This window comes from Zootoca vivipara, chromosome 13, assembly GCF_965207765.1.
Source record: "Zootoca vivipara chromosome 13, rZooViv2.hap1.1, whole genome shotgun sequence".
Taxonomy (NCBI): Eukaryota; Metazoa; Chordata; class Lepidosauria; order Squamata; family Lacertidae; genus Zootoca; species Zootoca vivipara.
The window spans coordinates 11190906-11262994 of NC_142596.1; the positions used below are offsets into that span (position 1 = coordinate 11190906).

The 72089-nt window shown below is 44.0% G+C and overlaps 1 protein-coding gene across 3 annotated transcripts; it reads right to left on the bottom strand.

Annotated features, from left to right (window-relative positions):
- Positions 1-8178: 8178 nt before the first annotated feature.
- Positions 8179-41132, bottom strand: MAPK6 (mitogen-activated protein kinase 6). Of its 3 annotated transcripts, none has more exons than XM_035130677.3 (6): positions 40947-41132; positions 14489-15673; positions 14043-14187; positions 13111-13275; positions 11547-11748; positions 8179-10539 (listed from the first exon to the last, which is right to left on the bottom strand). In XM_035130677.3, the coding sequence occupies exons 2-6, from the start codon at positions 15041-15043 to the stop codon at positions 9447-9449; spliced, it is 2160 nt and encodes a 719-aa protein (XP_034986568.1). In that variant the 5' UTR covers positions 15044-15673; positions 40947-41132; the 3' UTR covers positions 8179-9446. The 3 variants fall into 3 exon arrangements, with proteins under 3 accessions (XP_034986568.1, XP_034986569.1, XP_088512912.1); XM_035130678.3 differs by lacking the exon at positions 40947-41132 and adding an exon at positions 20599-20714; XM_088656786.1 differs by lacking the exon at positions 40947-41132 and adding an exon at positions 19024-20714.
- Between the last annotated feature and the right edge of the window lie 30957 nt (positions 41133-72089).

A 72089-nucleotide genomic window follows, 5' to 3' on the forward strand; every position in this document is an offset into this window, starting at 1 on the left:
ATCCCCCCCCAAAAATCTCAAAAACTCTGGGCAATCTCCCCTCATTTCCTTAATTTGGGGTCCCAAAAATAGCTGTCGTTTTATACACAGGAGCGTATTATACACGAAAAAATACGGTAATTTGGCACATTCTTATGGCAATGGGGGGGGGCTTGTTTTCATTCAAGGCTTACCAAATCATATCCCAAGAAAGGATTCTGTGTAGGTTGTGCTAGGCAGTTGCAAGCCATGCATTTTATAATTTTGATTTATTATGATCATAACTGCATCTATAAAACTGCTTTGAACTTTATGTTGTATAGATATTACATTACATGTTGACTTTTGTGTTCTGCATTGCAAACTACCCTGCATTCTTTTGATTAGGGGTGGTATATATATATTTAACAAATTAATAATTTACAGATAAAATGGGATTAGGTAAATGGTGTGGGATACATCTGTTGCGGTTTGAGTATAGAACACTCACATACCAAATGTGCAAAGTAATAATTGGCAATAATAATTGAAGGTATTTTTTGTTGTTGTTTGTTTTTGCTTCTAGGGTGGTCAGTATAAACTAGATGCTGAACCTGCAAACACACTATTGTTGCAAGATCAGTACTGGAGGACCATTATCAAACACCAAACTTGTTGATGAAGCAATGCCATTGAACAGATTTGTAAGGCCCTCTGAGGGTGAAATGGTGCTCTGATGCTTTTAAGAACAGCTAGCTGCCCTTTGCGATCTTGTGGGAAACGGACGTTGATGTGAATTTTAATAGGGGCTTCACTTTGTATTTTTGTATTGCAAATAAGTACCTTCAGTTGTCTGAAGCACCTCTGTATTTTCATTGTTGATGTTTTCAGAATGCCTGGGTTATTTTTAAATCCAGAAGTCATATCTGCCCTCTGACCTAATCGAGGACAGATAGATAACCCATCTTGTCAAAATGCCAAACAGCGCCACAGTTATGAGGTTAGAACAAAAAACTTCTGCCTTGCATTTAATAAAAAAATATTTAGGCAGCTTGCAATGCAATTTTCCAAAGTAAGGGTGAGGGACCTTTGGCTTTCCAGATGTTACTGAAACTACAGCTCCCATCATCCTTCACCATTGGCCCTGCTGGTTGAGGCTGATGGGAGTTGTGGTTCAGCAAACAACTGGAGGGCTAAAGGACCCTCACCCCATCCTGAAGAATTGAAGATGACAGGATGGCAATTCATGAGCAGTAAAACTGCTATCGGTTGATGTAACGTGTAATTTAACTTGTCTCTGTCAAAGTGGTGACAATCTGTGAGATGAGAATCTGTATGAATGCTTAAATGGGTGGCCGTTCACCCAGAGAATATGCTGTTCTTGAGCATGGGTGGAATGCATCAGCTTTCTTCCAGAACTTGCTGAGAGGAATTCAAGCATGATAAAAACAGGAACAATGTCTAGATAAAGGAAAGCATGGGACCAGATGGTGGCGCTTGGTCCAAGGCAGGGCCGGCCCACCCATGAGGCAAGGTGAGGCAACTGCCTCAGGCAGCAGGATACACAGGGGGCAGCAGATTCTGATGTCACTCTTTATTCCCCCCTTGTTCCTGATGCAGATCTTCACTCACCCCTTCTTCCCTGGCAACGGGGTGTGTGTGCGCATTTTGGGGTTTGCCTCAGGTGCCTAAATATCTTGGGCCAGCCCTGGCCCAATTCAGAAAGAATAAAATGATACGTAGTAGCATCAAGTGTTTGAACAAGGAGAGACCTCTCTGTTATACAGTATACATCGGATAGAGGCATAGATTCACATTGGATACCACTTCAGATGGCCAGCGGCAGTAGGCAGGCAATGAGCTGGGTAACCACAAGAGAGGATTGGTAGTGAGTTTTTGAGTGTGGTTTTGAATTAAGGGAACCTATGGGCCTCCAGGTGTTGCTGGACTAGTTTTCACCAGGACTGGCTCAGGATGTTTTGCTGCTTCAGGCAAAACAGAAAATGCCACCCCCCCACTGTTCCTGCCCTCACCTGCTGCTGCCCACTGCTATGGCCTCCCCTTCTGTGCCCACCTATGGCTGCAGCCGCCTTCTTTGTGTTTACCTGCAGCCGCCAGGGACAGAGAAGGTGGCTGCAGTGGCGAAGGATGAGATGGCGAGATCTGCCACCTGAGGCAACTCCCTCACCTTGCCTCATGGGTGGGCTGGCCCTGGTTTCCACCATCCCTGCTCTTTGGCCTTGCCAGCTGGGTCTGGTGAAGGCTTGTTTATTTTCTTATATTTCTATCCTGCCTTTCTTCCACCATGGAACCCAAGTTGGAGTCTAACAACATCTATAAGGTAAAAGCTTCTACTCCCACCCTGGTTGTGTGTGTGTGTGTGTGTGTGTGTGTGTGTGAGAGAGAGAGAGAGAGAGAGAGAGAGAGAGAGAGAGAGAGAGAGAATCTGTGGTGTGCCACCCTTCCCCCCATATAGGTTGGTCATGATAAAGAAAAAGCCACAACATAAAGTTGGAAACGATATATTTTGGAGAAAGTTTCTTAAATTAGAAACGCCTACATGAATAAATTGGAAATCTCTCTCTTTTTAAGAAGTGCAGCCCTGTGTCTTCTAAAAGTGACATTTAAGCTGCAATGATAAATCAATGCCTTATTATTCACTATGTTATTCTTAGGCCTGAGCGCCCTAGTTGCTATGGAGTACTCAATGTAAGTGTCAATGAATCAATCTGGGCCCTGATGAATGGCCTGAGGCCTTTAGAACTGAGCTATTCAGATTATATTTCACTCAAAGCCATACAAGGGGAGTCACAGAGCAGATTCATGCCCCGTATTCAAAGCACATTCAACAAACATTTAAAGCATGTATCTTCTCCCAGAGAATCCTGGAAACTGTAGCTTGTGAATAATGCTGGGAATTGTAACTCAGTGAGGAGGAAACCAGGATTTCCCAGGATTCTTGAGGGAAGTCATGTGTTTTATATGTGCATAGAATGTGCTTTAAATGGATGTGGATGTGTTCTAAACTCTGCTATTCCACCCCCGCTAAACACTATTTTAATTTTTCGCCTGCAACATCCAGCATCTTTTCTCACACACCTGCGGCAGCAGGAGAGCTTGCTCAGCCAGCAGATCTGCAAATGCTGAAAGCTTGCTGTGACTAAGGAAATATATTTAGCAACTTCTAAGGATGACTCAACCTGTAGATGTGACACTTTGAACAGCCACCTGAGACTTCTGGAAAAGGTCAGCCTCGAGAAGGTGGGCAGTGAGCTATTTCGCTCTCGTCGTATAGGGACAGGGAAGCTCCCAAGAGGTTTCACTTCAGAATAGGGGTGGGGTGGGGAGCATGTGGCCCTCCAGATGTTGTGGGATAGCAACTCCCATCAGCCTCAGCCAGCCTGGCAAATGGCCTGGGGATGACAGAAGCTGTGGTGCAACAACATCTGGGTATCCATAGCTTCCAAAGTCCTGTTTTTAGGTGGAGGGGCATGTGACCGAGAGCTTGACCAGACTGTTGAAACCTGAAGAAACCCGAAGAATCCTGGGAACTGTAGTTTGTTAGAGGTTCTGGGAGTTGTAGCTCTGTGAGGACTAAGCTACACTTACCAGGAATCTTTAGGGGAAGTCATCTTTTAAATTGTAAACCTGAGAACAGGGACTGCCTTGTTTATAAACCACACTGGGAGCCTTTTTGGTTGAAGAGCAAGAGAACTATACTTTAAATAAACACATTACAGTCAATGGGGCTTATTCCCTTATATTGTATCAATACAATATGTGGGTGGTGCTGTGGTCTAAACCACTGACCCTCTTGGGCTTGCTGATTGGAAGGTCAGCAGTTCGAATCCCTGCAACGGAGTGTGCGCTCGTGGCTCGGTCCCAGCTCCTGCCAACCTAGCAGTTTGAAAGCTCCAGTGCAAGTAAATAGGTACCGCTGCAGTGGGAAGGTAAACGGCGTTTCCATGCACTCTGGTTTCCATCACTGTGTTCCGTTGCACCAGAAGTGGTTTAGTCATGGTGGCCACATGACCCGGAAAGCTGTCTATGGACAAATGCCGGCTCTTTCAGCCTGAAAGCACCACACCCCATATTCACCTTTGACTGGACTTAACCGTCTAGGGGTTCTTTACCTTTTTTATCATTTATTATAATAAAAAAATTCATTTACATCTCGACCTTTTCTTTCTCCTTTTTAAAAGACAATGATGGTTGTGCGCTTGGTACAATTATATCCTGGAGTTGTCCCTGACCCTGTTTTGAAACTTGACGCATCGGTTACAGGCCAATGCCCCCCAAGGCTGTTATCTTTCACCTCTCTGCTGCAGGCTACTGTCTCTTCATTCGCTTTTCAGGATCGACTGCTCTTCCAAATGCAACAGGTTTCATCACGGCATGATCTCCTGATTCCCTGTGGTCTTAGCCAAGCAATGGAAGTGAACCAGAGTTCAGGACTGATGAGCAGATTATGAACTCACCTACACCGCAGCTCAAGGCTACCTGGAACCAATGTCCTTTGAGCCAGCATCTCTCCCCCCCCCCCTTAATTTGAGCCCTGCAAGAGCTGACTGCAGCGACTCAGTGGCAGGGTAACACATACAGTCCAAACATACAAGTGAGCCTTGTAAAAAACCAAAGCCCAGCCTTGGAAGCTCAGCTGTACCACAAAATGCCCATTACCACATCAGCATATCTCTCCTTATAGTGTACGCCAGTGTGGACTTTCATTAGATCAGGGGTTGCGGAACCTCAGGCCTAGGGGCCCAACACAGCCCTCCAAGGCAGCACCAAAAACTTTGGATCCCCTCCAAACCAGTGCTAAAACTTCTGCAGGGCTTTGTAGTACAAACCCCACATTTTTAGCGCCTCCAAACTGGGTAGCTGATATTCAAAATAAATGGTTTTAACACAAAAAAATAAGCAATGGAGGCAAGCAAATGTAGCATGTTTGACTGGAACAGCCGGCTTGGAAGGGATCCAAAATTTCGAGGTTCTCAGTTAATGAAGCTCCTCCAGAGGCCTTTGGAACTTCCCTCAGGTCACAAACCTCCCAAGCCACACTCTCCACCAGCTACGATTTGCACCCCCTTTGAGTATTTTTTGCCTGAACTCTGATAGTGCTTTTTACTTACCTGGATGGAAGATAGAGGGGTGTGTGTGAGAGAGTGCAGAAACTAGCCTACTGTACAAAGGTAAAATTTACATTAATTGCTCCACCCACTTTTGACTCTGACTCCACCCACCACTGGCATTCCAGAAGGGAATGTGGCCCTCTGGGTGAAATAGGTTCCTCGCCCCATATTAAGTGCTTTGGGAGCTAATGTGGGGAGAGAAGATGGGTTTTAAACATAATAAAAGACCCCACCCCACCCCCCAAAAAACCCTTGTTGACACAGTGGAGACAGTTCCTCCTAGATTTGAGCCTGCTTGCCAGCTCTTTCCCTTCCATCCACTCAGCCTCCTCCTCTCCCTTGGGTGGTTGACCAAAATGCAAATTCGGCAGAAGACTTTTGCCTCATTTTGATTGCCTCTGTGCAAACAGCACAGAGGAAATCATGACGCAATAAATAAGACACTCAAACCGTCACTGAATGAGAGCGACAGACCGCCAGCCAAACTTAAGCAAACAAACCCATATGCTTCCGAATTATTTCTGAAAATGCTGCCGTACCAGTTTGCAAAAGCACACCCTGCGTAAATCTTTGCCTAAATCAACACGTGAGTCATAATAAATCTGTTAGTCTTTTCATATGATTTTGGTCACACCAAAACTATAATTAGTGAAGTGCAAAGGAAACACAGTTGAAGCAATTCTTTGGTGCTGTCAAGCACATGACAGGGATTTTTCAGACTAGTTCATATTGGAAGAGGCTTTTTATTTTTTTAAAAAAAGATAGCTGCCTTTAGAGATTAGTGTGTTGCTGTTTTTTTTAAAAAATTATTATAATGCATTTTATGTGTCTACTGGATTTGCATCCTGCTTTTTGACTGAAGCCCGGAAAACAGCTCACCCCACATTCCCAGGCACCTTATCATTTATCGCTTGGTCCCTTTTGCCCCTTTGCCCTTTATTCTTAATTCTGGTCCCCCTAAGGCTCAGCCAATCTTTATCCCCCTCTCTCGCCAATCCCAATTTCCTCTTCTGCTTTCAAGTGTTATCAGCTCCTTCTGTCTTGGGATGATCAATTCTTTCCCTTGGCTGTTGCCCTCTCTTTCTTACCCAATATCTTTATATTTATAACCATCCACTGAAAAAACAAATCCTCTCCAACTTCTTGTCCCAATTCTTACTGCATGCATCCTAGTTTTAATGTGTGCTTTTAGGAATAGAATTAGAACACTTTGAAAATTAGCAGTTAAGTGTTCTATTTAATTAATATCTCAATTCTGTTTTGCTACATGAAAATTTATGTTTATGTTTGATGCCCTTGTTAACTCTTGGGCTACCAAATTGTGCACATTCAGGTCTTGATGTCAGAAGATCCGAAAAGTGGTGTGAGAGAACTGCAAGTTTGTGGGGAAACTGCACACTTCATGGCACACCATAGGTGGCTTTTACCATTACTGGTCCTGTTTCTAAAACAAAGACAAAAATAAGGATTTCCTATCAGGAGCCATATTGATTGCATGGCATTCATTGCATCAAGAATATTGTGTTTCCATGGACATTTAAGCATGTTAGTTACTTTGTTCTAAAGTTCCTTGTCTCAACAGCGCCAAGAGATAGAAAGGTCAGTATCTGTTTTGTAATGGATACATTCTGTTACGCAAGTTCTAAGAGTAGCCTTGCTCTAAAATGATTCTCAAGTTTATCTTTCACTTTGGGGAGCGGGAGGGTTTATACTAAGGCTGTTATCATTACACCAGAGTGAAGACCTGGCAAACACACAATCAACCTTTCAGAAATGGTGTAACATTAAAGTTGCTTTAAAGGTTTGTATAAAGGACTTTTTCCTCCGATCACTGGAAAGGAAGACTGGTGGAAACTTCAGCCATCTTTTGCAGGCAAAACGTAAGTCTTAGTAAATTAGAATGGAGAAAGTGAGCATGCTATGCTGCTGTGGGAATAGTGCTGAAAAGAAGTTATTGCTAGGGGTGCAATACACAGGGTATTTAGCTCATTTGCCACAGGCAGTCAGCCAAACCAGTAGTTTTCTGACCACACCCTTGGGATGGATTTTGGTTTACCAGGGCACTTAAACTGTATCTTGTGTTTCTAGATGTGGTATGCTGTGTCCCCAAACAGCATTGTGACAAAGGTCCAAGTAACGTTGCTTCATAAAAATGTACTCTTCAGTGACCAGAAGAGGAACTGTGTGAAATGGCTAAAAGCCTACTGTTCCTAACCTTGCTGAAGAATATTCTCACACATTCTTCTCATGCTCAGAATTATTAAAATGTAAGCTTCTGGTCAGATGCCAAGCAGAACTGGGAAACAGACTCCAGTGGTTTCTGATTACTACTTATGTTGAGGACTAGGAAACAGCACACTTCACACACCAAAGCCAATAATATATCACATGCATTCTCATGGCATGGGCCAAGCACTTTAGCATTAACTGGGATGAATCAGTAAATATAGTATTAGCACGGACCCCAAAAATATATATATTAAGAAATCATCTGCTTTTACTAACATCTTGATCAGACACAAACTAGAAAGGAAAATCATTACATAAATACCTTAGGGAACTGTTAACAGGTTTTACAACACTGTACCTTCAATCAATCTGTTTCATTATACTGTACAGTAGCTGTAAAAGGAGGACACCGCCTCCCTGCACCGATGCTTTGGAGCAAAATCCATGCAACTTCACAAGCATGTTGAATAAAATAATGGCAAGATGGATAACTTTTTACTTGTATGAAACAAGTCTCCAATTATTTTGCTTTCGCAATGCAGGTGGCTACGCATTATATAGCTATCACAATTTTGAATATACAGTCATTTTTGGGGGTTTAAGATTAGAATGAAAGAGTCACAGGTAGAAAGGTCAGGCCTTTCTCCTCCTTCAGACAATGCTGCAAATGGCATGCTTTGCCTAAAATGCTTTGTATGAAAAACAGCACAGACAAGGGGAAAATGTTTCCATTTTAATTCCTTACCCCGCCACAAGTGTCATTTCCTAGAACTGGGAACAAGCTTGAAACTGATTAATGCTCATGTCTTGCAATTACTCAAGGCTATCTGAAGCACTCCCATGTCAAGACAAAAGAAAATTTTTTTGCTGGCCATGTTTTTATTTGTTTCTCTTTAAAACAGGGGTGCCAATGATACATAGTTTCCCAAAAACAAAAACAACAAAAACCCAGAAGGCAAAACAAACTGTCAGAAGACCGAGATGCTACATGCTACATTTAACCTAATTATACTCATGCTTGCTTTGGGGATGAGACAAAAGGGCATCATTCAGTAAAAACATACAGTAAAAACAAAATGTCTGGCCATATAGAACTTTCAACCTACAGTAATGTTGTACCTTAATTGCTTCCATGCACACAACTAACATTACAAAAATTGTTTTTAAAAAATTAACACAATTAAGACTTCTAGGAGCATTTTATAATAAAACAATTCCTAATTTCTTTGTAGAGAGAGAGATCAAGCACCTCCAAATTGCAAATTCCTATACACAGTGAGTGCCTTACTTGAAGTGAAATCTCTTTAAAAACTCATATGGATCACCTCAGAATAAGGGGGTGTTATTTCATCTATATTTCAGCTATGTAGGCAATAAACCACAGTGCTAACAAGAACTTTATCTGTAAAGCAAGTTCATTTTTTTAACTTTCTATCATGACAGAAAATATAATTTGCTAAAATAAATAAAACGCTGCATATTAACATTTCCACTATAAAGAAGGCATACCAGAATATTTATAAATATTGAATGATTTCTCCATACCACCTACTACAATAATGCTGGCTAAATAGAAGTGCATTATGGAAAGCACTATGGGTGGTTAATGTTTTGCCACATACTGCTGTTACCTTGAGGTAGATAACACATGCGTACCAAATTCTGCATTTATTTTTCAGTTGCTGCTGGTATCATGTGTCTAAGAAATGTGTACAGTATGAAAAATTCTAAAATACGTATGAATGAAAATGTTTCAGGGAAAAATAGATATTTTCATGCAAATATGTATAGTCTCACTGTGTAATTTTCAAGGCAAGATTCTTATTTTTCCTCTGCAAAGCATGAACTGTTTAAACTAAAGAGTGTTTCTACTTGGTTTAGTGCATTTTCTTGTTTCCTCCTGCAATGTGCATTGTTCTGCTCTGTTCTTTACTTTTGTGTGCAAATGACATGCCAGTTTTTAAAAAAAGAATTGTCATGTAAATAAAGTAATTCTGGATTGTAAAAACAATGGTAAACAGAAAACTAAGGAAATTCATACCAAACATTATCTGATTTCAAGTAAAAAAATTACTTACAATAAAAAAGAACACACATTTCATGAATACAAAAAGAAATGTCTGCCGTTTAGTTTAGGTGTTTCAGAATGCTGCTGTATGTTTTGTGGGGAATCTGAGGAGATGTTTTCATAGCAGATGGCGTTAGCGTGGCCTGTATGGATTTAAGTGGTGACCCAACGGGGCTGTGAAACTGAGGAATACCTATCGCTTCAAGGTGCTTGTTAAACAGAAATTCCCCACTATTGCTTAAAAAGCTCCCCTCTCTTTCTTTGTCCCCAAGCTTCCCATCTTCTACTGGCTCAGTTTCTAGCATTTCAGCATCTTCCATCTTGCTAAAAAACCTGTCCAGGTAACTGGTGTATGGATTCTCCTTCTCAATCTGCTCATCCTTTCTGACTTCGCAACAAAACTGGTCTATGAGGAAACATTCCTCCCCGCCATTTACAAGCTGCCCATCCCATGAATTTTGGTAAAGAGCTTCCAATTGGGCCAAGTTGGCCATTCCTTTCTCCTGCTTCTCTCTGCTTACTGACTTGGATATGCCTTTCAACTCTAGGTGGGACACTGAGCTATTCAAGTCATTTAATTTGTCAATATCAGTTGACTCATGCTGCAAACTAAGCTGAATAGTTCCTGCAATAAATGAATCAAAATCAAACCCTTGATTCTTCTCCTTCTCTTTTTCTGCAAGCTGTGAGGCTTCCTCAAGAGCTATCTGAGCTTTCACCAATCCATTCCTTTCACATTTTGACTTGCCTTTTTTATCTGACTTCTCTTTGCTCTGCTCCTTCCAGTTGGAAAGATCTATGATAAGCTTGGGCTCATAGTAATGGTTCACTTCACTCTCTCTCCAGACCAAATTATCTAGGTATGAAGAGGACCTCATTTTGTAATTACAAGTGTGGCTACATTCCAGATCACAGTACTTGTTTTCATGATGATCTGGATACTGCCAGCAAGGCTCAGTGGAAAAGTGGGTATCAAACGCTGGATCCTCTAGATACTTTTCACGATCGCCATCCAAATATTTGCGAGGATCTACTTGTACTTCTTCCTCATCAGTCCCATCAGAAAGAGCCTTTGGATCACGCTGAACTTCATCAGCTTCAAAATTGTTATGACTAGGCCAGTCATGGTCTGAAAACTGACTGTCATGATATCTGTAATATTAACGGCTTATGTTAGTAAATAACAGGCATGCATTTGCTTACATAGTGCAGAAGTGTCAAGACAGATTAACAGCAATGAAAACTATGAATAGCTACTCATTTTAGACTCAATGGTATGGCAAGTCAACTGGCAACTTCCCACACACTCTTCAGAGAGCTTTAATTTTGAAGTTTTTCTCAGTGACGCAACTCATTCCTTAGCATACAATTTGCAAAAGGACTGCATCTTCATTTAAGGTGATGTGAACATTTCAGTGTCCTCTTTCAGTTGCAGATTTCTTAGCACAAGGGAGAAGAGGAACCTGGACTCCCAACAATCATCTCAAAAAATGGTTTTTTGTTTTAACTAAACTGCATTTAGCTTTAACTTGAAACTGAAAACAGTTTGAGAACTGTTTCAAAATTACACATTTAGATACCAGTTCCAAATATCGGCTGGTGTCATCAATCAGATATAAAGTGCAAACTCTTATGATAACGAATTTGTGATGCTTCAGTGAGTACAATTTTAATTTTACTAATTGCTCATAGCAGGGTTTCTTCCCCATCTTGGTTATAAAATGGAAGTCAACGTATTTGGGGAAGTACATTAACAAAGATGCCACTATTCTGGAAAGTCACATTATTTTCCCAATACATATTTAGCATTGGAATGTACAAGATGCTGCTCATCATTCTGTTGCAGAACTAGCTACAGAACATCCAGTACACATGGACTTTTATTCCCTTAGCTGGTCAGCTGAAGCTAATGGGGTAGGTGGTTTGGGACAGCATGCAACTGGTAGCAATTAATTATAATAATAATTAGAATGGAGAAAATTCTAATCTAATTTATGGGGAGGGATGAGAAGAATTTATGCTCCAAGATCCCTTTCCTCCTCCTCCTCATGGAAATGCTTCTCCCACCACACAGCATTCCATCACTGTTAAAAGAAAAATCAGCTGGTGTTTCAGGCACAGTCGCAACATGCAAACAGAATGATTTTGAGGCTGTTTACCTTTCCCAATTATAGATCTGGCTGTGACTTTCGTCCATGAGCAGAATATCATCCACCTCGTCCTCAATGTGGAAAGGATGGCTTGAAATGGGCTCATCAGTTGGAAAGGAGTAAATACTCATATAAGGATGGGACAAAGCGTCTTCTGCTGTCAATCGATCCATGGGACTAAACGTCAGTATTTGTTCCAGGAAGTCCAGTGCTAAAGAGGGCAAAATGAATAGTTGGCTGTTTGTTTGTTTTTTAATCATTCTCTAGTAAGATAAAGTATGAAATGCAAAAACAATGCTTACATTATTTGTGGACAGGTCTTAATTATTTCAATTTTCTGAGCACTAGAACTAAATATTTAGTAGCCAGAAAAAAATGATTAGAGTGTGGCGCTGTGGTTAAACCACTGAGCCTAGGGCTTGCTGATCAGAAGGTCAGCGGTTTGAATCCCTGTGACGGGGTGAGCTCCCGTTGCTTGGTCCCAGCTCCTGCCAACCTAGCAGTTCGAAAGCACATCAAAGTGCAAGTAGACAAATAGGAACCGCTACAGCGGGAAGGTAAACGGCGTTTCCATGTGCTGCTCTGGTTTGCCAGAAGCGGCTTTGTCATGCTGGCCACATGATCTGGAAGCTGTACGCCGGCTCCCTCGGCCAATAATGCGAGATGAGCGCGCAACCCCAGAGTTGGTCACGACTGGACCTAATGGTCAGGGGTCCCTTTACCTTTACCATGCAGAAGCGGGGATTTTTATTCATTTTTTTGCTGCCTTTCCCTCATTGTGGAACGTCATTTGCTCCACTTCTCTGCTTGTAGCAGACTATATGATTTGTACGATTGCGCAAAGAAAGCATTGTAGTGTTTTTAGCTCACTTCTACAAGAAGCAATGAATCTGATAGAGACAACAGAAATAAGTGGGGTGGATGTAAATATGCCAGGCTTGTAAATACTGTAGTTACTTGCACCTGGTTCAGTATGGGAACAAAGAGTTACATCCTAGCAGCTACATAGGAAAACTTTATAAAGGACAGCTCTTTTGTCTCTTTTTAGGGCACAAATCACTAGTACTTCCCCATGAGGGAATGCAAGAAAAGCTTCCTAAGGTTATGCACTTTTGTGGACTTGTTTGGACAAAATACATAGTGTCCTCAGTAACAGCCACCAGCGGTTTCTACTACCTACATTTTTTCCCAACCAGCGCACAGTTCTGGTGTGGAAGTTAGGTTCAATTCACTAGGGGACTGAGCTCTCAGCCTTGAACTGCCTGGTCCAATTCTCCACAGAATACTGAATTTCTGTTTAACTCAGCAAATCAGACAGCTCAAGGGGAAAAATGATATTCCCACAGAACACAACCCTTTCCCAAGAGGACTCAGGAACTGGTATAATAAGACACACACAAAAGCAACGCAATACACAATACACCTGAGCTTGTCTTGCCCCCAACATATGTGGAAGGCAGTGTTCATGGCATGCACGAACAGCCTTAAATGTAGATGCTGCTCTTGCCAAACCAGCTCTCTGATGACAAAAAGAAGCGGGGGGCGGGGGAGAGGAAAGAAGAAGCCAAATTACCTTCAGGGCTAATGCCTGGGAGGAGCTGAGTTAAGGGTTTGTGTGGCTCAGTCATGTCATTTTTAATGTAAACTGGGATTACACTAAGAAGTTCCTGACGATCTTCCTCATGCACAACAGGAATTGATTCTAAAATCAGCTGCATCTGTTCAAGTTCATGGGCACCTAAATGTTAAGGCAAAAAGCACATCAGTCCTGTTCCAGGAACCCGTTTATTCATCAACACAGCTAAGAAATTCCTTATGCCATAATCGTTCCCTCTATGTAATAAATCCAGGCTTCAGAGGGAGAGTGTAGTTTAGTTAGGTAGTCAAAGTAGCAGTACCCCCACACATCACAGGCATAGAAAAATACCAAGTATAGAAGCAGTACAACAAACATTTGAGGGGGGGGGCTTAAGTAGGTGGGCAAGATCATTAATTAGTTACAGACTCTAGTTGGCCATTAGGTTCAACTCTTGACTTAAAAACAGGTTCCTCTACCTTAGTGGTGAGTTATCCTTTTCCAAAATAAAATGCCCCCAAAGCAAACAGAAACACCACACTGTAACACCCCATTCCTTTCCAACATTTCCTTGTCAGTCATTAATTGAAACAATACATGAAATCATAAAAAAGATCTGCATCATATTCTGTACATTTCTCAATCTGTAGTATCGAACAGGTACCAACTAACCTATTGGTCATCTTGATATATAATTATTTGCTATTAAAATGTCCAAGACAAATTTGATTTGCTATGGATTTCAAAACAACTGTTAATATGTCACACCTCTAGGCACTAACATTCACGAATGGATTAAAAGCATTGGCCACTTTCATTCCAATAAGCTCTTTGCTTTTCCAAACTGAAGTTTTACTGGCTACATCAATATAACGCACAGAGGTCTTATACTTAAGATGACAGGTTTGCACCCATCCTTCTCCACCAACCTGCAAAGAGAGTTTTCCCTGTGAGCATTTCAGCAAAGATGCAACCTGCAGCCCACATATCAATGGCTTTAGTATAGTTGTTGGGTGATAGCAAGAGGCGAGGTGATCTGTACCATTTAGTAACCAATCCTTCGGAAAGATGGCCCTACAGAAAAAAGAAATTTTACTTGCATTTGATTTATCACATTTGTAGCCTGCCCTTCCTCCAAGAAGCTCAGGGCAACTTATTTGGGGTGATTTCATTTTCACCTCTCAACTCTGGAAGGTCAAAGAGCAGCATGGAGAGGTTTGAAAGCCCTTTGTAAACATCACCAAGCATCTCCTTTGTAGGAAATTTGTAGATCTTTGGCACCACCAAAGTGTTGCTGGCTTTTACTGTGGTTTTATTCTTATGGATCTTTTGTTTCTTATTTTATGTCTGTATTGTATTGTCCATCTTTACATACCTTGTGAGAATAATGAGGATCCATGATCCGTGCAAGGCCAAAGTCACCAATTTTCAGCACCAAATCTTCAGTATTAATGAACAGGTTAGCTGGCTTGAGATCTCTGTGCAGAACATTTGCAGAGTGAATATATTTGAGCCCACGTAGCAGCTGGTACATGAAGAGTCTGGCATGTTCTTCCAGTAAGGGCCCCTGCTCCAGCAGGTTAGCCAGGTCTGTCTCCATGTATTCTTGTACAATGTAAACACAGTTCAGTTCTGTAAGAGAGCCTACATCATCTGTCAGTTGACTTCCGTTGGGACCAAGGATTTCAAACACCTTGACAATGTTATCATGGTCAAGTCTTCTAATAATTTTGATCTCACGCAGAGCATGTTTAACGCTCTGAGGATCTGTAAGGACAATTTTCTTGATAGCCACTCGTTTGTCACAGTCATTATCGACAGCAGAAAAAACTAAGCCATTGCCACCACAGCCCAGAGGTTTCAAGTCCATATACCGAGAACCTACATCGAAACCATGAATGTTCATTAGGCTTTCAAACTTCTCTGCCATTATGTTGAAATTCTTTTGTGTTGTTTTTCCTTTTAAAACTACTAAGCTTCTGCAAACATGTACAGATGCTTCCACTGGTATATGAAGGGTCTTGCAGAAAAGGAGAAGAAAAACTTCAGGTTGAATGCACAATACTTTTCTGACACTCTCATTGCATTGTTAGCCAGTCAGGCCTGTTGTATCCCCGTTATAATTAGAACTTATGCACTCTAAAAATCAAGCTGGGCAAAGATAGAGAGGTTGCAGCATTCATAGTTCAAGGAAGGTGCAGCATATTCGCAGACATTAAAAGGAAATACAAGGAAATCAAACGGAATGAAGTGACATACTATGGACTCCACTCTACTGTGCTAAACTGCATTTAACGAAAATGTGAATAAATATGCACGTAATAGGCTTCTATTAACATCCTCCTCACAGTGCAGATACATTCAGTGTTGGACTGGTCCTGAGCAGCTTCATTCTATGGTGTTAAATAAGCACTTTTCTCTCCTCTTCTTTTTTTCTTTCGTTTAGTTTAGTTTGTCAAGGAAGAGGCAGCTTACAAAAGAGGCTGTTAGTTAATGATCAGGTGGCTCCAGCTCACCACAATCACAATCAAAGCTACCATCCATCTTCTTCTGTGAAAACCTGAAGAGAAAAGAAAGAAAAAGAAAAGCCATATATCAGCACTCCAAAATCATACATGCTTTTCAAACAAAGTGTGTTTAACAGTGCACTCTGTGCACCAGAATGTAAAACACAGGGGCAGAACTAGGCATTACGAATCTTTTGATCTACTGGAGAAACCAGAAGCAAGGCTCATCTCCATATGAACAAGTTGCTTCTGGCTCATCAAGTACTCTCCACCCCACACACAGTAAAGAGAGGCTCTTAGTTGGGAAAGTTCTCAAATTTCTTCTGTACAAGCAAGTTGATATTCAACTACAGTGGTACCTCTACTTACGTGCACCTCTCGTTATGTATCCTTTGGGATACACACGCTGCAAATCCGGAAGTATTTTTCTGGGTTTCGCCACACATGCATGCACAGAAGTGCTCTCTACTGCGCCACACGCATGCACAGAACAGGCACCTCTGGTTAACATTTTTTTTTTTAAAAAAAAAAGTGGGGACACAAAGTTTTTCTGGCATTGTGACATCACAGTGGGACACCAAAAGTACCAGTTTTAAAGATCTTTTTTTTAAAGTGACTAATGTGAGGGACCACAGCAACCTCTTAGAGGCAGTAAGCAGCTGATGGGGCTGGCTGCCCCTACTTTAAGGTATATCAACCTATCAGGTTACATACACAGCTTCTCACAGCCTAGCTTGATGAAATCACTTTATACAGAAATGACATTATTTTGGAAATCTCTAAATTGTGTTTCAGTGTTATCAAGTAGGTGCCTATTTCTCTTTATGTCCAGTTTTTGCATCCAGCTACAGTCCTCAAAGAATATATTTTGAAATGCTCTCACTCACATCCATTTGAGGCCCACAAAATTACTTTGAAGAAATACATCTGAGGATAGCAGACTTAAAGAAATGTTTAATTATCTCAAGAGTGAAATGCTGAAACTGTTTTTGGCAACAGAAGAGAAACAGTCTCTCAACAGTTTGTAGCTTCTAGCATGAGAATTTGTTCAAACTATCACCGAGAGTAAAACTGATCACTCAGTGTTGGAAGGAAAGGTAATATTTGCTACAATTTTTTCATAATAAAGATGAAACATGTCCTTAGCTTACAAACAACTTGATTCCTGTTTCCGTTGCAGAATCCAACAGAAAAACCAAAGGAGCCCATGATTCATTTGATTAGGCTTGTGACAACTTAAAGGCTTCAGCTCTCAGCTTTTCTGCAGCTTTTCACCTAGCTTCCCATAGCAGTTAAGCAGTTATGGCTACAATCTTAGAGCTTGTCATCTTTCAAGTCATGGCTGAAATTTAAACTATTAAATACAGAACAGGTGCTTTGTCAGAAGACCACAGGGCATAAAATCAAAATGGCACTTCTGAGTCACAGTTGCATGCTTCAAACAAAAAAGGATGCCATTAAAATTAACTCATTAAGTACACTTTTCTGCCCAGTCATATGATTAGTACCAATAATGATGATGATGATGAAATATTCAAAGTAGCTTTCTGGATCTTCCACATGCAAATATTCAAAATTGCCAAGAGCTTATTATGACACATCAGTATCAGTCCTAAGTTTTAGGATCAGTCACAGCTGCCTTCCTTGAAATGACAGGGGAGGGGAAAGTACTCTACTGGAAGTTAGAGTATTAATCATTTCTGTAGGGCTTTACCATTTTCACCTCATTTACACCTACAATAACCTTTAGAGGCACAATAGGCTAAAAAACTAACTTGCTTAAGGGTCACCCAGAAAGTTTTATCACCAAGCCAAGAATTAGAATCTTCTATTCCACATCTAGCTGGCCCTCAACAAAACATATGTAGTGCAACAAGTGCTGAAGGAAAAATAATTTTACGATGATGCCTTGATTAAGAAAGAAAAGTCAGGTGAACCCCCCCCCCTTGCCGATCACTGTAATTCTACCTTATTGTATTCAAGGAGCAAAAATTACTTAGCTGGGCTTTTTAAAAATAATAATAGGAATATTGTGCAGAACCCAACTACCAACCCCACAACAGTGTTCTCAGTTTACCAGAGAACTATGAGTTACATAGAAAATAAGGTACAATTACTTAGGTTCTGAATATAGATATTCTGTTAGTGGCAACACATGCACGAAGACTGCTACCTCAATACTGTTGGCAACATAACCCTTTCAAACAGATACATGTTAAAAAAGAATATTTTAGCCTACCTTTACAAAGAATATTGCATTCCACTGATCACCATTGTGCATTACACTATTTTTTTTTTGTCATTTTCACAATAAGAGCTCCTAGTAAGGCTAGCATTTTGTAATGACAGCTACACAACTCACTAGATGATCAGGTCATAATAGCAACTCCTATTTTTATTACAGGAAGAATATGCAAGTGTTAAAAGAAAGCTGTTATACAAGGGGATAGAAGTCCAATCTCCATATATGTAACTATACAAGTGCGTATGGATTCTTTTTTATCTCAGCCACGTTGCACACTGTAGGGAGTGAGTCATCATAAGAACTCATGAAACTGCAGCTCTTTTTCCTCAAACCTCCCACCAAGTCTTCACACATTCTGAAGGCCAGGATATTGTTAACTTACATATGCTCAAAATGAATATATGAAGACACAGCGCTTTCTCACCAGAAACAAGGGATCAGTAATTCACATCATTAAATAAACCACTCCTTTAAAAATTGTATACCGTTTAATCCTTGTCTTGATTTGCTTCCCAAAGTTATTTCCCCCCCCCAAGAATGAACTGCTGAGGGGAAAGACCCCTGCCAACCAGCAAATAAGACAGTTCACAAAAAGTAGATGGCAGCACATAATAGAAACTGATACTTCTGGCTTGAATGTTGATATAACCCCACTACCTTTTCATTTTCTATGCTAGAAAATAATTAAGTAATTAACCTGGATTAAAGGCAAGTGATTTTAGCCACCCCAAACTGCCTTCAGCATCATCATCATGAAGTTTCGATAGTTATTCTGGGATTAATTCTGAGAGTTATTCTGGTATGGCCCAATGCAGGCTCATTTTCTTTCATTTAGCCTACAATCCTTTGTGCATGCTTCCAAGTTCCATTGCTGGGGCATACTTCTGAGTAAAAATGCATAACGGTATCCTGTAGTAACTTGTAAATTAAAGAAAATAATTTTCTTCAAAAAGAGACTTCCAATAGAGCTCAGTAAGACCTACTCTCATGCCTCTGTCTATGTGCTTTCTAGAGAAAAGATATATACTGGGCTCCTTCTGACTGAAGAACCACACAAACTGTAAAGTGATCCTGGGCCCTCCCAATAAGAGACAGAGAACCAGAACAGCTCCTGCATGTAGCAATCCTGGAAAACCACTAGCAAAAAAGTTCACTTGCCTGCAATTATTTTGTCTCCTAACAATCCTTCTGCCACAGCCTCTTTGCCACAATGGATATTTTCCTCCTCCATGTCAATGATACACACAACTATTATTAAACCCTCTACTAGTTGGGTGGGCCTGGTACTTTAAACTAGGTCTTGGATGTCACTGTCACAGTAAAATCTATCTTCAGATGTGTCTCAGTTGCCACAAAGGCAAAGGAGGTGAAGGGGGGGAGGAGGGCCCCCCTTAAAACCTCTGTCCTTATTATAACGCAACTGGCTTTTCACACCACAAGTTGCTGCTTTCCTGGGGCAGTTTTTAAATAGAGGAGGCAAGAAAAAAAGGGAAATGGGGCAGTCGTATTCTCTAGTTCCTCTGGATGAAAAGAAACACTGCAGCAGTTGCTTTTAAAGGCGCATCGCAAGAGAACGGAGGCCGGGAAATGTATGGTGTCCTAAAGGCGAGAGGGAAGCCGCAAGTGCCGCAGTGTCTGGTGGCTACCGGGGGAAGGGGAAAAGAGCAGACGGAGACAGGCCCCTTTTGGGTAGAAAATATTGTTTCGCAACAGAGACTTCCACGTCAGGCGACACCCGCCTAACGCATCCTTTCCACTCCAGATATGAAGAAATCCGCGAACGCGTCACTGATCCGCCCTCGTGGTGCTTAGAAAAACCCCTTTCTGTCCACTTTAAAAACAAACAAACAAAAGGTCGGCCAGGCAGCCCCCTGCGAGTTTACTCGGAAGTAAGCCTCGCCCATTTCCAAGCAAAGCATGCACAGCGTCGCCAGCCTTCACAACGCAACCCTATGCGGCTTTTTCTTTTTACACGGAAGTAAGCTCCGTTCGCGCGTTAAACCCACGCTGGAGGGTTATGATCACGGATCAAAGGAGAAGAGAGCGGCCCCTTTGCGGGGGTCTACTCGGACACGGGTGCGAAAGGGCCCCTGCTAAATGCCACCCGGGCAAGAACACGGGAACTGGGGACGGGGGGGAGAAAGTCCCGCCGAACTCCGCGGGGCTTCCCCGCGAGTAACAAAAACAAACGCGTGCCTGGGATCGGGGGGCTGCTAGAGGCCCCGGAAAGGCCTCGTGGGGGCGGCGTGAATGACCGCCACGCGGGACCGCCCGCCGCCCCCGAAACACGTCTCCCCTCGCCGGCCTCCATTGTCCCGGGGTTGGGGCGAGGAAATGGGAGGCGGCGGGGCTTTGGCCCTTTCCCCTAAGCCGTCTCCTGCACCGCGCTTCTCAGAGGCGGGAAGGGCCGCCACGAACCGGGCCGAGGGTTTCGCTCCTCTCTTTCCCACCCTTCCACTTCCCAACCCTCCGGTCCTCCTTGGAGCGCTGGCCGCCGGGGAGGCTCCGCCGCACTGCGGAAGGCCTGGCCGGGCTTCCCCCGTCGGGCAGAGGCCCCGGCAGAGCGCGCGGGAGGCGCCAGAACAAAGCGTCTTTGTGCAGTGGCGGCAGGAGCGAGACCGCTCGCACTGCGGCCCTAGCCTCGCCGCCGCTCACGGCCCTCCTTGTCCGCCTCCCATGCCTGACCCACCGCGCTGCTTTCCCCCCACCGCCGCCGCCGAACCAGCAACTCACGGGGCTGCCCAGGCTCATGGAGAAAAAAAGCCTCGGGGCTCCCCCGCCGGGCCTTGGCGTAAGGGTCTCGGAGCCAGCGACAGAAGCCCTGCTCCCACCGCGGCTACTTGCCATGTAACCCGGCTACGAGGACAAGAGAAAGCGGAGGGCGGCCGAAGCGGAGAAGCTCCGCCTTCGGGTGGAGCGGCGGGCGGGCCCGAGTTATGGCGGCTCCGCCTCGCGAGGACGGGGAAACGTGGCGGTTGAGGTCAAGGCGGCGGCGCGCGGCCTTGTCCTCGCTGAGGGGAATCTGCGCCTGAGAGGCTCGCGCCACCGCTCGCCGCACAAAACAGCAGAAGCGGACGTCGACAGCCGGGTCACGGCATTACTATCATACATAATAGTAAAAATAATATGACGCCGGCGACAGAAGGGTGATGATATGTTAAAAGTCCAACTGATAATGAAGCGCGAGAAGAAAAGAAATTGGGGGGGATGCCTTTCTCTATTCTGGATGTGGGTGAGGGGAGCTCATTCGGAGCATAGTGGCCCTAAAACGGAATTAAGTGCCGAAATCAGGCATAGGCAAATCCGGGCCTCCAGATGTTTTGGGACTACAACTCCCATCATCCTTGACCACTGGTCCTGCTAGCTAGGGATGATGGGAGTTGTAGTCCCAAAAACATCTGAAGGGCCAAGTTTGCCTATGCCTGGCCTAAATCATGTCACTGGACAGATTAGGAAACATCCTCCGCTGAAGGATCCTTCATCGCCAGGCCCACTTTTATCTGCAATCCTGTCTCAGAAGTAAGAACCAACTGTATTTGGTGATGAGGCCTCCTTTCTTAGGGAGTTTAAGCCTAAATACATGAAAAACGCGGGAAATAATCCTTCAATTTTAACTACAGCCTTCATTTTCTTCTCCTTTGTTCCCTAACCTGTATCAGTTTTTTTATTTGTAAGTTGCTAGGGGCAGGGACTTGTTCTCTGTGCAGAGACAGAGTACAGAGATAGATGGTGCTATACATAAATTGGGACTATTTCACAAAGCTTGGAACCCTTATAGTCTGGGTGATTTAATCTGAAGGAAGGGCTTAATTTGAACCAAGTCTAGGGATTTTATGGAGTTTAAAACCACTTATCATAGAAATCACCATCTGGCACTCAAACCTCATTGAAGCTTGAGGCCCAGCCCTTGATTTTGAAACTAGTATGCCGTTACATGAATCAACACAAATAAATTTACTCCTTAAAAACAAATCCATTTTTTAATCCTGTTTCAATGCATGCTGTGGAGACATCTAAATCTTATTAGAAGTTAGGAGGAGGCTATTTAGTATTTCCCCCTTCAAATACCCCAAAACACTGTGCCAAGAGCAGAATGAATGATCTGCCATAATGGTCGAAAATCTACTAGAACTAGAATAAAAGAGATGGGAAGAGGAAAATAAGTAAGAAGAAGAGTTGGTACCTGAATTTGCTTATTATCCTCTTCCCTCCTGACCCTTTTTCTTTTTGAATCCCATCTATTAGATTGTATGTCATTATTTTGAATGACAGACCACCTGAAGGGCACCAGCAGAAAGACAATAGGTTAAACAAGTAAAGTACAGTAAATAAATAAATGAATGTGTAAATTGTTACATAATGGCCCCAGTGGCAAAGACAGTTCTGGGAAGGGAGAAGTCAAATGGCAGTTGGTCCCAGCCAGGCTGATGGAGAGAACTATGTATGGCACAATAACATGGCATCATAATGCAGAGTTCAAGGGTGTGATCTTATTATGTAGCAGTCAACCTGCATGGGGATCAATGGGATAAAACTCCAATCTTTCTATCACCCTGATTGTGAGGCCAATAAAAAGTTACCTGGGTATGAGCAATAACCTTAATGAAAGGTGGTTAAATCTGGAGTAACTATGGCCATAACCAAAACATGTATGTAAAGTATTACTGTACCGGTTTAACAATAATAAAGGTAAAGGTACCCCTGACCATTAGGTCCAGTCGCGGACGATTCTGGGGTTGCGGCGCTCATCTCACTCTATAGGTCGGGGAGCCGGCGTTTGTCCACAGACAGGAGCAGTACCTATTTATCTACTTGCACTTTGACGTGCTTTCAAACTGCTAGGTTGGCAGGAGCAGGGTCCGAGCAACGGGAGCTCACCCCAATGCGGGGATTCGAACTGCCGACCTTCTGTTTGGCAAGCCCTAGGCTCTGTAGTTTAGACCACAGTGACCCCCACATCCCTTTAGCGGCACCCGCGCACTGGCGGAGCTTCATGCTCTGGCACTGGGGGCGGGGCTGGCACGCATTCTGAGGGCGTGATGCGCCACCTGTAGGGGTGGGGTGCGCGTTCTGAGGGCGTGGTGTGCCATCCGTAGGGGCGGGGCACATGTTCTGGGAGCGGGGTCTCCAGCGCGGGCGGGGTGGGCAGCCGCCAGGGCGCCCTCGGGATCGCACTGCCTGGGGTGGAGTGCCCCCATCACCCCTCCCTTCCTACGTCCCTGCACCCGCATCATAGCTTTCCCCAAATAATCCTGGGAACTAGTTTTCTTAAGGGTGGTGAGAGTTATTAGGAGACCCCATTCCCCTCACAGAGCTACCTACAATTCCCAAAGTGGTTTAATAATCAATCCCACTTCCCAGGGGGACTCTGGGAATTGTACCTATATTTTTCCTAACAGGGCTCATGCACGACAGACTGAAAAGTAACCGGTGAAGTGCTCCCTGGCATGATGGAGAATTGCTTCACCTGTTGAAGCCAGAGGATTCTTAGCATTCTGTCTTCAGTGACTCATTGGGTAGCTGTGATAGGGGAATGGGATGTGACCTTCTAGGCCAGATGCAGCCACCCTTTGCTGGTCCTTCAGCTTTGCTCAATTCAAAAAGGAACCTGCTAAAATGAGTTGCTGGCCAGGCAGGTAGATTGATGACTTGACCATTCTTCACAGTGGGAAAGTGTGAACATTACGTTTTGAGGAGCTATGACACAAGACCAGAGCTTTTTCTTTTCAGGTGGTCCTCAACAGTATCTGGTACCAGCACTATTTTTTCTTTTGATGGCTGCAACAGAGCAGGGCTTGGGAGGCGCCCCCAGTGCAGCCATCTGACTATCACGCTCACACACTGCCTTCCCACCATTTAGGCCAGGGGTTAGGAAAACTAAGGCCCGGAGGCCGGATCCGGCCTAATCGCTTTCTCAATCCGGCCCGCGGACAGTTCGGGAATCAGTGTGTTTTTACACGAGTAGAATGTGTGCTTTTATTCAAAATGCATTTCTGGGTTATCTGTGGGGCATAAGAATTTGTGTCTGTCCCCTCCCCCCCCCCGGTCTGAGGGACAGTAGACTGGCTCCCTGCTGAAAAAGTTTGCTGACCCCTGAATTTTAGGCAGTGGCAGTGGGTGGGGCCCAGAGCTTAAGGTGGGCATGGAAGGAGGGAAAAAGAAGCCTAGAGCGCAGGGGTGGGTAGATGCGGCTTCTGCAGTCCCACGCACACACAGTGGTGCAGGCACAGTGTGGCTCAATCGCAGTGAGGGGACAGGACAGGGCAGGCAGCTGGCTTGCTGGCTCATCAGACAGTGGACATTTCGGGAGGTCCCACGATACACCTGTGAAAAGAGTGGCGGATCACCATGGGCGTAGCCAGGATTTATTTTAGGGGGGCAGGCTTTATGTTGGGGGGGGGCAGGACAGAGTTCTCTGTGATGCAATTGGTCAGTTAAGTATTTTTTATTTATTTACTTGATTGGGGGGCCAGCTACCCCCCCCACAGCTACACCCATGCAGATTGCCATGAACCTGGTTGTAACTGGCACCTTTTTTTCCTAGGAAAAAAGGCACTGCACAAGACCATGATTAGGGTGACTGGATGAACAAAGGGGTGGGGGCAAGGACTCTGCACTTTAATAGTTGTGTACAGGAAAGCATATCTGTAGGCATCGTGTGTAATGCTCTGTCCTCTTTTTCACATGAATATCCTATTTCAGTGGTTCCTAAAGTCCTCTCCCCGCCCCCACTTGAAAATTGCTGATGGTCTTGCCGGACCACTAAGTGATTTTTCTGTTTGTTGTAGCAATTGTATTGCTTGATGCTGTCTGATTTTTATTGTGCTTTTATTGTTTCTTTTAGTTCTTTTATTGTATTCACTATTTGCATTTTCATATAATTCAAATTGTAACTCAAGAACATGCAATATAAAAAAAATAAACGAAGCAATAAAATGGAGTTAAACATCACTGTGAATATTTAACGTGGATACACTGCAAGCCACCTGCATGAAGTTTGTGGACCACCACAATTTAGGAACCGTTGCCTTATGTTATCAGGAAATCAACATAGATGTGCGAACAGGGCTACAGTGAAAAGGCTACCCAGTTATGATCTGTAAGATCAACCAAGTACTGTCTTGCATCTATCATGCTTCTCTGCCAAGTTCAGACAATAAATCGTATTCTCAGCAGCTGTCTAAGTGGGGAACTCCCTTTCCTTAGAGACTTGCCTGAACATGAGCCTCTGTATCTTTTGGAAGCACTGTAAAACCACTCCTCACAGATACTAGTTAGGAACTATACCTCACCCTGGAGGCAGCCTACTTAAGCTAGTAGAATTAGTTGGCCCAGGTGAAAAAGAGGACAAGGCATTAATACCTTTGTTGTGTAAATTTCAGCAGATGCAGGTCTGGGATATAGGAAAGACCTTGGGAAGAATGAGTGAGACACAGTGAATAACTCCAAAATTGTATGAAGCGTCCTACTTTCAGCAAACTTTAGGTCAAAAAGAGGTCACATCCAGCTTCTCAAATGGTTACTTTTTAGAAAATATTTTTTTTAATAGAAGTTAGAAAATATTTTTTAATAGAAGTTACTGTTGCTCCCACAGATCCCATTAAAAAGTTTTTAGTGGCCCTTCAAGACCCTCCAAATTTGTCCATTTAATTTTTTACGTATTTCACACACGCACACACACACACACTTATTGCTCTCACACCCCACTGTGATACCAAAAATTGTTTTATTTTTGTCTCTCCCTCCAAATTTCATAATATGTATCCAGTGCTAGTCTTACTCAAGGCAGACCTATTGAAAGTAATGGACATGGCTAATTTAGGTTCATTACCAATGCAATTCTGGGCTTCATTGCCAATGCAATTCTGGGCTGCATCAATAGGAGTATAGCATCTACATCTAGGGAAGTAATAGTACCACTGTATTCTGCTCTGGTCAGACCTCACCTGGAGTACTGTGTCCAGTTCTGGGCACCACAGTTCAAGAAGGATACTGACTAGCTGGAACGTGTCCAGAAGAGGGCAACCAAAATGGTCAAAGGCCTGGAAACGATGCCTTATGAGGAACGGCTTAGGGAGCTGGGTATGTTTAGCCTGGAGAAGAGAAGGCTAAGGGGTGATATGATAGCCATGTTCAAATATATGAAAGGATGTCATATGGAGGAGGGAGAAAGATTGTTTTCTGCTGCTACAGAGAAGCGGACACGGAGCAATGGATTCAAACTTCAAGAAAGAAGATTCCACCTAAACATTAGGAAGAACTTCCTGACAGTAAGAGCTGTTCAGCAGTGGAATTTGCTACCAAGGAGTGTGGTGGAGTCTCCTTCTTTGGAGGTCTTTAAGCAGAGGCTTGACAGGCATATGTCAAGAATGCTTTGATGGTGTTTCCTGCTTGGCAGGGGGTTGGACTGGATGGCCCTTGTGGTCTCTTCCAACTCTATGATTCTCTGAGTTAAACCTAGTTGAATTCAACCCAAGAATTATTGAAACTTATTACTCCCGTGGGTCTTCTACTATGATTTTGTGAAGCCAAAAGGTTTTTTTTGTCATCCCTGAAAGTTTTCCTTGCTCTGAAAAATATATATATGAAATTGACCACACCCATTTTTAGTCTTTGGTCACACCCATTTTGACACGGGAGGGTTCACTTTGACCATTGTAGGCTTGTTTGAGGGCTGGAACAATCAAATGGATGATATTGCATAACTTTGATTATTTTTGGGACAGTGCTTGGGTTCTGGGAAAGGAAGGAAAATAGCAGGTGCTCATAGCTGGTCTCTTATCATATGGCAGGTGTGAATTCCATTTGTTGCATTGTAGCTGGCCTTCAGCATAGCAACAGAGACAAAGGCCTGAGATTTCTAATTGTGAGCTTATTGGAAAATGCCAGGCAAATCCCCCCCTCGTGTTCTCTGAATAGAGATATATCAACAAGAGAGGCTTTGCAAAATTAGTGACAGAAATTGAGACTGGGTGGTATTCTGAAGTTTAATGCACAGTGGACCTATTGAAATTAATGGACCTAACTTTATTAATTTCAGTGGGTCTACTCTGAGTAAAAATTAGCTGACTACCACCACCTCTCTATACAGAAAGAAACAAGAGGGGCCTCCCTGGTTGAGCTCAGAGAGTAGGCAAATTTATGTCAAAGGATTTGATCTTAGGATCCGTTAAGCAGTTAAAGGATTTTAAAGTCCTAAGCAGAACTTTGACTGGGCCCGGAAATAGACCAGAAGACAATGAAGATGATGTAAAAGGGGATATACATGCTCCCCAAAACTGACTGTGACCAAAGGTTTAACTGCTGAGTTTTGAACCAGCTGAAGTTTATGGATATTTTTCAAAGGAAGGTCCACAGAGTATAGTAATCCAATTTTTATGTAGCCACCATGTGTGTCACCATGGTGAGATCTGCGTTTCCCATAAACTGTTAACAGTTATTTTAACAGCCTAAGCTGGGCAAAAGCCCTCCTGGTGACGCAGCTGAACCAAGAAGGATGTGGGCAGCTTTATAATAGTAAAGACGACTCACTTTGCCACTTTGCCACTGATGGATCGTCCACACCATTCCACTAGTCAGAATGGGGAAGGCCAAGAAAGGTCCACTGAATGGCACTGCATGGATGCGAATTGTGAGTATTGTTTCTTTGGTAACTGCTACTGCCAGAGAGGAAGCAACTATACCACACTATACATTTAAAGCTCATTTGAAGCACACACAGCCCTTAAAGACTTCTGGGAACTGTAGTTTACTCATAAGGGAGTTCCAATTCCCAGCAATCCTTTGCAAACTACAATGCCCATAATTCTTTGAGAGGGGGAAAGTGCCTTGGATGTGCTTTAAAGGTATTGTGTGTACACAGCCAGAGTAAGCTCAGCTATGGGGCTCTGCCACCTTCATTCAAGTCATGATCATGTCTTCCTCGGTAGTGGCACCCGCCCTGTGGAACGCCCTCCCATCAGATGTCAAAGAGAAAAACAGCTACCAGATTTTTAGAAGACATCTGAAGGCAGCCCTGTTTAGAGAGGCTTTTAATGTTTAATGATTAATAGATTATTTTATTTCATTTTTCTGTTGGAAGCTGCCCAGAGTGGCTGGGGAAACCCAGCCAGATGGGTGGGGTATAAATAATAAATTATTATTATTATTATTATTATTATTATTATTATTATTATTATTATTCCTGGTTAATCAAGGAACCAAATGAGCTGTGCTCTTGGGGATCCAGAGAAGTGGACACGGAGCAATGGATTCAAACTACAAGAAAGAAGATTCCACCTAAACATTAGGAAGAACTTCCTGACAGTAAGAGCTGTTTGGCAGTGGAATTTGCTACCAAGGAGTGTGGTGGAGTCTCCTTCTTTGGAGGTCTTTAAGCAGAGGCTTGACAGGCATATGTCAAGAATTCTTTGATGGTGTTTCCTGCTTGGCAGGGGGTTGGACTGGATGGCCCTTGTGGTCTCTTCCAACTCTATGATTCTATGATTCTATGGGTTACCATGTCAACCATCACACTTGGTAATGGCTTGAAGACAGAGTTAATGGGATAAGAGATTGATATGGAGCAATAAATGTCAGGGTCAAGCTTGATGGCATCAAACTGCAAATGACATGAGGGAGAAGCGGCATGAATGATAATTCATCCCCACCCTCACATTGACAGAGTGCAGAGGGGAGCATTCTCATTTTTTTCAGCATAAATTGACACACAGTGAAGGCCTATATGCTCTACCAGAGATTTGTAACTCATGGCACTCCAGATGTTGTTGAACACCACCTCCCCCTAGCCTCTGACAGCATTTATTGATTTAGGAAAAGCTATAAACCACTTACGGCGTTTCCGTGTGCTGCTCTGGTTTGCCAGAAGCGGCTTTGTCATGCTGGCCACATGACCTGGAAGCTATACGCCGGCTCCCTTGGCCAATAATGCGAAATGAGCGCGCAACCCCAGAGTCGGTCACGACTGGACCTGATGGTCAGGGGTCCTTTTACCTTTACCTTTATAAACCACTTAATATAAAAAAACCCTCTAAGTAGTATACATAAACTACTACAAAGTAGTTATCAACAACACAGAGATCAAATCAGCTGAATTTAAAAAAACAAGTATATATGCTGTCTCTGAAATAAACATTTTTAGAGGCATCTAAAACAGGCGAGGGTGCCTGGCCAATGTTGATACTGACACATTAAAATATTGACCCCTCGGTTAGATGGAGCACACATAAAGGACAAATTCCACAGATCTATGTGGTCGAATAGGCATGTAGGGGACAAGGTGATAGTTCAAGTAAACTAATCCCAAGATGTTAAGGGTTTTATATATTAACTATATAGTCTGGTAGCAAATCAGCAGCCCCTGCAATTCTTTGAGCAAAGCTGTAATACGCTGATAGGATCTCATTCCTGTCAACACTTGTGCTGCAGCATTCTGAACTAACTGTTGTTTCTAGACCAACGATAAGAGAAGCTCCACACAGAGTGCCTTGCAATAATCCAGGATTGGTCACCAATGCCTGGCCTTCTGTGCTAAAGCTATCCCTGTCTAGGAATGGTTGCAGCTGTCACGCTTGCTAAAGCTGATAAAAGGCGCTAGTAGAATAATGGCCAGGAGTTGTAGCCCAGGAATGAGCAGCAAGTCTTTCAATTTTGTTTTCTCTCAACTTCTCATTTGTCTAATCTTAAATTCAGTCCTCCACATTTCCACATAAGTTTGCGGGTTTTAAAAAAAATCGTAATGGAGATTTATCAGCATTTTAGTACTAATGTCTTCTAATAAACACATTTTTGAAAAGCAATCTTGCCTAATGTATTTTTTAAAAGTTGCCTTCACTAATATATGCATTATTATGCACCCTCTACCCTAGTATGTGCGTTTTTGTACACATTATTTGCCTGGAGAACTTCACTGAAAAATCTGGAAAAGTGCAGAAATATGTCTGCGTATTGTTTGTGTATTGTTTCAGAAAGTGCAAATGAGGTAGGTTTGCCTTTAGATGTGAACTGAAGTGATTTTCTCCTTCATCTCTTAATATTCTGTAGGGACGCAGGTTCCCTATTCCTAGGCTATACATTTAACCACTTCACAACAATCTGTATGAACTAAGCTCAAGATGACTGAAGAAACTGGCAGAAGTTAGTTATTTGTACTTAGGGCTCATCCACACTTCCGCTTTCCCCGCTGCTTTCCCCAAGGAAAACCCAATCTTTACCACTGAATTGGAGCAAATGTCAATCTGGATTGACATTTTTTTCTGATTTAGCGCTAAAGAGCAGGTTTTCTGGGGGGAAGCGGCAGGACAAAGGCACAACCATATCTGGAAAGCACGGGACAAGCAGACAACCGCTCAGACCCATGCTTTCTAGGCACGGGACAAGCAAAAGTTTGGACAAGCCCCATGTCTGGTTAAAGGCGCATCTGCTTTAAAGAGACAACAAATTTGGTCCAAGACTCATTTGACCCAGAGTGGGGTGAGGGGGTTGATGTTAGGCGGCACCCTGAGCAATTAAAAGACACTCAGAATGGAAACTGACAGGTTTAAGGGTTTTCTTGTGCAACCAGAAGCTTCTTCAAACATAGTTTTTCCCATGTGACTCACTTTTTCCATTTCTCCCATGGTGTGTCTGTCTCATAGCTGCCAAGTTATCCCTTTTTTTCAGGGATTTTCCATTATGCTGAATAGGCTTCCTCGCGAGAAAAGGAAAAACTTGGCAGCTATGGTCTGTCTGTTGACCCTGATGCTCCTTTGACCCCTTTCACCTCCTGCATCAACCAGCACCTTCCTTTGCATACTACTTTCTACATGAGTCTCTCCTGAGCATGCAAATTCTCTTACGACATGGTTACTCAGATGTAAGACTCACTGTATTCCGTGTCGCTTACTCAAAAGAAGTTGGCGCACACAAGGATTGCAGTTTGGTCCTGCCAATGCCCTCTATTTAAAAACTAACAAAACAGTAAAGCAGGCATCTCCAAACTCGGCCCTCCAGCTGTTTTGGGACTACAACTCCCGTCATCCCTAGCTAACGGGACCAGTGGTCAAGGATGATGGGAATTGTAGTCCCAAAACAGCTGGAAGACCGAGTTTGGGGGTGCCTGCAGTAAAGCAAAAAGATGTCTCAGTGTTAAAGAACTTAGAATACCTTTCCAAAAGTTTGACCAAAATGATCTATACCCAATATAGTTGTAATCTGATATATGCTTACCTGATAGCTAGTTCCACTAAAATCAGTAGAGCTGACCATTGAGTATACTGTATATAACCTAATTTTCCATGCTACTCTATAACCCAGAGATTGGGAATCTGTGGGTATTCAGGTGTTTTTTGGACTCCAGCTCCCATCATTCCTGACCTGGACCAATGGCAGTTGGAATCAAAAATCATCCGGAGAGCGACAAGTTTCCCAACCTTCTCTAGCTAATGCTCTCATATGCATACTCAACAGAACATGTCCCAGCCATATACATTTTGGATGCTGTCAAGTAGTATTACAGTTCCTTTTTCTCCAAAATTTGGTGAATTGCCAGCTCTTATTTTTTACTATTTTTACCCCCACATGCTCACAGGCTGACAAGGACTAGACTTTTTTCCTTTGCTGGAAGGGATTTATAATGCTACCAGCAATATGTCATAATAACTCTTTTACATAATCTGAATTTTCTTTATTATCACCTGGGCCTTTTAAGCATTTTATGAATAAACCATTGACTGTGGATCTTTTTACAATGCCTCTTTTTGATGACGCATTTCCTCTTTTTTTGATGATGTACACAAAAAGTCTCTGCACTAGAGGTAACTATGAAAATGATGCCTCTTTCATCATTTTTAACCTAATGACCCCGGATTCTTGCATAAAACGTAAGCAATTGTATATTTCCTAAGCAGTTTGTTGTGAGGAAAGCAATATCAGTCACTTCTGACCTAAAGGTACGAGAGCTTTGCCTTCCTTTTCATCTGGTTGCTTATTTTGCAGGTTCCATCTCAGTTACGAAAACTGACATGGAGTTGTACTATAAACTAATACATAGTAGTGTAATCCATAGAAGCAGGGAAGAATTTAACTGCTGATTAATTTGTGCAAGGCTCAACTTTGACATAAACCGTGTGTTAAATATCTGCCTTTAACTCCACCCATTAAAACAAACCCTTCAGCGTTCAGTAACCAAGAGCTAATGAAAATATTTAAGTTGTAAAGTTTGCCAAGAAGGACTGGTGTTTTGCTAAAGTTCTCCAATTGAACAAATCATTAGAATTTGACTGGATACATTCGCTAAAGTCAGCAACCTTCCCCAACGTGTTGCCCTCCAGATGTTCTGAACTATAACTCCCCGTGCTAGCTAGGGCCGATGGGAGTTGTAGTCTTAAAACATTTGGTAGGCAGCAAGGTGGGGAAGGCTAATTTAATCATCTTGGCATTGGGGCAGTGATTAGATCTTTATGCTCTTGTAAGAAGCTAAGGTCAGTCTACGTGGTCCCCATTTCTATTTTATCCTCACAATGACCTTTTAATGTAGGGAAGCCTAACAAAGATTGCTCCCGAATATCCAGAAGCTTAATGACTGAGTGAGGACCATCTCCCAGGCTTAAGTCCTTCCAACATACTAACTACTAGACCGCTCTTTCATGAGAAGTAAAACCTCTCTTTCATTCACAAAAAGGAAATTTGCCATGATACAATTTTTGTCCCAGTAATCTGTCCAAGAAGTTACTCAGTTATTAAAATCCATAATATTTACATTGATTATAAAGGTGACTGGACTGTGATTGTACTATTTGCATGTTATCACTGTACAGAGATAATTACTAAAATGGAGAGAGAGATTACTTCTAGTGATAAACATACTGAACTGCAGCTATTTATCAACTTTGCTGTAATTTTATAGATGCAATATCTAGTATCCTGGAAGAATGAACATGCCTCCTTCTGCTTAACATATACAATGGTACATCGGTTTTCGAACGTCTCCGTTGATGAACATTTCGGTTTTCGAACGCCGTAAACCCGGAAGTAAATGCTTCAGTTTTGAACACGCCTCGGAAGTCGAACATGAAACGCAGCTTCCACTGAGTGCAAAATCCTGAGGCCTAGCTGCCGACTATTGAGTTTTTGGTTTTCGAACATTTCGGAATTCGAATGGTCTTCCCGAACGGATTACATTCGAAAACTGAGGTAACCACTGTGCAAGAAGTTGCAGCTTAATTACTGTCAGTTTGAATTACGTAGAAAGAACCTCTACCAGAAAACTCTTACTTGAAAATCTGACAGAATGCAGCTTACAAACTAAAAGCTCTGTTCAGGGGGAATAAGCCATTTTGAAATCCTCTGGGAATTGGCATTTGGTGCAGGGGTATAGACAGAAATGCAAAAGGCTCAAAGCATAGGCCAGTTAAAAATGCACATGCCAATTTATATGTATAGGTGCGCATATATATATATATATATATATATATATATATATATATATATAGTGGTACCTCTACTTACGAATTTAATGTATTCCAAACACACATTTGTAAGACGAAAAAATTTGTAAGTCAAATCCCATAGGAATGCATTGGGAGGAAAATTTTGTAAGTAGAAGCAACCCTATCTAAAAATCCGTAAGTAGAAAAAATCCTATCTAAACCGCATCCAAGATGGCGGACGGAGCTCTGTTCGTAAGTAGAAACATTCGTAAGTAGACTTATTCGTAAGTAGAGGTACCACTGTATATATATATATAATATCAAATTCCAGATGAGGAAAACCAGCTCTGGCTATCAGGACTTACTCTGAGCTGTGGGGGCAACAATAGGATTTTCTGGTCCCAGTACAATGAATGTGGTAAATAGGCCACATTCTGGATTAGCTGTTTCTGAGTCATCTTCAAAGGTAGCCCCACATAGAGCGCATTGCAGTAGTCCAAGCAGGAGATAACCAGAGCATTTACCACTCTGGCAAGAAGACAGTGCGGAGGCAGGCAAGGCAGGCAAGGTCTGAGCTGGCATACCAGAGTGCACATTCACCCCATTCAGCACAAAAGATCTGGTGTTCGGACTCCCCAGGCTGAGGGGTGTAGGAAGATAGGGGCGGTGGGGGTGGGGTGCCCCGGGCGGCATGATCCCAGGGGCGCCATCGCAGCTGCCCGCCCCACCCCCACAATGCGCACCCTGCCCCTGCGTGCAATGTGCCCCGCTCCCAGAACGTGCACCACATCCCTGGGGGCAGCGTGCCTGCTCTCCGCCCCCGGTGGCGGAGCAAGAAGCTCCGCCGCTGCCCAGGCTAGCCCCTAATACCCTAATTCTAGTGCATATACTAAAGATCACAAACACAAAGGGATCTTCAGAAATTTCATTCCTGCAGGAAGATGCTGCTACAGTGGAACCTCGGGTTGCAGACATAATTCGTGATGGAGGCACGTCCGCAACCCACAGCATTCGCATCCTGAAGCACCGCGTCTGCACAGGCGCCGGTGCAATTTGGTGCTTCTGCACATGCGCGAGTGGCGGAACCCGGAAGTAACCTGTTCCGGTACTTTCTGGTTTCCCGCGGTCCGCAACCCGAAAACACATAACCTGATGCATCAGCTATGAACCAACTTTAGTTCTTCGAGAATATCCTGGCCTTCAGGAAACAAGTTTGGATAATAATAATAATAATAATAATAATAATAATAATAATATAAAATTATTGTTGTTGTTGTTATTATTATTATTATTATTATTATTATTATTATTATTATTATTATTTATACCCTGCCCATCTGGCTGGGTTTCCCCGGCCACTCTGGGCGGCTTACAATAGAAAAATGAAATAAAATAATCTATTAAACATTAAAAGCCTCCTTAAACAGGGCTGCCTTCAGATGTCTTCTAAAAATCTGGTAGCTGTTTTTTTCTTTGACATCTGGTGGGAGGGCATTTCACAGGGTGGGTGCCACTACTGAGAAGGCCCTCTGCCTAGTTCCCTGCAACTTGGCTTCTCGCAATGAGGGAACCGCCAGAAGGCCCTTGCGCTGGACCTCAGTGTCCCGGGAGAATGATGGGGGTGGAGACGCTCCTTCAAGTATACTGGACCGAGGCCATTTCGGGCTTTAAAGGTCAGCACCAACACTTTTAATTGTGCTCAGAAACGTACTGGGAGCCAATGTAGATCTTTCTATGACTCCCTACAGCAAAATTAGGTAGCAAAACGGACTGTACCACTTCAGATTGTAGGTGAAGGCTTTAGAATTTTGATTCTCCCCTAGCAACTAATCATGCCTCCCCAAAAACTTCATCTCCCCTCATGCTTTGTAAACCCTTGCTTTAGCGATGCCATCCAATCCATTTGTCATCATAGGTTTTGGACCTGCCTTATCTTGCACTATGCTGCTATAAGCCGTCAGTAAAACTGCCTGTGTGCCTTGAGTGAGAGAAATTTCCATTCCCCTTTTTGCTATCGTATCTCACATTACTACCGCTTCTTAATTTAAATTACCCTTCATGACAAGGCATTTCTCAAACACCATCCCTGATTTACAACTTGCCATTCAAATTATATTGCACTGGCAAATGATAATTTCTATAAAAAAAAAAAGTGTGGACTTTGATCTGAAATGGTTATGGGCCCATTCCTGGAATTGGTTTACAAGAAGCAAAGTTATAAACATTTGCTCTAAAAAAAAAGTTATTTAAATATTACTAGGTAGAGTTTATTTTAAACAGACTTTGCCACTATGGAAGTAAAAGCCCTGTCTTTGCTTTATTCTAGCGATTGCTCCCATTTGCAAGTACCAGGACCATGATGTATCCAGATGAGCAGAGATAAGCATTAGTTCCACAAGTTTAGAGTAATCTACCACTCTAAACTTTAAATCCTCTGCAAGCATACATGTTTGAATGCCCCGTGCATTTTAAAAAGCAACAGTTTCACACTTAGAACATTTGCTCATTAAGAAGAAGGATTCTAACTCAGGCCCCCTCCAGACTGATGTTTTATTGGTGGAGTATATTCTCCAACATGTTCATGACACAACAACAACACATTGGTGATGGATGTATTCTGCTTGATTAATTGTTCAGTGATGCTTCTCCAATGCTACCACGTTACTGCTGTCCGGATGGGCTGTAGTAGAACAAAATTGGGGCAAAACCAAACCAAAACTTTTGAGCGGAAAGTTGTGGGATTTCAACAAACGCTATTGAAAGCAGGATAATGTGAGACTGCCCCAATAGCATAATGAGAGCACAAATAATCATGAATGTGCAGTGAGAAGGACAGGTTACCTAGATGACGTATAACATCCAGGACCTTCACACCAGGCAGGCAAATTACTATGTAGTCTGCATGCCCATCACAAGCCCAGCTATGCCCCAATGATAAAAACTTACAGTACCAGGAGCCCTTTTCTAAAGCAGTATCCTCAGTGCTAGAGGATATCCTTTTGTCTTCCATGGAGGGTCCCTTCTAAGATATCCTTTGCCTTATCCTCTAAGTGACACCTTCCTTCCCTGAGATCTTCCTTTTCCTTGACACCAGAAGAGTTGTCAATTCTGTGTCCAGGGCAGCTGTCTATCAGCTCCATCTGGTACGCAGGCTGAGACACTATCTGCCCGCGGACTGTCTCGCAAGAGTGGTGCATGCTCTGGTTATCTCCCGCTTGGACTACTGTAATGCGCTCTATGTGGGGCTACCTTTGAAGGTGACCCGGAAACTACAATTAATCCAGAATGCGGCAGCTAGACTGGTGACTGGGAGCAGCCGCCGAGACCACATAACACCTGTCTTGAAAGTTGGATTAGATTACCTTTGGAACATAAGGCAGGGTTCTTTAGCTGGTACCTGGATCCCCATTTTTGTGGCCCTGAAGCTTGAACTGTTATGGGGGACCCTTCATAACCAGCAATGAGGTCTGGGTAGCCACTGTTATCTTCTTCAATGGGGTTGTCCCATGACAGATCACCACATTTCAAAACAAAAACAAAAAACTACGGCATCTCAGATTTTGGTTAAAATTGCTGTACTGGATTATCCCACATGTCACTGGTGTGAAAAGAAATTCCCTATGCTTTATAGTTTTCGAGTTGTGCAACTCAAACTGGGTCTCCTAGACCCCAAAATCTGAGCAATAAAGTCACTTCTGGGGCCCCTCTGGGACTAGGGGCCCTGAAACTTAAGCTTCATTAGTTTCATAGTAGATCCGCTTTATCCTCCAATAATTTGTCTTATTTTGTCTATTTTTATTTTAAAGCCACAAAAGTTTGTTAAAATGTTTGTTTCTGTTTACTTTCGTAGATAGTAGTGGCAAAATGAACCTCATGTATGGATTTTAGTCTCTTTCTGCAGTTCAAGCAGAGCCTTTGTGAAGAATGGCAAGTTCAAAGCAAGTCTAAAATAAAAGTAGAAATCCAACAGTCTCCCTCACTTAAGAAGCTTTTGTTGTTTGCAGCCATTTGTCTTTTTTGAAGATCTATCTGTTTAACTGTTCCTGACCCTGGAGAAGGTATTTCATCAAATGTGTTAAGTAGAGCAATCCGCTTAGCAGCAGAACATTTTGTGAGAGCTTTAAAATGGGTTACATAAATTTATTTGTAGTTCTAAGTGCAAACTTCTCTTCTGATCACCAGAAAAGATCCTGCAGGTTTTGTTTTGTTTTTTGTTACAAGGCTGATTTGCAATTTCAGCAGATAATCACCTGACCCGATTTGGGAGTTCAACTTTGAGGATACGCATGCTTGAAACACTGACGCCTGTCTGTCCAAAGTAAAGTTTTTTTGTTTTTTAAAAAAGTACATTGCTTTTTATCTGCTGCACTGCTGCAACTAAACTTTATTTTCAATTAAAAAAGAAGGAGCAGCAAGTTTCAGAACATGCTCTAGGGTCCTTTGCAGCCATGGCATCCAGCACCGCTGGAAAAATGCAACATGTGCCGTTGGTAAAGATAGTGCAACCCGTGCAGCACGTTGGCGACAAATATTCACACAGTTGTTCAAAAATATTTTTACACCCTTTATCAAATTTGTGAGAAAGAGACAATTACTTACAAAGTGCCATGAAAACTTACAAACTACCTAAAATAAAGTGAACAGGGAAGGTGCCAGCGTTCTATCCCTGTTTTGTCCTAGCAGTCCATGCAGTTGAGAGGCTGCTTTTCGCCGCCCCCCCCCCCCCGGTGGGGCCGATTTGTTGGGGGTTGGCGGATAGCACACTCCCTGAGCACAGTTTTCTTTATAACTTCATACGCTGCTCCATCAGCACCTCGCAGCTACCGGGAACAACATTGAGCTTACCTTCTTCTTGAATCTTCTTGAACGAAAAACCGAGTCAAGAATTTGTAAGAACCTAGTAAAATCTGATACTATTGCAAGTTCACTTTATTTTAGGTCATTTGTAAGTTTCCATGGCACTTTGTAAGTAATTGTCTCTTTCTCACAAATTTGACCAATGGTGTGAAATTATTTTTGAACAACTGTGTGAATATTTGTCACCGACGTGCTGCACCATAGAATCCAGCACTAGCAATGCACAGGTTTTGACTTCCAGCAGTGGGGGTTGTAGGCAGTACCTGCATGCACTGATCCTGTTCAGACTGTAGTTCCCTCTAATAATGAACTTGGGTGTCGAGGGTCAACCGAAATAGAGTCAAAGTGGGGGCCAACTGAGAAACTAGAGGGAAGCTACCCGCAGACTCAGGGTAACTTTGAGGTTTTCAAAGCTATGAAGACACTTTAAAAACAAAAACAAAACCCCAAACCCTAATAGGGCCACAAACGGAAGAAAAACCCATCCCAAATGAGTCACAGAATGTCAAGTACTAGTTGGAAAACTGTGGTGTGTGGGTTTGTATGGAAGGATGGAAGGAAGTACTCTAGACTGGCCAGAACCTTGAATCGTAGCACTCTTATGAAACAAGGGAGGGCACATTTCAGCATTGTACCACAGGTCCCATTTGTTATCCTGAAGATAAAAGAAATGTCAGTGGAGGGGCGGCAAAAAGAAAAGATTACACCCAACAGGAAGACACAATCGGCTCGGAAATGTGTAACATCAGTTGCTACAGCTAGGCCAGAAGGGATGAGAAGATGACCCACACTTGTTATCAAGCAGGTAATTTCAGCAGGAGTAGAAGGGTTCTCCTCCATTGCAACTAAACAATGTCTGAACTTTACACTGCAGCCTGTCCTACCATTAGCAGGAGTGCAGCAGCCACCTTAGGCAGCAGATGTCGAAAGGTTGGGAGTGGGTAGAGCTGTGCGAGCTGCATGGTGTGCACTGCACACACACACACAGCCAAGCTAGCATGCTGTCCTCGGGTGCAGTGAAAGTCTCTGTTTCATGGATGGGAAGGGAGGGCACCATCTTCTCCTTTGCTGCCTCAGGCAGCAAAATGTCTTGGGCTGGCCCTTACCTAGCCAGAGTCCTAAATAAATGTTGCTGAAAACAGGTGCATGACCCAGGAGATCCATGGTTGGATGTTTATCGATATGTATTGTCTATTTTTGCTTTTATATCCCACCTTTCCTGTCAGGGAGCTCAAGATGGCATTTGTGACTCTTCCACCTCTTCATGCTATCCCTGAAACAATTCTGTGAGGTAGGTTAGGCTGAGAGATAATGTCTGGCCCAAGGTCACCCAATGAGTTTCTTGGCTGACTGGGAATTTGAACCTTCGTCTTCCAGGTCTTAAACCCTAACCATTGCACCACACTGCACCTAATTTAAAACAGCAACATTAAAGCAGCCAGTGAGGGCTTCCATCATGACTGAAGCAATGGCACCAGGGAAAGGGAGAGTATCCCTGTAGTTTTCCCACTCAAAACCACCCGCTTAAAGCAGCTATTTATTAACTCTGCTTTGGGGACAGGGAAGAGGACAAAGGCAGGTGGAATGCAGGTAACTGTTATGAGTTGCAGGGTCAGACTCCTATAATTTATGGAGTTATAAAAAGGTAGAATTAATCAAGGCAGAAATGGGGGGTGGCCAATAACACAATTCTTTCGTGCCCCGAAGGCCAAGGCAACACCTGTGATTTCAATGAGGAATAACAGATGAAGCAAAAGGGTTAAACACCCACAGAGCTCCCCCCCCCCATTAGCTGTTTAAAAAGAGAGAGATCCAAACAGAGATCTCTTGCATCACATGTTTTGACCCTAAGATCCAACACCGGAAGAGAGATTATACTGCATTACTTCTTGCATTAAGTCCTGATGATGTAAACTCAGTTTAAATGGGGAACTTTCAACAGAATGTACTAGCCACATTGTGGTGGTGGGGAGATTAAGAGGCACATTAAAACGAAGGCATGCAAATAAAAATAACTTAGGCTGCAATCCTATACGTGCTTACCTGGGAGTAATTCTCAATGGGTTCAGTGGGGGCTGCTTATGTATATATCTCAGTACAATGTACCGGACAGGATTCTGCCCGGAAATCTTTTTTAAAAATCTTTTTCAATGTGTTGAAATAATAATAATAATTATTATTTCCCACCCTTCACCATAAGATCCCAGGGCAGGTTTCAGCAATTTATAAATACAATATTAAAATCGGTTTTAAACATGATAATGCTAGATAACATGATATCCCTTTGCATATTGTCTCAGATCAGCAAACTAATTTGGAATAATATGGGATCCTCTCAAGCCTTGCAGGTTCCAGTGCCACGAGCACTGAGTGGGTTAATTGCCATATGAGTGACGAAAGTAATGTCAGATTATATGTCATATGTAATCATATGTAGTAGCTTCCAAAGGTATCATGCACATTTCAACATAGACAGTTTTCCTTCATACTTTGACAGGTGTTGGCAGTAAAATGCCACTTGCTTGTTTTCAGAATCCACCCCATTTTATTTCATGAATAAAAGCCCTCAAATAATTAAGCAGCATATCTTTTCCCACTGATATTATGCTAAAGAGACACCGGTGAACTAACTGCCAATTCTCACATGCCAGCAATTGAGTATTAGAGCTATTTCAGCATTTGACACATTTCAACCATTTCCAATATAAGTTTAATTTTAGCTTATTTAAGCTTTGCAAGCCATAGTAACTATAAACCTCCCACCCTTAGAGTTCTCATTTTGGCTGTTGAAAGAAAAGAGCATGCATGCTTCCTTACCATTACTGTGATTATCTTGCAGGCTCTTGGATTTCATTTCGACTTCCTAGAGTTAAAGAAGAAATTAATTTGAACTGGAAGTGAATTTTTAAAGCAGGCGCCCTGAGCAAATGAAATCTTCAACCCAAAGATTGCTGGTCGAAAATAGAAGTGATCTGAAAGAGGAGAGGAAAGTTATATTGCTGTGATATGAGCCCTGCTAGTCTACAGCTGTTATACTAGCAGTCATTCATTATAATATTTAAATGAGGGAGGAGGGACGGGCATTTGACTGTTTAGGCCCCTCCCAGATCTTACACAGAGCAAACTCAAACCAAACCCAAAAGCGAGTGGAAATCAATTCGAGTAAATCAAAGCTGCAGATTTCAGAACAGAGCCACAAATAAACAACACGATCCTATATTTCTGTTCAGGGATACATGCTACTGAGCTTCACCCACAATGAGCTAAATTAATCCACAGTTACTCGTTCCCCCAAACTTTAATTAAATTACATCTAGAATGAATAGGGTGCTTATTGTTGTTCAGTTGATGTCTGTTTCTTAATTTTGAAGGTTTTCTCTGCAGGGCTGCAGGATTTTTTTTAAACACACAAATACACACATACATGCACAACAGTTAAATTGAAGCCATACATTTAATGGAAGATTAAACACCATAATCCAGGAAAATTAGATCCAGTGTTGAAATTTTTCTAGACAAACAGAAGAGGTCTTTGGCTGGTGCCCAGAGGACATGAGTGACATGCCCTCCATGATGCAACCTGAGGGTTTGGGCCAACTAAGTTGTACTGAGAGTAGACTCTTTGAAATTACTCAGTGCTTTAAAAAAAATTGTTTAGGGGTACTCTCATTTTCCTACTCATATTGAAATACTGCCCCTCAATGAGGCCAAACTTAGATTCACAAAATGTTTAGGGGTATGCGTCCCCCTGTGTCCCCCCCCCTTGGCCTATTCATGCTTACTACAAAATCTCCTATAGAATTCAACTAGACATATTTCCACGTTGCATGTCTAGCAGAATGAGGCAGTGGGAATAGGATGGCGGAATCCCAAGGTGAAAAAGGGGCTCTTCCACTTTAGATTGAAGTGGGAGGGGAGGTTCCTTCGAACACGCCACCTGTATGAAAGATTTGTTGCAAAGCAGAAATGAACACAGTAGGGCTTAACTAGAAAATTTCCCCTAATATGCTTAGTCATTTATTTATTGCATCAGAGTCGTCCACGAGTACCTTCAGGGCCGTCTTGAGCAGGTCGGGCGCCCTGGCGCTGAGGTGTGGAGATTGCTCCGGCGCCCTCGCAGCGCGCAGCACGGCTTCCGCGCGGCTTCGCCATGCAGCGCCCCCGCTGCTGGCCCTGCGTCCTGGCGCCCCGCGCCACCGGGACTGCACCTAGAGCCGGGCCTGGGTACCTTTACCTTTACCTTTTACCCCACTTTTCCTTAAGAAAAGGTCTCCCACTCCCCATTTTATCCTCACAACAATCCTGTGAGGTACTGTAGGTTAGGCTGAGAGTGAGTGACTGGCTTAAGGCCAAACGGTGAGCTTCATCGCCAAGTGAACATTCGAACTCTGATCTCCCAGGGACATATTCCAACACTTGAACCACTGTGCCAAACTTTTACTTGTGGTAACTTTTTATTTGGGATATCAGTGATGGCGACAGGCTCCCACTCTTCAAAATGCGACAACGGCGATGCCCCTTGCTTGAAAGGAAGGATCTTTATTCAGGCTAATAGCAATACAGGCGCAGCAGCAATTGCATGGTCCAGAAGCCAAGGTTCTGAGATACATGAGCGAAGCAAGAAGTTCAGAACCAAGGGGGAACTAGTGAAATGTCCCAATAGGTGATACGTCCCTCTAGCCAAGCTTTTAAAGACTCTCTCTCTCTCTCTACAGTCCTGCTGCGCTCATGCATGTGTGGGCAGGTGTATCTGATCCCACCTACAAAGGTGGTCAGAGGCGGATTTAGGGCAGCGTAACCAGTTTCCCCTCACTGGTTGCCAAACCGAGGGGGACAATGGAGGGAATCACAACTATGACATAGTACATGCGCAGAACAGAAGGCGAGAGGTGGGAGTGCCAAATTTGGGGCTTGCACAGGGCGCCGCTGAAATTTGAAAGACCACCTCTTGCCTGGATCTCGGCGACAAGGCTGTCTCCTGCCCCTCTGTCTCCAGCTCGAAAGCCACCCACTCCTGTTCAGCCAGCTCCTCCCTCTGTCTGGTCCGAGTCACCCATCCTCTTTGGTGAGGCTCTGTGCTCCATAGAAGGGGCAGGGGAGAGACACAGAGGGAGGACCTCCCTACTCCAGCTCTAGCACAAACCTTCCAGCCCCCATCTCCTCCTCCTCCTCCTCCTCTTCCTCCTCCTCCTCCTCCTCCTCTTCCATCTGCGACTGCCAAACCGTGCCAAGTCCTGACGGGCCCCACAGAAGATAATCAGAAAAAAACCCCTCTCTGAGCTTGGGTGCTCAACAATCCCAGGGAACGGAAAAATCAGCATCGAGCCAGGGGAATAAATGATGCCAAAGGGAAGGAGACTAATATAGGTACCGTGCCTGTTGAAGAAAGTAAACCTGGCCTTACTGAGCTGTGTATAGGATTGCATAATTTTATTCGGCCGCTCTGCGTAAATGGCACCGCCCACCACTGATTCTGTGTTGGTACAGATTCTTCTTGTTTTCCTCAAGAAAATGAAGTTGCCAAGGCACCCCTAGCAGAGGTGTAACAATATGTTGCTTTTCTTTACCTTTAAAAGAGAAAAGGAAAACATGTGCAGATGCAGAGGTCTGAGAAGTGCTCATAACTGCGGAACAACAACAGAACACGCTGTGCCAAAATTCTTTAAATAAACTTCACACAGGGGCTGCTGTGAACACACTTTGGGTGGCCTTGATGCAGAAAAGCAGGCTGGCTCCCTGTGCCTCTAATGGTTGGGAAAGGGGGGGGTTGTTTTCTCCCATGGGGATGTGAAGATTCTCCTCTCTGTCAAACTGCAAATAATAATAATAATAATAATAATAATAATAATAATAATAATAATAATAATAATTTATTATTTATACCCCACCCATCTGGCTGGGTTTCCCCAGCCACTCTGGGCGGCTTCCAACAGAAAATTAAAACACAATAATCTATTAAACATTAAAAGCCTCCCTGAACAGGGCTGCCTTCAGATGTCTTCTAAAAGTATGGTAGTTGTTTTCCTCTTTGACATCTGTTGGGAGGGCGTTCCACAGGGCAGGCGCCACCACCGAGAAGGCCCTCTGCCTAGTTCCCTGCAACTTGGCATCTCGCAACGAGGGAACCGCCAGAAGGCCCTCGGTGCTGGACCTCAGTGTCCGGGCAGAATGATGGCGGTGGAGACGCTCCTTCAGGTATACTGGCACAGGCAAGGTGTCTGTGCAGAGCTGGAGGACACACCATGCATTTAAAGCACGTGACACCCCACCAAAAATCCTGGGAACTGTAGTTTGCCCCCTCACAGAGCTACAATTCCAGGGGAAGACAAAATTATCCAGAGGGAATAAATTGGAAGCAGCTGCTGGGGAGGGTTGCCAGCACAGACCTGGCCTTCTGGCCACACTGGGGTTGCTGCCACATACCAAGATTGTGTGGAGGCAGGGGGGGGGGTGGCAGGGCAGTGGTGAGGTTGGCGTGGTTGAAAGGCACCATCAGGAGGCCTGCCTTGGTTCCCCTGATAAATAGGTACCGCTCCAGTGGGAAGGTAAACGGCGTTTCCGTGTGTTGCTCTGGCTTCGCCAGAAGCCGCTTTGTCATGCTAGCCACATGACCTGGAAGCTGTACGCCGGCTCCCTTGGCCAATAGAGCGAGATGAGCGCTGCAACCCCAGAGTGGTCCGCGACTGGACTTAACTGTCAGCGGTCCTTTACCTTTACCTTTTTACACACTTGCCACTGGAGGGCCAAATGGAACATGGCACAAGAAGCCCCAAATTTAATAGTAGTCACACAGGGGTTGGGAGAATCAGATTGAGACTGCAGTCCTGGGAGGATAGAGGGACTCATTTCACCATAGCTGCCAAGTTATCCCTTTTTTACAGGGATTTTCCCTTATGCTGAATAGGCTTCCTCGCGAGAAAAGCGAAAACTTGGCAGCTATGCATTTCACCCATGCTGTTTCTCTAAAAATTTTATAAAAAAGCTCCCCCTGAAATTGACATTTGCTTCAACGGAGACACACAGCCAGGGGATGCCATTTTGGATACATATGACAACATTTTCAGGTAAAGTGCTATTGTACTCACGTGGACTCCTCCTTTGTTGTAGGCTCTCCATAGCTGGGAACAGAATGCTGGGCCTTTGGCCTGATCCTGCAAAGCTCTTCTTATGTTCTTATACCAGGCATCCCCAAACTGCGGCCCTCCAGATGTTTTGGCCTACAACTCCCATGATCCCTAGCTAAGAGGACCAGTGATCAGGGATGATGGGAATTGTAGTCCAAAACATCTGGAGGGCCGAAGTTTGGGGATGCCTGTCTTATACCCACCAATTTCTAACTCTGCAGTTGTTAAGATGATAGCAAGGCGAGGTACCAATCCTTGCAAGCAAATCTGAGCTGCAGTATGGACAAGTTCCACATACAGTCGTTTCCTTCCATCTCAGAAGTGCAGAGTGCTATTAGGTTGATTTGATCTTGGATGTCAGCCTGACATCTTCCTCTCCACAACCAGGAACTGAAGCCAAGGTTTCTCTTTGTTCTTCTCCTCGCATGCAAATCCCCACTCTCTCATTTCAGGCTTATGAATATGCTACAGAGGAGCCTTTCTTCGGAACATCTTAGTGTCCCACACAAGTACTGACCTCCTTCCAGCTGGTCTTCACAATAATAAGTTGTTGTAACAAGCAATTAAGAGCCGTGCAGTGAATGCTAAGCCATTCTAGAAGGCTCTGAGAAAGGACACCGAGCAAATATGACCTCAAAGGACTGCTTTCTCCAAATGAAGCACGGTGGGAAAGCAGTCGTCCCTCCTGCCGTCTCATCTCCTTTTTTTATTCCACAAGGCAGGTTTTATTATTGTGAAGTGCACCCTTGCAAAATGCTTTAGGGCCTTTCCAACCAATAAAACCCCAGCAACTTTCTTTTAGCACTATGCTCATCTACTGCACATAATGAACCTGTAGCCAGTGTCCCGCCCTATGCAAAGGGAGGCCAATAAATTCTTGCTACCGAGGAGTTTGTGTGTCCGTGTGTGCTATATTTGCTGCAACTGTTCTGGATAATTTATAGGGATGCATTTTTGCTCAGCTGCATATCCAGGACCTCTATAGGTTCTGTTGCACCTATATGGGTCTTAAAGGAGTGGATTTCATGGCTGCTTGGATGTTTCGTGGCTCAGCATCATGACTGGGTTGGGATTCGAACTCTGGTCCTCCAAGTCCGAGTCCCACACTGTAACCACCACCCCATACCGGTCTGGTGAGTTCACTAGACAGATGTGTTGTGAAGCTGGCGAAACAGTTAAATATGCACTTGAGGAAATAATGTTTAAAGGAAACAAAAAATGCAAATAAAACATGTGATTGGTGTGGTGTGGTGTGGTATGTGTGATAAAACTGTGATAATAGAAATTGTGTTTTTTGACGGGGGCAGGAGGTGAAGTGGTACATTAATGCACATTGTGCTATTATCATCCTATAATTACAGGTGACAAATAATGCTTCAGTGACCCACTAGTAATGCTTTTTCCCGTACCAATAAAATGGTTTGGACAGTAATGGCCCAGAGATTCATGGGTTCTGCTATGTACAGCCCCTTAAATGGAAATTAATAATAATGAGTATACACTCTTCAGATCCTCTAGCAACTATACCGTTGAAGGAAATAATGAGCTTTGACCTTATGCACAGGTGCGCAAGTGTGCATTCAGTATGGTTTTTTTTTATTAAAGAAACTTCACAAGTGAAATCAAATGATGGATACTTCCTTCACCACTCTCAAATGCCCAAGGTTAAAAGTCAACAGGGAAAGGGAGGAAGGTGGGAAAAAAATAGCCCAGCCAGTTCTGTTGATTCTAAGACACTCCCACCAGCTATGGTGATAATTCCATGACTTAGCAGCACATGAGAAGAAAGGCATAACTGAAATGCTACAACTGAAGGAAAAGGGTCACAATAAAACTAGTCTTGGAAATCCTGGACTAAAAGGGTCCATTGCAGCTGCTGGAAACCCCAGGAGATGGGGCTCCTATTGTGATCAGATCCTACTTGTGGGCTTCCCATGGGGATCTGGTTGGAGACTGTGGGGACAGAATGTTGGACTAGATCCAGCAGCTGGCCTGATCCAGCAGCCAAACTCTTCTTAAATTATTGTGCTCAGAATGTAGCGGTGCTAATACAAGTGTGTGGTGGGGAGGGGGAGCATTGCTTGCATTGTGAGTACAGATAGGGAAGGAATTCTATTCAGTTCACATTTCAAGGTGACGCTACCTAATTCTGACTTCCTGAAAGAGCATGCCAACTGAAACCTAGCCGGCTCTTGAAATTCACACTTTCCCGAATTTTGCAATGCAGCTTTCCAGCCAAATAATGTGTGCAAAAACTGCATAAACTAAGCGTGCCTTGAAATGCAAAAATGAGTGATAACATACAAAAAGTGCAGTCTATTAGGGGGAATTGCTTGTAAAAAAAAGTCTGTGTTTGGCAAAAATGCATGCAGGAATGTGTATACAGTATTAGCAGTCATGGACTCTAAAATAGAACTCCCCCACCCCCCCACCCCCCTTGTATGTGGAAATATGGAGAGAGAGCTGAGCTTAAAACTGGGAAAATGACAAACTGAAACTAGTGGATTCGTCCATCCCCAAATGTGGCGAGGCAAGAAGCAGTATTGCCTGTAAAAGGAACCCAAACCCAAATGTGGGTCCAAGCTGGGCTTGGGCTAGTGGGCTTTTTCCTATCCCCTCCAGCCCTGTAAAAAGTGGGTCAAACCAGTTTCTTTATGAAGTCAATAGCCCTGAGCAAGTCTGTTAAGTATCTTCTTTTGTAATCTAAGTTTGGGACAATAAATAGCTGGAGACACTTCAGGTAATAATAGCCAACGTGATGAAAGAGGGCAAGTGTTTGTCCCCTGCTCCTGTGGCTTCTGAGGATGTCGCCAAGGGTAATCTGTGTGAAAAAGAACAATAGGCTGTGGTCCTGGAATTGTGTGGCTTCCAGACTGTCACTGTTGTCGCGTGGGATTCAATCACATACCGGCCAAATCCAGGGGACACTGCCAAAGTTGATTTGGTGCTTTTCTGCCACAAACCCACTTTACTAAAAAAAAAATAACTGGACTGTTTGCAATAAGGAAAGTGACTAGGAAGTGTAGGATAGCAATTTTTGGATGTGACGTCGGCTAAGCTCTCTTGCAAACAAATGAACGCTCAAATCAACAGCCAACCCCCCTCCCCTGAGACTAAGGAAAGCATAGTGGCCTGGCTTGCTCTCTGTGATGACTTTAGTGCTGTCAGGGCTACCACAATACTTTTGGGTACCTGAGATTAACCACAAAGTGGAGAAGATCTACCTTAGGGACAGCGGGGTGAAGGTGGGGGTAGGGAATAATGTTCTACATCAGGAACGGCAAGTGCAAAGCCCAGGAGATCCCAGAAGGGAGTCCCTGCCATTTCCTCATAGGAGTGGGAGGAGCCAGCAGCAGACTGCTGTAGAGGCGGCATTTGGGGGGGCGGCGACTGCTGAGGTGGCAGTAGATCCAGCCTCCGTGGTGCGTGCTGCAGCTGTCACTGCCACTACAGCAGCAACAGCACCAGGCAGCGATGGATTCTGCTGCCCCTGTGAATGCTGTCGCCTGAGGGGGTCGCTTCACCTTGCCTCATGGGTGGGCCTGATCTGAGTGCTGTGACACAGGAGATCTCCTGGTAATTTAATGGGGCAGCAGGATCTCTTAGGGGGTTAATGCTGTGAAGTGATCCCTCATCTAATGCTCAGCCTATCTATCTATAATAATAATAATAATAATAATAATAATAATAATAATAATAATAATAATATATTTATACCCCGCCCATCTGGCTGGGTTTCCCCAGCCACTCTGGGCAGCTCCCAACAGAAAAATAAAGCACAGTAATCTATTAAACATTAAAAGCCTCCCTGAACAGGGCTGCCTTCAGATGTCTTCTAAAAGTCTGGTAGTTGTTTTCCTCTTTGACATCTGTTGGGAGGGCGTTCCACAGGGCGGGCGCCACCACCGAGAAGGCCCTCTGCCTAGTTCCCTGCAACTTGGCTTCTCGCAACGAGGGAACCGCCAGAAGGCCCTCGGTGCTGGACCTCAGTGTCCGGGCAGAATGATGGAGGTGGAGACTATACTGGACCGAGGCTATCTATCTATCTATCTATCATCTATCTATCTATCTATCTATCTATCTATCTATCTATCTATATCATCTAATCTATCATCTATCTCTATCTCTCTTTGTAAATAAAACTGTATCTCATAGAAAGACGAGAAGTCTCCAGTGATCTCATTCAAAGGAAATCAACGCTGGACCATGTACCCGACACCTCTCACCACTTGCAGGCTGGGGTACATGTGAGCATAGGTTTGTGCTAAGGATGCTGTAAGATGTCATATAAGGTGCCCTGAGGCAAGTTAGGAACAGGGCTGGCCAAGAAATTTTGTTGCCTGAGTCAGAGCAAATCCTAAAATCTCTTCTCCCACTCCCTGGCAGTAAAAGTATAATTGTAGTAAGTTTAACTACTAACAGTTTGTTGCCCTGTCATGAAACCTTATATCTACAGCCTGAGGGTTGTATCCAGCTATATCCTTCTCAGAGGAGACCCACTGAAGGTAAAGGACATTGCTAATTTAGGCCCATTAATTCCTAACTTTTATTTTCCATTTTTTGTTTGTGAAAAAGAAAGAAAGAAAGAAAGAAAGAAAGAAAGAAAGAAAGAAAGAAAGAAAGAAAGAAAGAAGCTTAACCATCATAATAGTAATAATTTAAAAATCAGGGTTGATTAATTTCAAATGGTCTATTCTAAGAATAGCTTAGTTGGATACAACCCATTGATTCCAAGAGCCAACTGCTCTACTCTGTCCTATGGTAGAGCTGGCCCAGGCCCAGGCTTCAAGTCCTTAAAACAAACAAACAAGGCCTTTTCAAGGTGCTGAGATACAGTGGTTCTTCATGGAGAAGGCTAATTGAATACTACCCCCCTGGCTCCATCAAACTTCTTTTCATGTTTAACCAAAGATTGCTAACCCCATTGCAGTCACCATACAGAACGTTGACAGTATCTGCAGGTAGGACCCCTCTCTCTGTGCTCTCTGCTTGCATGCTCTGCTTGCCGATTAAAACGGATCTCATGACTTGTTGGCTACCCAGCTTGTTGCTTCCCTGACCCACAAATGACCCAGTTTTAAAAATAGACATTCGTTTTCATTGCAGCAACCAGACGCTCAATATTATGTTACAATATACATTTACACAGTAAGGAAAACGAGAAGGGGGGAGAGAGTCAGTCTCTTCCTTTCCTGTTAAGTCACAAAATTTACCAGGAAAACTGGTAAAACTTAAAAAGTCAAGGTCTCTGGCCCTCCCTTTATGTGCCACTCTGCTCTTTGTGGAGTAAAACATGACTTTGCCCTAGCACAATGAGTCCACTTTGAAACAACGGCAGCCCTAAAGTGTTTAGAAAAGTGATGGGCAGATTCACGGGGGAGCATGGGAACATGGGAGAATGTATGAACACAACACAAGCAAATCAGGATGGGCGCTCATTGTCGTTGCTCATTGTCATCTAACTTCCCCATAAAGAAGGCAGAACAAATGTTCAGTAAAGGCCAAACATAGTCTCACCTCCATTCAAGCTCAATAAACAGGCTATCCAGAGGAACCCAGGGTCTCTTGCTCATGGAGATGAAGTTGCAGGGAACCAGGCGGAGGGCCTTCTCAGCAGTGGCACCCACCTAGTGAAACATCCCATCAGATGTCAAGGAGATAAGTAACTTTTAGAAAACATCTGAAGGCAGCCCTCTATAGGGAAGTTTCAATGTTTGATGTCTTATTATGCTTTTGTATTTGTTGGAAGCTGCCCAGAGTGGCTAAGGAACCCAGTCCGATGGGTGGGGTACAAATAATAAAATTATTATTTAATAATAAATTGTATGAGGAAAGTGTGAATATTTTACTCAACAGCTCTGTTAAGTAAAAGTCCAGCTGTCATTCAGAGTCGAGTGATTCAGAAGCACTTGAACCTTCTTTTTACATTTCGGTTAGCAAGTCATAAAATACTTTAAAATCCATTAGACTATTTTTATTTACACCCTTGCTCTTTTGGTGTGACATATGTCGCTTCTCACAGCTCTGACCTCTGACCCTAACAGCTCTGGCCCTGAGCCTTGTCATATTTGGTGTCACACACATCTGATCTATTTACTTGGCTAAACTTTTTTTTTGGCAGAAGATCCTCTCCTAAACTGTCTCTACAAAGCGCGAGAAACAATCCCTGCCAAGATAAAACATGCATAGCAGAATTGCAGGCATTGCCCCCCCCCCCAATTTCTGAGCTATGGACAATCTTCCTGCAACTAACAGAAACGTTAGGAAGTTCTTTTTTAAATATCATTGCTCTGTCCTCCAAATGTTGCTAACAGTGCTACCGATTCAAATCATTCCACCACTTACATGGGTGAAATCAGTAGGTAAAAAAAACAACAAAAGGTAAAGGACCCCTGACAGTTAAGTCCAGTCGCAGACGACCCTGGGGTTGTGGCGCTTATCTTGCTTTACAGGCCGAGGGAGCCTGCATTTGTCTGCAGACAGTTTTTCTGGGTCATGTGGCCAGCATGACTAAGCCGCTTTTGGAGCAATGGAACACCGAAACCAGAGCAGCACACGGAAACGCTGTTTACCTTCCCGCCGCAGTGGTACCTATTTATCGGCTTGCACTGGTGTGCTTTCGAACTGCTAGGTTGGCAGGAGCTGGAACAGAGCAATGGGAGCTCAACCCATTGTGGGGATTCGAACCTCTGATCTTCTGATCGGCAAGCCCAAGAGGCTCGGTGGTTTAGACCACAGCGCCACCCGCGCCCCTCTAATTCAGTAGGTACTGCTCCCCAAAAGGTTTGCTAGCAGGTGCATTTCTGAACGCATTTCTTGGCTGGAGAACGGCATTGCAAAATCTGGAGAAGGGCAAATTTCAAAGAATAGTTGTGTTTCGCTTTGCGTGTAGCTTTGAGAAGTGCAAATCAGGTTGGTTCACCTTTACATGCGAACAGAACTAAATTTATTCCTCATCCCTGCTCAGGGACACACACACCCCGCGGAAAAGCCCCTGGCATAACCACATTTCCCAGAATGCCCCGGAGCACCCAAAGTTGCATCATTTGGGGGCATTTTAAAGTGGTGGGCATCTTTTTAGATCCTGACACTGCCACCTGGTAAGCCAGCAGATATACAAACAAGAGGATGGGAGGGGAATCGGGGTCCCCTCAAACCTGACCCTACCCCCTGCTCCCAGGTACACATTTACCATATATTGCACATTTGCTTTTGAACATTGTGGTCTTATACTGCTTCCATTTATTACACTTGGCCTTTTGCAGGGCAGTTTCCCAAGAGATTCCCCCCCCCCCCGGCTTATCCCTTTTAGCGACTTTGCAACAACAAAGGCCATTGGGCCAATGAGATCAGACGGAAGGAGCTGACGCTCTCTCTTCCCACGGAAGCCCAGGGCAGTTGTAATTTCCTTCTCTGTGTGGGAGCAGATGCAGGAAAGCTTTCTTCCTGCACTCAATGGGAATACCTCATTTCCTATTTATCCGCCTGGCTCAGAGCCCACGTGCCTCACCGCTGGGAATGCGGCCGGCTAAATTTCTTTTGAACAGGGCTGCGCTGTGCTTAGGGGGACCAGTTATGCAATGGACAAATTGTTCAAGGCAAGCAGAAGTCGCTCTTTGGTATGCCATCGCAACCCTGGAGGGAATGCTCATGGGTTGAAAGCCAAGGTGTGCTGGGATGTGATTTCTCTCTCCCCCCCCCCAAGTCATTCCCTTTCTCCTCAGCCTGTGGCTATGAATTTCCTTGGGGTCATTTGGAGCTCTTTGTTCTCTTGATTCACACTTCTGGAACATGGTGTCAAGATTGGGCAGAAGGTAGATTTCTACGTGATTTGTGGTAGATTGGTACATGTTTCTGAATTCCAGAGAGTGAGTGTGGTGTAGTGGTTATCATGGGTCAGCAAACTTTTTCGGCAGGGGGCCGCTCCACTGTACCTCAGACCTTGTGGGGGTGGGCAGACTATACTTTGAAGAAGAAACATGAACGAATTCCTATGCCACACAAATAACCCAGAGATGCATTTTAAAGAAAAGCACACATTCTACTCATGTAAAAACACCAGGCAGGCCCCACAAATAACCCAGAGATGCATTTTAAATAAAAGCACACATTCTACTCATGTAAAAACACCCTGATTCCCGGACTGTCCGTGGGCCAGATTGAGAAGGCAATTGGGCAGGATCCGCCCCCCCCCGGGCCTTAGTTTGCCTACCCATGGGTTAGATCCTTGGACTAGGCCTGCGTATACACTTCTAAAGGACATTTGAAGTATGTCCCACCCACGCACCCACCCCCCAAAAAATCAAAGAATAGTTTGTTGAGAGTTGCAACTAAGTCCCCAGAATTCTTTGATAGAAAGAACGTGCTTTGAATGGGCTTTATAGTGTGCGCGAAGCAAAGGCCTGAAGAGGTCTGGGTTCAGATCCTCACTCAGCTATGAAGCCATGGGCCAGTCACTCTCTCAGGCAGCTTAACCTCCCTTGCAGGGTTGTTGCGAAGGTAAAAAGGGAGAATGGCGGCAGCTTGTGGGTGGTGATGGAGTAGAGGGGGCACCCTCCCACCAGTCCAGTATTTCTGCTTGCCAGGTTAGGAATGGAGGCAGGGGAGCTCCATGTTGCCCTGCAGGTGCATGTGTGAGGGCCCCATCCATGGCATTGTGAGTGCCACTGAGTGGGTGCCCCCCCCAAATGCACCACTGCTGGGGAAGAACAATGCACACTGAGTTTCTTGGAAGAAATGGTGGGCATTAATGTAAAAAACAACCTAACAATAGTACGTAAAACTGCAAGGTTGCTTTTTTTTAACCCCACCCCCAAAAACATGCCAGTCACCACTCACCTGAGATTGAGAGATATCTCAGGTAGCTTTGAGATGAGCTGATTTTTTAATTTATTTTTTTAGCATTCATTCACCCTGGTTTGTTTGTGGGGGTGTTATACTTTCTGTTTATTGAGAGTTCATTCTGATTTGTTTGCAGGGAGGTAATATCTAACGTGAGCAAATGGTATCCTTACCAGTATTTTCCCCATCACTTTCCTTATCACAAAGTCCATTTTCTAAACACAAGAAGCAGATTTGCTTGCAGAAGAGCACCAAACCTTATGTCCCCAGTCTGAATTTGCTGGTACGCGATTGAATCCTGCCAGCAAAATAGCGACAAGCTAGAAGGGCTTCAGTGCTCCTTACCGTTGAATCATGAAATTGTGCAATGCTGGTGCCCAGTTTAGAGTTCTGTGTTCGAATCCTTGATCTGCAGTAAGCCAGATGTAGATTGATAACTTGCATATTCAAGTTATCCCAAGGGATGGTCGTGGGAAACACTGGTTTCCATTGGCTCCATCCTGTCTTGCACCCAGCTCCACCTCTAGCACTATTTTGTACGCGACTCTGGTTGGCGAACGTATTGGATCCTGCAGGCTGAAAGTCTGCCCACCCACTGATCCAGGCAGGGAAGATGGATATAAAAGTACTGTACTAGGATGGAGGCAGAATCATCTTGCCTCTGGGTAGGGAGCTGAACTCAAGGATGTTTGGTCTCTTCCAAAGAAATTAGGCTCTGTTTGCATCAGCCCATTTTCATGTCGGTAAAAATGTCAAAGTTGTTAAGAACAATTCTAAAAATAGTAGAAATGGGGGGGGGGGAGTAAGTGATGTTGTTTGGATTAAGGATAGAGAAATAATTTCGGGCAACTGCATAAGTGTAATAATATCGCGTATCCGTTTTTTGGCTCGAAGAAGTCAAACGAATGTTTTGGAATGGCATGGTTCCTGCAATATTTTAATGGAAATCCTTTCAAAATAACAACCTGCTGTTGATATTCATACAATACAGTGGTACGTCTACTTACGAATTTAATGCGCTCCGAACACACATTTGTAAGTCGAAAAAAATTGTAAGTCGAATCCCATAGGAATGCATTGGGAGAAAAAAAATCGTAAGTAGAAGCAACCCTATCTAAAAATTCGTAAGTAGAAAAAATCCTATCTAAACCACATCCAAGATGGCGGACGGAGCTCCATTCGTAAGTAGAAACATTCGTAATTAGAGGTACCACTGTAATTAATTGCTGGGATGCTGAAAACATTTAGTTTTTTTGGACTGCGTGACGCAACCCTCCCAAGTCCCAGCAGGATCTCACCCCACTCAGAAATACCTGCCGTTAGCCTCACCCAGCCATACCCTCCAAGCTGTCGTTTTCACGATCAGTTAAGAAAGGTTGCTTCACACGACCACTCAGCGCACAGTAGCTCATGAAACTACAGCGCAGTCCCTACATGAATCTTGGGTCCTTGCCCATAGCCAGCCAGCCATGAGCAATTGCTATGCACAAGATCAACTGAGCATGCAGCTACTTTAATATTGCTCACACTAATTGCTTTCCATTGTGTGTTGAAGACCTACCTGTGTTCACAAGCCTATGATGCTGGTTGAGAGATATTAGCTGCTGAACTGCTTGTCATTTCCAATTTTTGTTATTTTTATATTTCTGGGTTGCTGTTTTTAAATATAATTCTGGTTTATATTGCTGTTTTATGGGTTCTGTTGCTGGGTGTGTGTGAGAGAATCATAGAATTGTAGGTCCCAAGGGTCATCTAATCCAACCCTCTGCAAATGTCAGAGTTCTGAAAATAATTATGAACAGATTTGTACACAAAAATCAAATTAAGGAGCTCTGTTACCAAGCATATAATAGCAGTGCAAATCTATCTTTGGCAGGTGATACGCTACGAAGGCTCAAGTGACATAGCGGGCACAACATGTCGAAATCCGTTAATTATTTTCAGACGTCTGACACTTCCCCCCCAAAATAGCCTAGCCTGGTGGTATGTGACCTTGAAAATGACCTTCCAGGTCATTTTTGAGGATGGCAGCCACCCACATTTCCTTTGTCACCTTGTATACAATTGAACTGGCATGTTTCCCTGTTTTCAATTCACCAACACCGGTAATTCATTTTCTAAAGCACTTTCTGGGTGTTCCTTGGCCTAATAGAACACCTTTAAGATAGTGCTTGCCATCTCCAGTTTTTATAATTCACTGTATTTTAAATTTGTTAGGAACATAGAATGCTGCCTTATACCAAGTCAGAGCAACAGCCCATCTAGGTCAGTTTTGCCTACTCTGACTGGCAGCTACTGTCTAGCATTTAATGCCAGGGAGATTCCCGGGGGGGGAGGGGGGAGATTAAACTAAAGGCCTTCCGCATGGAAAAGCAGATCTCTTGTCACTTGGCCACTGTCCTTCCCCAATACCTATAAAATTAATTTAAGGAACTTCTTAGCGGGGTTGGGTTTTTTTTAATTGATTGATCTAACTGATCCATCATTTAATTTTTCTTAGCCATGCTTAAATATATGCTCAAATATTATGGGCACTGAATATCCTAATACAGAATTTATCTGCTCTTAATCAGAGGGGGGGGGGAGAGACTTGAAAATGTTGGCATTTGACTTCACATATCGTGTTACGGATTCATTTACTTTTGTCGACATCACAGAAATGTGCACCAGCAGAAGAGTCAAGTCAGGTAAGGAGGGCAGTGGCATATATGTATTAGGATTGCTTTGCAGTTAAACAATAAAATGTTGAGTGATGAAGCTGGAATTTGACCATTTATGATGGCACAAATGTACTCTCCAGGCTATCAAACCAATTGAACAGCCACCGAAGACTCAAGTAGTTAAATGGGTTTACGAGGCCAATACAGTTCATTCCACCAGGACGAAGGTTCTTGCTTAGCCACTTCCTTCACAGGAGTACCAAATACACAGATCTGTCCATTTCCATTTCCTCCCGGTCTCTCTTTAAAGGTAAAGGACCCCTGACTATTAGGTCCAGTCATGACCGACTCTGGGGTTGCAGCGCTCATCTCGTGTTATTGGCTGAGGGAGCTGGCGTACAGCTTCCAGGTCATGTGGCCAGCACGACAAAGCCGCTTCTGGCAAACCAGAGCAGCGCAATTCTCCAGCAATCTGCATTTTTCATGAAAAAATTGGTCAGCTTCCTATTGCAAAGTTCTCCTTTAAACAACAGCACATTTTTGCATGTAGTTCTGACCGATTATACCTTTTTTGCATGCAGTTCCCCCTACCATACTGGATATGTGTGTGTTAGCCATCTAACAAAAAAGAGAGAACCAAATGTAAACAAAGTTTATACTTTAAATATCACCGAGGAAGAACTAGAATTGTGGATGTGACTTGAAGGAGGAGAGTGGTCAGGGCCAGTTAGAAGATTCATGGAAGGGATAAGCAAAGATGCTACATTCTACGTGCCCCGTATCACAAAAAAACATCATCTTGCAATACCCCAAAAACCCACAAACCAGAATAGGGCTAGTTAAAGAAGGAGCCACCTGTGTACCCCCCCGCACACACCCCAGGAGGGAGTTTATTACTGTAGTCATGTTCTTTTTTTGGCACGGAGCATAATTTTGGATCCACTCCAGATGGACAGAATTTGGTGGCAAGGATTCAGGCCCATGCTTCTCCTTTTAAAGGATTTTTGGTGGTTAGGGAAGTGGGGGGCAAATGCACTGAAAAGTGTGGGATGAATGAATGATGCGTTGGAGGATGCATAAGCACTGCACAAGCAATTCAGGATGAATGCTCATTGCCGTATATCCTCCCAGTAAACAAATCAGGGTAGACCTGACATAGTCTAGCCTCTGCATAAGTTTTGTGCAAGCAAATCAGGACGAATTGTAGAAAGATTTTGACAGGTTTTTCTGAGCACCTGGGTCAAAAGAAAGTAATTGAAAACAACTATTGCTGAGACATTTCATCCCAAATCTGCAAGACAGAGCCAGGCAGAGGATGTTTACAGGTGGGTGCCCTGCCCCCCAACACAAATCCTGACTAACTGCTCTCCCAACATAAATCCTGGCTACACCCCATGGGGAGGGGCCCAAAATCTCTGAGCGTGACCCAAAAGTATGCTTTTAAACTGAGCAGAGAGAATTAAGGCTGTGCCTAAGTCCTTCCCGTTAAAATCATTGGTACTTGGCAGCGCTTGGCTTCGGATCAATGCTGAGATTTAATGTTCTCTCTCTCTCTCAATTTGTCCCTTTGTCTTCCTCTCTCAGGGAGGTAGATGTCAATGTTCCATTAAACGTCGTTAAAGGGTGCGCTTCGTTTTTTGACCTAGGCGTGAATGCACACAAATGTTTTTCACTCTGCCCTGCTTCAATAAAGGCACTCTAAAACTTTCCATAAGGAGTCGACCTGGAAACTTTATGGCAGAGCGCGAACAACTTTGCAGTCGTCTGCCCTGATCTACCAATCAATTAAGCCATAAGACTTGAGTGGATGTTTATATTCAGGGCTCTGCAAAGTTAAGCGTACCTCCTTCGAAGTAGGTCATTGCTTCTTTGTCCTGGTGTGCCTTCCCGCAATTTAGCTTTGGCATCAAGCATCGTCTCTAACCTAATTAGCCAGCACAGAGCCCAGTCCCCCTCTTAAGATGTTAACATACTGCAGAATGGTTTTCAAGGAAGAGGGGACCATAATAATAATAATGATATTATTATTATTATTAATTTATTATTTATACCCCACCCATCTGGCCGGGTTCCCCCAGCCACTCTGGGCGGCTTCCAACAAAACATTAAAATACAGAAATCAAACATTAAAAGCTTCCCTAAACAGGGCTACCATCATTGGCTCAGAGGTGTTGCGTCCTTTTTTGGCACCCAGGGTGTGCACGCCGGGCAGGGGCAGGGCACAGAGGGCCAACAGAACTCACTGTGCTGGTCCACCCCAGCCCTCACCACCGATGCGACCAGGCTGGGCAGGCCCGATCATTATCTGCCCCTAACCCCAGAGAATTGCGGTGCTGGAGTTATGGTGCTGGAGGAGACTCTTGAGAGTCCCATGGACTGCAAGAAGATCAAACCTATCCATTCTTAAGGAAATCAGCCCTGAGTGCTCCCTGGAAGGACAGATCCTGAAGCCGAGGCTCCAATACTTTGGCCACCTCATGAGAAGAGAAGACTCCCTGGAAAAGACCCTGATGTTGGGAAAGATTGAGGGCACTAGGAGAAGGGGACGACAGAGGACGAGATGGTTGGACAGTGTTCTCGAAGCTACGAACATGAGTTTGACCAAACTGCGGGAGGCAGTGGAAGACAGGAGTGGCTGGCCAATGTCCACCACCCAATGTCCTTATGATGCCAGATGATTCACCTGTGAACTTCCCCACCCATCTGCCAAAGCCCCTTACCAAAGCTCTTCGAAGTTGCAGTGCGAGGGGCTCTGCCAGCCCCATACTGGCTCTCCAAGGTGACCTCGCCGTCCATCCACTGAGGGGTGTGTGTGTGTGTGACCTCGCCCCTGCTTTCTGCAGAGATCAGGGGTGCAACTGAGATCCACAGTGAACTCAGTTGTGCAGCCAATCTAGCTGCATCTCTACCTGCCCTACACCTGAAGTCACCTATGATGTCAGGTGTGGGGCAGCTGGGGACGGTTTGAGAGGAAATGGCCTTGCATATATGGCCCATGGCCAAGATGTTCTCTACCACCTGATCTAAAGAGTACCTCCGTGGTAAGTCCATTAGGGCTTGAGTCTTAAATTACTTAAATACACCACAGTATAAGCCCGCAGAGGCAAACAGCAAGCTGTTCTAGTCTAATAAGAACGGGGGGCAATTGGAATTGCCCTAAGAAGCAGAACCCATGGCATGTTTCCTTGGCATATAATTGCGCCTGCTACAAGACAGTGAGACAAGTCCCTCCTTAGCCCCACTGCCGTTTAAACTGATCAAGCAGTTCTATAAGCAGGTATTCAGAAGCAAGCCCAGTTGTGTTCAATGGACCTTACTCCCAGTATATTTCTTTATTTATTGAATTTGTATTTATGTATTTATATTCCGCCCCATACCTGGAGGTCTTAGGGCGGCTCACAGAACAAAACCAGAACATGAAACCACAAAATATATAAAAATAAAAACAACAACCCAATAACCCCCTTCCCCCCCAAAAAACCACATTTTAAAAGCCCATAGGATGTCACTATACAGAATGTGTAGAGTGTGGGCCTAAGCACACAAAGAGTGCATCCTATGCATTTATCTCCATAAATAAATCCTGTTGAATTCAACGGGATTAACACTATGCAATCCCATATATATGCTTACCCGGGAGTAAGTATTAAATACAGTGGGTTTTACTTCCAAGAAATTGTGCTCACTATTGCTCCATTATAGGGAGTAAACTCCTTTGAACCCAGTGGGGCTTACTTCTGAGTAAACATGCTGCATGTTAGCACAGACTTAAGAGTTATGGTGTAACTGGTCTATAGAGCACAATATTTGCCTCTTGTGCTGCCAAGAACACTGTGGTGTCATTGCGGCACAAACCACAATGTGTAGGAACATGCGTAGGAGAAACATGCATATGGAACGCATTTGCTATAGGAAAAATCCTGCAACTACGCATCTGGCTGGTGTGTAGCAACAGGAACTAGATCCCATAAAACCCCCTTTCAATTTCTTCTCTTTCCAAAGAACAATGTGTGGGTGAAAAGTCTTAGAAAACTAAGGTGGGGTAGATTTGTCTGAAGATACCTGACAGATAAAAGAAAGCAGTTCTCTACCCAGCGTATTGATCCTCAGGTATGCAGATGACACAACCTTGATGGCAGAAAGTGAGGAGGAATTAAAGAACCTTTTAATGAGGGTGAAAGAGGAGAGCGCAAAATATGGTCTGAAGCTCAACATCCAAAAAACCAAGATCAAGGCCACTGGTCCCATCACCTCCTGGCAAATAGAAGGGGAAGAAATGGAGGCAGTGAGAGGTTTTACTTTCTTGGGCTCCTTGATCACTGCAGATGGTGAAAGCAGTCACGAAATTAAAAGACGCCTGCTTCTTGGGAGAAAAGCAATGACAAACCTAGACAGCATCTTAAAAAGCAGAGACATCACCTTGCCGACAAAGGTCCGTATAGTTAAAGCTATGGTTTTCCCAGTACTGATGTATGGAAGTGAGAGCTGGACCATAAAGAAGGCTGATCGCCCAAGAATTGATGCTTTTGAATTATGGTGCTGGAGGAGACTCTTGAGAGTCCCATGGACTGCAAGAAGATCAAACCTATCCATTCTGAAGGAAATCAGCCCTGAGTGCTCACTGGAAGGACAGATCGTGAAGCTGAGGCTCCAATACTTTGGCCACCTCATGAGAAGAGAAGAATCCTTGGAAAAGACCCTAATGTTGGGAAAGATTGAGGGCACAAGGAGAAGGGGAGGACAGAGGATGAGATGGTTGGACAGTGTTCTCGAAGCTACCAACATGAGTTTGACCAAACTGCAGGAGGCAGTGCAAGACAGGAGTGCCTGGCGTGCTAAGGCCCATGGGGTCACGAAGAGTCGGACACGACTAAACGACTAAACAACAACAACAACCTAGCATATAGTTAAACTGTGGAACTCACTCCCACAGGAAGCAGTGGGATGGCCACCAATTTGGATGGCTTTGAAAGAGGATTAGATGAATTCCTGGAGGATAAAGGCTCTCAATGGCTACTAGCCATGATCGCTGTGCTCTGCCTCCACACTTCTGAATACCAGCCGCTGGAAAATGCAGGAGGGGAGAGGGCTCTTGGGCTTGGAGCTTACATGTGGGCTTCCCACAGGCACCTGATTGGCCACTGTAAGAACAGGAAGCTGGATTTGATTGGCCACTGGCCTTCTCCAGCATGCTCATCTTATATTCTTAAGACTCTTACCAACTTTAAATCCACAACGTGTGTGCTTTTAGTGTGCAACTGGCCACAAGTTTTGTGCAGTTGGAAAACTGATAATGTGAAGGCTGGAGGGAAAGAAGGGGGGGGGAATCAGACAAGTGCATGTGTGTGGAATTTTTTAATCAAAAATTTTATTAGATTTTCATAACTTTAACCAATTAATCCCCCCCTGTATTTTTTATTATATTTTCTGTTTTACATTTTAGAGTATTCATTTAAACAACCTTAATATAGCAATGGCTTCCCATCTTCTCTTTCCACGGTTCATTTTGCATAATATAAATCCCTGCATATTTTACATAAACTAAACCATTCAGTGTTCCATTATTACATCCATCAAAACTTATTTACACTTTTGAATTTATCTTAATGCTGCCAACGTTTTCAAGTGTACACAATTCCCCCCATATAATCAATAAACATTTTTCAGTATTCTTTAAATGTATGTTCTTCTCGTACTCTTATTCTATATGTTAGGTCTGCAAACTGCGCATATTCCATCAGTTTAAGTTGCCATTCTTCTTTAGTTGGGACCTCACTCATTTTCCATTTTTGGGCTAACAAAACATGGGCCGCAGTAGTGGCATACACAAATAACATTTTTTGACACCTGGGAATTTCCATCTGAATTATCCACACTTCAAATATGTCATACATTTGTCTTATAATTTGCCCTTTCGTCTTCCTTTCTATGCTGTTCTTATACCCCTCCCTTTTTATATACTGCATAATATCACACTTTTCACCTAATACAAATTCCTCTATTTACATCATGCATTTCATCTAATATAGATTCCTCTATTATCATTACTCAAATTTCAAATCCTGCCCGCGATTTCATTTGGCTGTTAGATTCCCCCCCCCAAAAAAAAAATCCGAAAAAGGTTTCCACTCTTCCATAAATTGTCTGTCATTCAAATGTTTGGTAAACACAGACAGGTGCATGTGCTTATTGAGCACTTGAATGGCAGACAATGTCAAGGACTGCGTGTACACAAATTAGTGGGTACTTCCAGACTGGATTACTGCAGTGCGGTCTATGTGGGGCTTCCCTCGTGCCTGATCTGGAAGCTGCAGTTAGTGCCAAATATTGCAGCACAACTGTCGAGAGAAGTGAGGCCTTGCCAGCATATAACACACACAACTGCTGTGAGATAGGCACGGGTTGCCAATTTGCTAGGGTGCTAAGCTCAGGTGTGTTTGTGTGTGGAATAAGGGAGGTGTCGTCAGGCAGGCACATTCTATCAACTCAACAGCTGAAACTGACAGCAGAAACTGTTCATATAGCGTGAATAAATACAGGTGCAGAGATCCCCGTATGCAAATGTATAGTCTTCTATGACATGGACAGATCACACATGCAAATTATGCATCAAAGTTGTGAAGCAGGGGGGAAACAAGGCATTAAATATTGAACAAGTTATTTCCTGCCTAGAGCCCCATCTGATTGATGGCTGGTCCCGTTCAAGCTCTCTGAATTCAATCCAAGGAAAGGTTGCAGCCAGAGGGGAGTCGGTGAGAGTCTGGCTCGATCACCGATATTCCAGGCTCATTCCCTGAATTTTTGGCTTTAAAAAATGTGTCTGGCATTTTATTTTAGTTGGCATCCACCCGTCTCAGGAGATAATGGAGGAGTGCGCCTTCGCAGGTGAAAACAAACTGTTGGAGCGTTTCAGCGCCTGCTGTGGTTGTAGAGACTGATACGGGAGAGACATGTTTTGTTGCAGCTGGGGCAGATGAAGGCGTCCAGTTGGGCTGCTGCAGATGCACCATGGCATTTAAACTCCTCCCAGCTGTCATTCCTATTGTGGTCACTGCTGTGGAAACATGACCTGACTGAATGTCTCCAGGAGCTGCAGTCATCTACAAGGGATTTCCACAAGGTGGAACTGATGTTGCTAGCCTTCACGTCATGTTTGCAGACATCTTTGTAACACAGAGCTGGTCTGCCAGCGATCCTGATGCTTGAAGCCAACTCCCTGAATGTCCTGAAGTGTCATATTGCTTAATTAGAACCTAATCCGTTCCTGCCTTCCAATGTTTGGGGCAATGAGGACAAAGGCACTGGGATGATTGACAAACACTTAGCACTTTTTTCGGTTTCTCATTGAGATTATTGGGAGATTCGGGAAGGACAAAAGGAGGCACTTATTCAGACAGCACATGGTTAAACTATAGAATTCACTCCAACAAGATGTAGTGATGGCACCAAATTGTCTAGGAGCAATTCAGACAAAAACAGGGAGGATAAACTGGTCAATGCAAAACGAAACACAGACACCCTGCAAAATCTGCACTTCTACGAATTTTGCAATGCAGTTCTCCAGCCCAGAAATGTGTACCAAAAATGCACATACTAGGGTAAAGTGTGCGTACAAATGCACATTGTGGCAAAACTGCATTATGTTAAGTGAAATTGCATACAAAAAAAGTGGGTGTATTAGGAGAAATTTGGAAATTTGGTGGATTTACACCATGACCTTATTTTTTTATTATTAAAAAAATCCTAAACTGATGTGGAAACATAGAAAACACTGGAAAACTGAAATTGACATATTCACCCATCCGTACTTGGCACTATCTGCTCTTAAATGACTTATTGTTGCCCAAAAGCAAAAGTAGGACAGTGTTTTTCCAGGGTCAGGCAACCACAGAAAATAGGGATTGTCCCTTGTAAATACTCGGAACATTGGGAGGTGTACAATGAAGAAGCCATTCTTTGTGTTTACAGACATATGTCTCACTTTAACACTTTATGGTGTTTACCTGGGGTGGGTGGGTGGGTCAGTCTAGCCGCAATCACATGCAGTTTACAAATGGCGAACAAGCCTTATGCAAAGTCTAACATGAGCGATCTGCAGTTTAACAATTTGGGATAGGCGTGTCACCTCCAGGCTGCCAATACTTTCACTGGAAGGGACTCCAAGGTTTATCTAGTACAACCTTTGCAATGCAGGAATCACAGCTAAGGAATCCATGACGGGTGGTCATCCAATCTCCGGTTTAGCAACAAACCCAGTTGGGGGAAAAACAAGACTTTTTGCAGTTCGGAAAGTGATGAGGAAATGCACTAAGAAGTGTGGGGTGGATGAGTAATTAACAGTAATTAACATATGAAGACTGCACAAGCAAATCGGGGTGAATGTTCATTGGCATATAATCTCCCCACAAACAAATAACAAGGAATGCTCAATTAAGGCTGCAAAAGGGGCTGTATCCAGCTCAGTTCTACTAAGAGTAGACCCATTGAAATTTATGGGCCTAAGTTGCCCTGCTCATTAATTTCAGTAGGTCTACTCTGAGTAGGACGTGCAATGGATGCTACTAAGTCACCGTGGTGGCCAATTCCGGATCCACACGCCCTTCCACAGTGGGGAAATACCGGTAGGTTTCTGGGCAGGAGTTGATCATGATGAAGCCAAGCGTGCGTTCCTTGTAGCACATTTCTCTCTTTCATCCTGAGTTTGAGCGTCTTCAAAGCCCATGACACATTTGGTAAAGGCTGTTCTCCAATTGGAGTGCTCACAGGCCAGTGTTTCCCAGTTGTCGGTGTTCACACTACATTTTTATACTACCGTACATACCAGTCTGAGGCTGAGCATGCAGCAGCCAAATGTATGAACCAATGTTCTAACTTGGCAGAACTGGCGCTGTTACACATGCCGGATAATATTTGTTCCGAATTTGTAAACATTTGTAAACAACAGCACAGTTACAGTCCATCCATTTACAGCACTCTTCAACCACTTTAGGAGTCATGGCTTCCCCCAAAGAATCCTGGGAACTGTAGTTTGTTGTGCTGGGAGACACCTATTCCCCTGACAGAGCTCAGATTGGTTTTAACAATAGATCCCTCTTCTCATTGAATTTTGGAAACTGTAGCCCTGTGAAGGGAATAAAGGTAAAGGTAAAGGGACCCCTGACCATTAGGTCCAGTCGTGACCGACTCTGGGGTTGCGCGCTCATCTCGCATTATTGGCCGAGGGAGCCGGCGTATAGCTTCCAGGTCATGTGGCCAGCATGACAAAGCCGCTTCTGGCAAACCAGAGCAGCACATGGAAATGCCATTTACCTTCCCGCTGTAGCGGTTCCTATTTATCTACCTGCATTTTGACGTGCTTTCGAACTGCTAGGTTGGCAGGAGCTGGGACCAAGCAACGGGAGCTCACCCCATCACAGGGATTCGAACCGCCGACCTTCTGATCAGCAAGCCCTAGGCTCAGTGGTTTAACCACAGCGCCACCTGGGTCCCGTGAAGGGAATAGGGTTCCCCTAACTCTCAGCACCCTTAATGAACCACAGCTCCTAGGATTCTTTGGAGAAAACCGTGTCTTAAAAGGACATGCTGCTGCTTTAAATGTATGGTGTGCTTGTTGCCTGGAGGTGTGACCTGAAGGTGCAACCTTAGTGGCACAGCATGACCGTGTAGCTTTGCCCCTGTGTGGTCACTGCTCAAGGCCAATTGATGAGAGAGGAATCCAGTCTTGGCTGAAATGGGAGCCATCTTCTCAGCCACCTTTGCTCTGCTTGTGAAATCCCTCAAATTACTCTAAAGAGCAAACAGTTTCTTCCCCTACCATGCAGAATTCCATTGCTATCTCAAAAAGAAACAGCCTGGATTCTCTCCCCCCCCCCCCGGTACAGAATGCCCTAGAACAAATATTCCTTTTTCTAGTCTCAGGATGAACCGTGCTGCAGATATTAATCGAAATATCTGCACGACTGTCCAGAGCGTCCAAGCCTTATGTGTTGATGCTTAGCCAAGGGCACTAAAAGAAGATGCCTTTGTCCCCTGGCTTGTACTTGGGATTCTGCCACTGATTGACAGCAAACAAGTCCTGCTTGTCTCGAGTGGAACAAGTCAATCAATGCAAACAAAGAAATCCGTATGTGTTGCACCTCTCTGGTGGGGCCCTGCCAATTGCCGACCTTAAATGGCCAAATAACAAGCAGCATCCCAAGGAAGGCTTATGCAACATGCAACAGACAAGAATCTGGAGAAGAGTCTCTAATTAAAACATGCTAACTTTGCCAGATTCGTAACCAGTCTTCCCAACTTTGGTGCCCTCCAGACTTCTTGAACTCCGGCTTCCAACAGCCCTGCATGGTCAATGTTCAGGGATGATGGGGTCTGTAGTCTTACGATATATGGAGGCCACCAGGTGTAGGCAGAGTGACATAAAATCACAGGATCATAGAGCTTGAAAGGAACCTGAGGGAGAAGAATGGCTGATAAAACTATTGGACTTGGCTGAGATGACAAAGTTAACATGTTTAATCAGTGAGAAACCATTACGGACATTTACTAAGGATTGGAATTTTTTAATGGACTTTTTGCATGAAACAGAAAATGAACTTATAATAGCTGGATTTAAATATTGAAAAAATACTGTTTTATAGAAGAAAAAATGGTTGGATCTTAAGGAGTGAATACAATATTTAACCACAGGACAAAGAGCCGGAAGCCCTTTTTATTCTATTTTATCTTTCTCTAATCCTTTCCCTCTTTTTCTCTTCTCTTTCTCTTCTCTTTTTTAGGTTTTCCTTTTTCTTACTTTTTCTTCTCTCTTGCCTATGTTCTTTTTTTTTAGATTAAGTAGCTGTTTTATGTCAGTATATTATAAAAAAGATACATTGAAATGGGTATGTATTTTTGTGTAACTCTGAATCAGTATCAATAATTTTTTATTTTATTTTTAAAAAAGAAATTTATTCCTGATGTTTAGTTGGAATCTCCTTTATTGTAACTCGAAGCCATTGATTCGAGTCCTACCCTTCGGAGCAGGAGAAAGCAAACTTGCTCCATCTTCCAACGGGACAGCGCTGGATTATGGAGAAAGCTAGAGAGTTCCAGAAAAACGTCTACTTCTGCTTCATTGACTATGCAAAAGCCTTTGACTGTGTCGACCACAGCAAACTATGGCAAGTTCTTAAAGAAATGGGAGTGCCTGATCACCTCATCTGTCTCCTGAGAAATCTCTATGTGGGACAAGAAGCTACAGTTAGAACTGGATATGGAACAACTGAGTGGTTCAAAATTGGGAAAGGAGTACGACAAGGTTGTATATTGTCTCCCTGCTTATTTAACTTATATGCAGAATTCATCATGCGAAAGGCTGGACTAGATGAATCCCAAGCCGGAATTAAGATTGCCGGAAGAAATATCAACAACCTCAGATATGCAGATGACACAACCTTGATGGCAGAAAGCGAGGAGGAATTAAAGAACCTTTTAATGAGGGTGAAAGAGGAGAGCGCAAAATATGGTCTGAAGCTCAACATCAAAAAAACCAAGATCATGGCCACCGGTCCCATCACCTCCTGGCAAATAGAAGGGGAAGAAATGGAGGCAGTGAGAGATTTTACTTTCTTGGGCTCCTTGATCACTGCAGATGGTGACAGCAGTCACGAAATTAAAAGACGCCTGCTTCTTGGGAGAAAAGCAATGACAAACCTAGACAGCATCTTAAAAAGCAGAGACATCACCTTGCCGACAAAGGTCCGTATAGTTAAAGCTATGGTTTTCCCAGTAGTGATGTATGGAAGTGAGAGCTGGACCATAAAGAAGGCTGATCGCCAAAGAATTGATGCTTTTGAATTATGGTGCTGGAGGAGACTCTTGAGAGTCCCATGGACTGCTAGAAGATCAAACCTATCCATTCTTAAGGAAATCAGCCCTGAGTGCTCCCTGGAAGGACAGATCGTGAAGCTGAGGCTCCAATACTTTGGCCACCTCATGAGAAGAGAAGAATCCTTGGAAAAGACCCTGATGCTGGGAAAGATTGAGGGCACTAGGAGAAGGGGACGACAGAGGACAAGATGGTTGGACAGTGTTCTCGAAGCTACGAACATGAGTTTGACCAAGCTGCGGGAGGCAGTGGAAGACAGGAGTGCCTGGCGTGCTATGGTCCATGGGGTCACGAAGAGTCGGACACGACTAAACGAATAATCAACAACAACAAATCATATCTCCCCCCAGTAAGAGAAAGGGGAGAGGTGTGCTCTACCAAGACTTTTGTGAGGGTGCGGCCTGACTGCTTTCAGAAGCCGAACCCATTTCGGGTGGAATGAATGGGCACTCAAGCATCCTTAGTTTTGACCGCCCCTCCAGATAATCCATGTTGCTTGCTTGCACCAGGGAGCAATAAAAAAACCACCAGATCTGCCGTGAGATTAAACATTCCTTGATTTCTTCACGGAGCGTCTCCTTCGGCTGCCAATACAAGAGAGCAATGCAGAGCAAGTGGGAGAAATCTTTGAGAGGCAGAGAAGAGCCTTTGGCAAGTTGTGATAGTGAAGCAAAGCAGGCCAAGGGACAGCAATCCCCAGTAATGCGACGAGGGGTATTTCAAGTGCAGAAGTGAGTCCCTATTTTCATCGGTGACATGCGGGAGGGTATGTTACTTATGCAGAAGCTTTCCAGAGGACTGAATGTTTCAGCACTCACCGGTACACACGCAGACTTTTTCAGGACTAGGAACTTTGTCAGTCTAAGCACTGTGTTATGTATACTTGTCCTTCAGCATGCTAATAAAAAAACAAAAGTAAGAAACCAGATGCAAGCAAGCAAGGGTGAGACTGGCTTCCAATCACTACCCCTCTTTCTCACCTGGGACTCAAAAATAAGTAAATGCAAGCAAGGGTTACGGCAAGGGTGGGGAACATGGGTGTAGCTGGTGGGGGGGGCAGGCTAGCTGCAGCTGCTAGTAGCTGGAGTTCAGAAATATCTGGAGGGCCACTGGCTCTCCTGACCCTGGTTTATGGGGAAGCGTCCTTAGGCTGCCATGTTGCCAGAGCCAGCTCTGGGCTTGAGGAGCCCCAAAGCAATGCCTCCTCTGTTTGGTACATCATTGGGGTTCCCTGGCGGCGGCAGAAACATCAGGTGGCAACAGTGCTCCAATGACTGCCAACCTGGTAGTGTTGCCCTGTGGCATTGTGGGCCGTCGCCTAGTGCTTAATTTATATTTACAGTCATACCTCGGTTTAAGTACGCTTCGGTTTGAGTACTTTCAGTTTAAGTACTCCGCGGACCCGTCTGGAATCCACTTTCCATTACTTTCAATGGGAAAGTTTGCTTCAGGTTAAGTACGCTTCACAGGGCCGTCTCAAGCAGGTCGGGCGCCCTGGCGCTGAGGCGCAGAGATCACTCCGGTGCCCCCGCCCTCGCAGCACGGCTTCCGCACGGCTTCGCCACGCAGCGCCCCCCCCCCTGCCGGCCCGGCGCCCTGGTGCTCCGCGCCACCGGGACTACACCTAGAGCCGGGCCTGATGCTTCAGGTTAAGTACAGACTTAATTACACACATACTCAATTACACTCATACTTTGGGTTAAGTACGCTTCAGGTTGAGTACTACGCGGACCCGTCTGAAACGGATTAATCCACTTTCCATTACTTTCAATGGGAAAGTTCGCTTCAGGTTAAGTACGCTTCAGGTTAAGTACAGACTTCCGGAACCAATTGTGTACTTAAACCGAGGTACCACTATATTTATGATTACATTTCTGTTCCACCTTGCCTCCAAGTTGCTAAAAGGGGTGTACATGCCTCTCCATTTCATCTTCACAACAACCCTGTCAGGTAGGAGAGGAAGTTACTGGCCCAGTGTGTTTCATGTGGCTGAGTGGGGATTTGAACCCTAGCCTCCCTGGTCCTAGATCTAGTCTATTGCTAACTGGAGCACCAGCAAAACAGCAACAATAACAATGTTTCGAAGTGGCCTCAGGGAAAGCATCAGCAGTTGGTCTTGCAGGGGCCTGAGGTCCCAAGGGTGCAGGGTGCATCTTATTGTGCTGTGGGGGGAGCTGGCATGCTGCTTCTTGCTGCTCTTGAACAACTGCACCAACCAGTTTCCAGTGCAGAAGCAACACAGAGCCATTAATTTCTCCCTTAGGCAGCTGAGGTTTTGCAAGTGTCAGGCATGCTGGGTGAACACACCTAAGATATAGAAGGCAGGGCCCATCCCACCATCTCTGCACAAAGGTCAGCTCTGTCCAGCTCTTTCAGCTGCTGAACTGTTTCCATTCTACCGAAGCTCATAGAAGAAGTACTATTTAGCTTGAAAAAAAAATTGGTGACTGGCATTTGCTTGTTTTCTTCTTCCCTCCCCAAACCTTTTTCCTTTTGTGCCATGCCTTTAGGGACTGGCTTGTTTTAATGGATTGGGCGTAAGCCTTTTCAGCTGCAGAGGACGGTAAAAAATGTTCTAAGAAAGTAAATAAAAGGAGCCTTGCTGGGTCAGGCTGGGGCGGGGGGTCTGTGTAGCTCAGATAATCCTTTTTGAAACAGTGGCTCAGTGGGTTCTTCTGGAAAGACCACTCTTCTCCTTGAAATGAAGAAGAAAGGGATGGATGTTTCAAAACAGCACTACTGCGAAGCGCTTTCAGGGAGCCCCTTTTTGGCTGAAATGGGCCGTGGGGCTGCCTTGCATCACTTCTCAAAAGCGCTGCAGAGAACTGAAGTGAAATTTGCTCTTCTGCAGATTTTTGCAATGTGGTTCTTCCTCCAAGTAATGTGTGCAGAAATTAACATACTACGGTGAAGCATGCATGTATTAGCGGCACATATACTAATTCAGTATATCATGTATTATTATTTTTGCAAAGAAAGTTCTCTATTAGGAGAAATTTGCACCAAAATGCTGATTAATTTTCTCCACTTCCAAGTTTACCATTGGTGGTGTCCTTGAGCCAAATTGCCACCTGAATGTAAACTTGATTGACATCCGCACCATGTATTTAAGCAGTATCAACAGCCACGACTTCTCCCAAAGAATCCTGGGATCTGTAATTTGTTAAAGGTGCTGGTAATTGTAGTGCCATCCGGAATTTGCAAATAACTCTCTGCACCCTTAAGAAACTACATTTCCCAGGATACTTTGGGGGCAAGCCACACCTCTCAAAGAATGCTTTCAATGTATGCTGCAAGATGTGACACTACATTCTACGAAATCTGGTTTCATCTTTGGTTCCTTGTGGGAACTGTTTCTCTCTTTTTAAACTCTCTTTTTGCTCACTTCTGTACTTTGATTCCTGTTTCTATGAGAGTCATCTGCCCTGCAAGCTCGTGTGTGTGTGTGTGTGTGTGTGTGTGTGTGTGT

What these genes read in the sequence shown, in the direction of transcription:
- MAPK6 (XM_035130677.3), bottom strand. Translation starts at nt 15,043, where the DNA reads ATGGCAGAGAAGTTTGAAAGCCTAATGAACATTCATGGTTTCGATGTA. An exon ending in ATCCTCATTATTCTCACAAG is followed by an intron (nt 14,188 to 14,488) that starts GTATGTAAAGAT and finishes TTTTTTCTGTAG; the next exon opens with GGCCATCTTTCCGAAGGATT. An exon ending in CCCAGGCATTAGCCCTGAAG is followed by an intron (nt 11,749 to 13,110) that starts GTAATTTGGCTT and finishes TGCCCTCTTTAG; the next exon opens with CACTGGACTTCCTGGAACAA.